The 72,089-nt window shown below is 33.5% G+C and overlaps 3 protein-coding genes and 2 long non-coding RNA genes across 5 annotated transcripts; 1 reads left to right on the plus strand and 4 right to left on the minus strand.

Moving 5' to 3' along the window:
* Nucleotides 1–22,340: 22,340 nt before the first annotated feature.
* On the minus strand, nucleotides 22,341–23,111 carry LOC124887819. Its single transcript, XM_047397736.1, has one exon. The coding sequence runs from the start codon at nucleotides 23,109–23,111 to the stop codon at nucleotides 22,341–22,343; it is 771 nt and encodes a 256-aa protein (XP_047253692.1).
* A 2,823-nt stretch (nucleotides 23,112–25,934) lies between these two features.
* On the minus strand, nucleotides 25,935–26,528 carry LOC124887820 (probable LRR receptor-like serine/threonine-protein kinase At1g74360). Its single transcript, XM_047397737.1, has one exon. It carries the CDS (start codon nucleotides 26,526–26,528, stop codon nucleotides 25,935–25,937), a length of 594 nt encoding a protein of 197 aa, XP_047253693.1.
* Nucleotides 26,529–34,847: 8,319 nt separating this feature from the next.
* Nucleotides 34,848–43,864, minus strand: LOC107845970. The gene is made up of 3 exons (XR_001667126.2): nucleotides 43,663–43,864; nucleotides 43,370–43,433; nucleotides 34,848–35,207 (listed from the first exon to the last, which is right to left on the minus strand). It is a non-coding gene; the product is annotated as an uncharacterized LOC107845970 (long non-coding RNA).
* Nucleotides 43,865–44,145: 281 nt separating this feature from the next.
* On the plus strand, nucleotides 44,146–50,891 carry LOC107845969. Its single transcript, XR_007045944.1, has 3 exons — nucleotides 44,146–45,677; nucleotides 47,011–47,126; nucleotides 48,198–50,891. It is a non-coding gene; the product is annotated as an uncharacterized LOC107845969 (long non-coding RNA).
* A 1,828-nt stretch (nucleotides 50,892–52,719) lies between these two features.
* LOC107845968 lies at nucleotides 52,720–55,786 on the minus strand. The gene is made up of 4 exons (XM_016690480.2): nucleotides 55,277–55,786; nucleotides 54,966–55,190; nucleotides 54,514–54,838; nucleotides 52,720–53,406 (listed from the first exon to the last, which is right to left on the minus strand). The coding sequence occupies exons 1-4, from the start codon at nucleotides 55,550–55,552 to the stop codon at nucleotides 53,147–53,149; spliced, it is 1,086 nt and encodes a 361-aa protein (XP_016545966.2). The 5' UTR covers nucleotides 55,553–55,786; the 3' UTR covers nucleotides 52,720–53,146.
* Between the last annotated feature and the right edge of the window lie 16,303 nt (nucleotides 55,787–72,089).

Consider the following 72,089-nt stretch of genomic DNA (forward strand, 5'->3'; position numbering starts at 1 on the left):
ATAGGTTCATATGCATGAACAATAATTGATGGAGTAATATGAATACATAAAATTACTGTAAATACTGATTATGCAATACTATGCACATTACTACGTATACTATTACTATCAACTGGGTACTAAGTTCTGATAACTGAATGATTGATATTTGAGTTTACTGATAATTGTATTACTGTCAACTGGGTGACTGTTTCTGACAGTCCTGATTTTGTAGAACTGAACTGAGTTCTATACTGAGCTGGGTGACTGTGTATGACAGTCCTGGTTCTGTAGAACTGAACTGAGTTCTATACTGAGACTGAAACTGAAACTATAGGATCTAATCATCTAACCGACATGTCCTTTTTCTAAACTGATTGGGGTCCAATCTGTAACTCTAGTTAGAAGGGTGTCAGTACCGTGCCATGGGTAAAGACAGTTGCTAAGTCACCCTCATCTGGTAGGTGCTCTAAATAAGAATGGTGATACCCTCAACTGGCAGGTAAGACACCTCATCAACCGTTAACTGGCAGGTTGATGTCTCAACCTACGCTGGCTACGTAGTTCTGGAATACAAGGAATTCTTCTAAGAATTACACCCTCTACTGGAAGGTGAGTCCCCATCCTTGGATTCACTCGGTGCTAAATCCTACTCCTAACTGAATTAACACTAGACTAATTTCTAAATTGTACTAGGTTGGACTAAATTGTTATTGGTCGTGTTAACTGACTGAACTGGACTGATTTCACTAAGTTCTTATATCTGACTAAATACTATTGATCGTGATATTTCTGAGACTATTCTATAACTACTGTAGCTCTATGTCAACAGTTAGATTTTCGGGTATTGAATACCCTAGGACTCGATAGCATGGAAAGTAAAACATAGCATAACCTTAAGAGTATAATAATACTCGTTTACTAACAATGCATTTATTTAGACATTTTGTCAAACACTTGATATACAGAAGCTTGTGCATGAATGGAATCACATAACAACATGTCATGCTTTCACTAGTCAATTCACAAAAGCATTTTAACAAACACTTGGGGAGTATGATTATTTCATACAGCAATAAACATGTAATAATATCATGGCTACTACATCCAACTTGTAGTTCAAGAGTTAAACATGAAGATCACATAAATCAACCCACAATTATCTAGTTCTCATGAAACTTGACATAAATCATGGAATTAAACCCCAAACATCAATTCACACATGAACATAATCCAATTCCACCATGTAAATCATGAAATCATAAGCTTATAATTTAAAAAAAAAAAAAAAAGGTTCTCGGACTTCATGGGTGAAAGGAACCCATGAATGAACACCTAACATACCTTGGTAAGTAAATTCGTAAAGATTGATGGTGTGTTCTTGAAGATTGGTCTTGAAATTTGAATGCCCTAGGGTTTGTTCTTGAGTAAATTTGAGAGAGAATGAGGAATTTTGCCTATAGAGTAGGTTAATCTCGTGTTTTGGGGGATGATTAAGGTTGGGTCAATGACCCAAATACCCCTCTGGATGCGGAGTTTTAATGACTAAAAATGTGCCCAGTGATGCGCAGACCGATGCGCTGCATCGATGGGGTCGATGTGATGGCCGACGCGATGCGTTGAGATTACGTTGGCTCATTGAAATTTGCACAGGGAGCTGGGGAAAATATCTATCGACGCTATAGGCGACGCAATGCATCGAGATCGCGTTGATCCACTATTTTGAATTCCCAAACATGTTTCAAACGAAGTCCGAAAATTCCAAAACTCACCCGAAGTGACCTAATGACACACTTGATCATGAATCAACCTTAAAAAATTGATATTTTAACGTTATAAGGATCGTAAAATAGGATCGCCAACTTATGAAGGCTAAAATAATTATAAGTATAAGCATTAGCTAAAATTTCTAAGTCTAGGACCTCTTTTCAAGCTTTAAAGGATTGAGTTAAACTTAGGATTTTGCGGGGTCTTACATTTCCACTGCTGCCATAGAGAGAATTAGAAAAGTGAGTATAGAATACGTACGTGAGAGAAAAGGGAATTTTATATTTCTTTTTATTATTTTTTTTTAAATAAATACCAAGTCTCTATATTTGAGTATAATATAACTTATTTTTATTTTTTAATAATTATGAAAAAATGAAGTATGAATAAATTTTATACTAATAAAATTTATTATTATTTATATTTTTGATTGGAGTGGGGTATTGCATATTTCTGGTTATTTATTTTTTTCGAAAATTTGTGTTTATGTCATATTTCGGGGATTTTCGTGTATGATTTGTCTCATAATATATAATTTGAGTTGATTTAATTTAAAGAGATTAAATTTTGAGGATAATTTTAAATTTAGCATAATATAGGTAGACTTGTGTATTTTATTTATTTTATTATTTTATTAACAAAACTTAATAATTATTTATTGATTGGATTAATTGTGTTAAATGAATTTTTCTTTAATTTATTATTAACAATTTAGGCAAAATTTTAGACACACTTCAAAATATTCATCTCAATTAAGAATGCGTAATACGGATACATTTTAAAAATTCAAGGATGCAGTAATGCACCTGAATAAATATTTTTCTAAAATTACCTTTTCACCAATTTATTTAATATAAGATAATAGATAAGTGCTAGAATAATAAAAACGAGCAATTTTAGGCCTTAACATAATTTATTAAAATAATTTAAGTCAAGATAAATCAATAAAAGCGACCGTGCTAGAACCAAGAGACTCGAGGGATGCCTTAACCTTCCCCTCGATCAACAAAATTTCTTACCCAATTTTCTATTTTTGTAGGCCAAATAAGAGTCATTTCCTTTTGATTGGAAATTCAAAAAGATGACTTGGAACACCATAACTCGATTCCAAGTGGCGACTCTGTAATTAAAATAATTCCTACTTAAAACTGTCACTATAATTGGAAAAACCCTTCGACTCGACCTTCTGAGCGAAAAAGGGGTGTCACATTTTTATATATAAAATATTAATTATAATATATTTTTAAATACTTTTTCAATTAGTTTTCTTAATTTTCAATATTTAGAAAGTAGATATGTGTGTATTTGTGTATATATCCAGATTTGGGTCTTTAAGTTGTAATATTTGTCCATTAATTGCTAATTAAATGATCCAAAATCCAATATAAACTTAAAACCTAAACTTTTCACTCTTCATCTTAATTTTTAGTTTCAAGAAAATTTTTCGCTCCACAATTTTTCATATATATATATATATATCAAGACCCTCTCTGCTATATATATATATATGTGTGTGTGTGTGTGTGTGTGTATGTGAAGAAAAACATATAATTTTTTGTTTGTAAAATATAATGTCAAGAAAATAAGAAATAAATATTTATGATTGCTAAAATAAATTTAAAAAAAATAATTAAAATTTTAATAAAAGAAATATATAAAAATGAACAAGTGATCTAATAAAGTAACAATATAAAAAAAATATCATGCATAAACCAATTATAAAGGTCCAAATAAAATAATCATTAAATAATGAATGAAGACAAAAATAATAATGTGTAGGGAAAAGTAATAGACACATATGCATAAACATAGATGTATGTTATTTGCTGATGATGTGGTACTGATTAACGAGATTCGGGGAGGAGTTAAAGATAAGTTGGTGATTTAGAGACAGAACCTTGAGTCTAAAGGCTTTCAATTGAGCAGGACCAAGACGGAGTACTTGGAGTGTAAGTTTAGTGATGTGTCGCAAGAGGCTGACGTGGTGGTGAAGATGGACTCTCAGACCATTCAAAAGAGGGAGAGTTTCAAGTATCGAGGGTCTATGATTCAGGGCAATAATGAGATTGACGAAGATATCACACATCGTATTGGGGCAGGGTGGTTGAAATGGAGGCTTGCTTTGGGAGTTTTATGTGATATGAAGGTGCCCCCGAAGCTTAAAGGTAAGTTCTACAAAGTGTCAGTCCGACCGGCTATGTTGTATGGAGCAAAGTGTTGGCCAATTAAAAATTTCTACATCCAAAAATTGAAGGTAGCGGAGATAAGGATGTTGCGATGAATGTGTAGCAATACCAAGAAAGACATGGTAAGGAATGAGATTATTTGGGAGAATATGGGAGTGGCTTCGGTGGAGGACAACATGCGGGAAGTGAGGTTACGTTGGTTCAAGCACGTGATAAGAAGGGGCTCTGATGCTCCAGTACGGAGGTGTGAGACAATGGCTATGGATGGTTTTAGGCGGGGTAGAGATAGGCTGATGAAATATTGAAGGAAGGTGATTAGACATTATATGGAGTAGCTATAGCTTACGTAGGATATGACCCTTGATAGAAAGTTGTGTAGGATGCGAATTAGGGTAGATAGTTAGGAGGTGGGTGCACATCGGTAATAGTAGGGGAGCATTCTTTATTTGTGTCGAAAGTTTCTTGTTCGTGGTGCTAAGTGATGTTTACGGTTTTGGAAAGATAGTTTTAATATTATCTTATGGCTGTAGTATTATCTTGTGGCTAGCAGTGTTAGTTTATTTTATAAATTGTACTAGTCTATATACATCTATGTTTGTGTTTGTTATACTTCTATTGGTCCTAAACATGAGGTCTATCGGAAGCAATCTCTTTATTTCACCTGAGGTAGTGGTATAATCTACGTACACTCTACCCTCCCCAGATCCTACTATGTGGAAATACACTGGGTATGTTGTTGTTGTTGTAGATAATAAAGGGTGAATCTCAAAAATAGACCCAAATTAGGGTGGCTTTCAAATTTTAGCCCCAAATAAAAAAGCTTCCTTAAAATAGCCTTTACCTATTAACTAATATTTTTTTGGATAAAATTGCCCTTATCAATGGAGTAAATTATATAAATGATCCTCATATTAGATAACAACTCCATATTTATAACTTTTATTTTTTTTCTCTTTTTAATTTTACTTTGATTCTTATTTTTTCTTTTCTCTTTTTAATTTTAATTTTCTCAACCCTTACTTTTTCCTTTTTTCCTCTCAACTTCTTTTTATCTTTTTTATTTTATATTATTTTTATTTTTTATTTTTTCTTTCCTCTTTTTTTTTTTTGTTCTTTTTAGTTTTTCTCAACCCTTACTTTTTTTCCTTTACACCCTTCAACGTTTACTTTTATAAAAAAAAATTGACTTTTTTCTTTTTAAATTTTTCTCGAGCTTTATTTTTATTTAATCTTTTTTTTTATCAACCTTTATTTTTTCCCTATTCTCTCTCAACTTCTACATTTTCTTTGATTTTTGTTATTTAATATTTTTCTTCATTTTCTTCTTTCTTCGTAATTTTTATTATTTTGGTTTTTTTCTTTGATTTCTTCAATTCAAGTTACATCTCATGAGCAAGAGCTGACACTATCACATTATAAAGGCAAGACTTACGACTTTCGAACAATAAGTTATGTTTCATGGGAAGAGTTGACATTACTACTTTGTTGAGGTAAGACTTATGACTTTCAAACAACAAGTTATGTTTCATGGGCAAGAGTCTGCACTATCATAATGTATTTTGATTTTTGAGATGTTTTATAACTCTTACCTTAGAGGAAAGACTTAGTTTAAGGACTTTCAAATAACAAATTATACCCCATCGGCAAGAGTTGACTCAACCACACTATGTTTTCATTTATGAGATGTTCTACAACTATTGTCTTAGAGGCAACATTTGGCTCAAGGACTTTCAAAAAACAAGTTATGTTTCATGGGCAAGAGTCGACACTACCACATTGTATTTTGGTTTATGAGATATTCTACAACTATTGTCTTAGAGGCAAGACTTAGCTCAGGACTTTCAAACAACAAATCATGCCCTGGGTCAAGAGTTGACTCTACCACGTTATGTTTTCATTTATGAGATGCTCTACAACTATTGCGTTAGAGGCAAGACTTAGCTCAAAGACTTTCAAACAACAAATTATGCCCTATGGGCAAGAGTTGACTCTACCACGTTATATTTTCGTTTATGAGATGCTCTACAACTATTGCCTAGAGGCTAGACTTAGCTCAAGGACTTTCAAACAATAAATTATGCCCCACAGGAAAGAGTTGACTCTGCCATATTATTTTTCATTTATGAGATGTTCTACAACTCTTGCCTTAAAGGCAAGACTTGACTCAAGGACTTTCAAACAACAAACTATGCCCCACGGGTAAGAGTTGACTCTACCACGTTATATTTTCATTTATGAGATGTTCTACAACTATTGACTTAGAGGCAAGACTTGGCTCAAGGATTTTCAAACTACAAATTATACCCCACGGGCAAGAGTTGACTTTACCATATTATGTTTTCATTTATGAGATGTTCTACAACTATTGTCTTAGAGGCAAGACTTAATTAGCTTAAGGACTTTCAAACTACAAATTATGTCCCACGAGCAAGAGTTGACTCTACCATATTATGTTTTTATTTATGAGATGTTCTACAACTATTGCCTTAGAGGCAAGACTTAGCTCAAGAAATTTCAAACTGCAAATTATGCCCCACAGGCAAGAGCTGACACTACTACGTTATGTTTTCATTTATGAGATGTTCTTGAACTCTTACCTTAGAGGCAAGACTTAATTAGCTCAAGGACTTTCAAACTACAAATTATGTCCCACGGGCAAGAGTTGACTCTATCATGTTATGTTTTCATTTATGAGATGTACTACAACTCTTGCCTTAGAGGCAAGACTTAGCTCAAAGACTTTCAAACTTTCAAACTACAAATTATGCCCCACGGGCAAGAGTTGACACTACCACGTTATGTCTTCATTTATGGGATGTTCTACAACCTTTGCCTTAGAGGCAAGACTTAGCTCAAAGACTTTCAAATAATAAATTATGCCCCGTGGGCACACTACCACATTATGCCTTTATTTATAAGATATTCTACAACTCTCGCCTTAGAGACATGACTTATCTCAAGAATTTTCAAAGAACTTCGTAACAATAGTTCATGCCCTTAAATTTGCTTTGATGTCATAAAAAGACGATACCTTTGCGGATTATTTAATTTTTTATTTATTAGCAAAATATAATAGAAGTTAAGAAAAAGAAAAAAAGCGATCAAACAAAATAGAGAAATAAAAAAAATTGAGAAAAAAGGAAAGAAAAAAAATAAAGATCAAGAAAAAAGTGAAGAATTAAAAAATTGAGAAAAATAAAAATGAGAAGAAAAATAAAAATAAAGTTTGAGAAAAATGATGAAAAAAAAAAGAATTGAAAAAAGAAAAAAACGATCAAACAAAATAAAGAAATAAAAAAAGAGTGAGAAAAAAAAAGGCAAGAAAAAAATAATGATTAAGGAAAAAGAGAAGAATTAAAAAAAATTGAGAAAATAAAAAATGAGATAAAAAAATAAAAATAAAGTTTGAGAAAAATGAGGAAAAAAAAAAGAGAACTGATAAAAACCAAAAATAAAAGAAAAATAAAGGTTAAAGCCAAGCAAATTAAAAAAGAAATAGATAATGTTTAAGAAAAAAAATGGATAAAAAAATAAAGGTTGAGACAAATGAATTAAAATATGAAAATAAATTAAAGAAAAAAATAAAAAGTAAAAATAATAAAAAAATAGAATAATAAATTAAAAAAAAGTAAAAAAAAATAGAATAATAAAATTAAAGAAAAAAATAAAAAGTGAAAATAATAAAAAATAAAATTTGAGAGACAAATAAGTAAGGAAAGTTTAAAAATATATATTTGAGATGTAAAGAGGCAAAATGGTACTTGTACTATACTTAAAAAGTAAAGAAGGTTATTCTTTAAAGACATTTTTTATTGAGATCAAATATCTAAAGCCACTCATATTTGGGTCTATGGCATGCAATTTTCTGGTTAATGAAGGACCTGTTTACGGGCCCAATATTACCATATAGATATTCAATCATGTTCTTAAAAAAAAAAAATTATCAATATTTTCATGTAAACATGACAAAAAATGATAATGAACATTACACTTCGCAGTAATTTTTTTTTTTCGGGGGGAGGTGAGGTTGGGGTGGGAGTGTGGTTAATATAAAATTAAAGAACAACTTATAACTTAGTTAAGTTGCAACAACTAACATTAAATGATTGCGGAATATAATTTCAGACACAAACTTTGAATTAAAGAACAAATTTTAAGTGCAAATTTTATATATTGGATATACAGTATGTCACATCCTTTAATTATATGAATTAACTTAAAAAAAATAGTAAACCTTAAGCATGTTTCAGTTGAGATGGATATGTTCAATTAAAGAATATGACATAATTTATTTGGTTAACTTAACTACCTAATAAATATTTATGGATACACATATTTTATTTTTGTCAAATTTGAATAAAATATGTTATTAATTTTTAGTTTTTTATAACTTATTTGTCTAGATTTAACTGATAAAAACTTCAATAAAATTTCTTTGGTGTATGATTTCTATTACATATAAAATAATAAAGATTTTTTTCGTTGTTCAAATAGAAAAAAATAATATTATTATATTTGACTATGAATTTAAAAATTTTAGAAAATCAAATTTGTCATTTGGAATGTTCTTGAAATTTAGTAATATTTTTATTTTTAAAAGAAGATAATTTGTACAAAAAGAAATTATTCCCACTTTCTTATTTGAGACAAAAGAATACTATTAATCTTAAATCTGCTCGTGAACGGGTCCAATATTACAGCATAAATATTCAGTCATGTTCTTAAAAATAAATAAATTATCAATATTTTCAAGTAAACATGACAAAAAATTATATTGAACATTACACTTTGCAGTTGATTTTTTTTTGTTTTTATATAAAATTAAATAATAATTTATTACTTAATTAAGTTGTCACAACTAATACATTAAATGATTACATAATATAATTTTAGACACAAACATTGAATTAAATAACAAACTTTAAGTGCAAATTTTATATATTGAATATACAAAATGTCATATCCTTTAATTTATGAAATAGCCTTAAAAAAGTAGTTAACCTCAAGCATGTTTTAGTTGAGCTGGATATGTTCAATTGAAAAATATGACATATTTTATATGATTAACTTAACTACCTAAAAAATGTTTATGAATACACACGTTTATTTTTCTCAAATTTAAATAAAAATATATTATAATTTTTAATTTTTTTATAACTTATTTGTCTAGATTTAGCTGATAAAAACTTAATATAATTTCTTTGGTGTACAATTTATATTACATATAAAATAAGGTTTAAAGGATTTCATTTGTTGCTCAAATAGAAAAAAATAGTATTATCATATTTGCTATGAACATAAAAATTGTAGAAAATCAAATTTGTCATTTTGTATGTCCTCAAAATATCTTAATTTATTTAACTAATAAAACACAATATTACTCAAAAAAAATGTGATTATGAAACATACAAAATAAATTACTCCAGCTTAGGATTCATATCAAAGAGGGGCACGTAATTTTATGATCAAATTAAATAAGGATGGAGTATAGTGGGGCCCACATCTAGGGTCTATGTTTTGGGAGAAGAGAAATAAGGTGATGTTGATGACATAAGTATAGGGGTTAAATAGATCAAAATATCAACATCTTTCTTCTTGAGCTACAATAAAACTCATTTTTCATTACTATGAGCTACAGTAAAATATTAATTATACCTTTGGTCGTCCCTCAAACTCATCTTTCTATATAATAATATAATAATTAAAAAATAATATAAATATAAAATAAATATAATAATATAAATTTAATAATAAGTATAATATATATATATATATATATTAAAGAGAGAGATCATAGTTGTCTAGATGTTTCTATAGAATTATAGGTTAAATATTTAAAATGTCATTATATTAGCTTTTTTGAAATTATAATAATGGCCTTAATCGTCATTGAACTCACCTTTCTATATAAACTAGATACTATTTGTTCGTGCTATGCACGGGCCCAATATATAATTTTATTAAGAACACAATTTTACAGAAGTTGAAAGTATGATATTTAATTAAATTTTATTTTAATATTAAAACATTTTTACAGAAGTTGGAGCTATTAAAGTAATCCTCAATTCACTGTAAAATAACATGAAAGAGTACAACTATGATAAAGTAAGAGAATAACTTGACACATAAAAATTAAACGACAAAACATTTCAATAAGAACCAGAGAATAAGTTGCATTTAAACTCCACCATATACTAATTGCTGCACATTAAGTAAGTTTACATTTCAATCCATCAATACGACTGTCTTGGATGCTGAAGTGTTATAATTAATTAAATAGTTCAACATTTACATACATGGGAGTACTATTTGCATTATATTCTATTAATAAATTACACAATGGCAAATGCATTTTTAAGCGTGTGATCAAGTTTCCTTCTACAGCCTTTGATCCAAAACACATGCTCTGCAGACTGCAGAGCGTAATATTGTTGTTCCAATGCATTTACTGCATCTTTTCATACAAGGCAAATGAAAATAAAGAATTCAGATGCATGTAATAATAGAAGCATAGATATGCGTCTTAACATTCAAGAGCAAAAAAATAAAAACGTGGGAGCAAGGGCGGAGCCAGCCTTCTGTTCGAGGGTTCGGACGACCCCTTCGATGGAAAAATATATTATTTATACATGATTAAAATTATTTTTATGTGGTTATAGTAAGTGTTGAACCCTTTCGACTAAGTTTTCTTTGAATATAGAACCCCTTGATTGAAATCCTAAGTTTTCTTTGAATATAAAACCCCCTTCGTTGAAATCTCAACTCCACCTCTGCGTGGGAGAGGGAAATCAGAAGTATTAACAGATAGGCGGTGAAGTTCATCGACAGTGCATAACGATGCTTATTAGAAACCTTCTGTATACTTGCGCTTTGAATTGCAGCGTCACCATCATTGGTGGAAAAAGCTGAGTTTCAAGGCAGAGGTCACCAGTTCGGAGATCTTCTAGAGGTTGTGGTTGAAGATGGGTGATTTGCATCGCTGGGATAACTAACTTTCCAAATTTGTGACAGTTAGTCAAATGAATTTTAGTCTTCTTAAAAAAGAAAATTGGTTTGGTAATCTTTATTCTTTCGAAAGAAAATGTATTTTTTCTTTCTCCATGTCCAACAACTCCTTGTCTTCTCTCTCCTGTTATGCTCTAATCAAAGCATCCAGTAGATTTACCGTCATTTTTTATCCTTTCAAAGTATCCGCAATAGGTGTAATCATCAACCTGTTGTGTTTCATCTTCTTTTCCACTTCTTCCCCAACTAATCAAAGTTTTATAAAGTTATACAACAAGGGCTTATAATAATGTTCTAATGTAAAACCCATTACTACCATTCTCACACCTCTTGTTCCTTGCACTCATTCTCACTCCTAAACTTGTCACTCTAAAATACCTTAGGTATTCTGCAAAACAATCAAATTAAAGCCAAATAAAGGCTACATAAATAAGTTCTTTGAATTAATTTTGTTGATTGTTGAGGCTCAAGTATTTTAGTGAAGTTGGGTTAAATTCTGTAGAGGTAAAGGTTGTGGTTTTTTATACCTTTCTTGAGCCTGGTGTTTTCCACATAAAAATACTGTGTTCAATTTACTTCTGTGAACCACGTTTACTTACTTGTTCCACAGATAGGCAATTAGTAGGACGCGTACTCTAACAAGTGGTATCAGAGAGAGATTGTCTTAAATAAGGATAGCACCTAAGAAAAGGATCAACATGATGAATTCCGCACCTCTTACTGGTCTCAGTAAGGGTCAGTCAACCACTAAACCTTCACTCTTTGATGGTTCTCATTTTATCTGGTGGAAAGCAAGGATGGAGATGTTCATTCAAGGTGAAGACTATGAATTATGGGACAGGATTACTGATGGTCCCACTATTCCAATAAAGATTGTTGATGGAGTACAAGTCAAGAAAGTAACGAGTGAATTTACTCCTGATGACCTGTTGGCTTTAAAGAAAAATGCGAAGGCCAAAAACATCTTGGTGTCTAGTCTAGGACCAGCTGAATATAACAGGATATCCACCTGTACTACGGTTAAGAAAATTTGGGATGCACTTGTAAATGCTCATGAAGGTACCTCCCAAATAAGAAAATTCAGAATTGCTCTCCTGTTTACTGAATATGAGGCATTCAAAATGAAGGAAAATGAAACACTTCATAAGATGATGACAAGGCTTACCACTTTAACAAATGAGTTAACTTCGTTAGGAAAAGTCATTTCTGAGGAAGAAAAAGTTGAAAAGGTACTGAGGGTGTTACCTAAATCAAAATGGAATGTTAAGGTGACTGCAATTAGGGAGGAAAATAAAGAGCTTGAAGAGGTAACTTTGGATGAACTTGTAGGAAACTTAAGGACCTATGAAATGGAAATTGATGGAATCAAAGAACAAGCAGAGCTTTAAAATATTCTGATAGTGATGATGAATTTGAACTTGATAATGAGCAAGTTGCCTTCATAACTAAGAATTTTAGCAAGTTCTTTAGGAAGAAGAAGGGAATAGGTACCAAGAAGCGTTCAAATGATAATCAAAATGAATGCTACAAGTATGGAAAGACTGATCATCAGATCAGAGAATGTCCTCTATAGGAAATAGAATGGAGAAAGGAAAGGGTTGAAAAGGAACAAAAAAAAAGGGCCAAAAGAAAGGAAAAAGAAGAACATGCCATGATAGTTGCATGGGGATCTGACTCTGATAATCATGAAGTTGATGAGATAGCATTTATGGCTTTTGGAAACTCAGACATTGAGGAAGAAAATGATACTCTGGAGGTAAGTTTACTTGAACTCAAAGAAAAACTGCATCTGTTTTCTAAAACTAGACTTGTTTTCTTGATGAGTGATTCAATTGACAGTCTCCAAGAATTAACTTCTGATAGGGATGAACTGTTCAATAGCCTTGCAAGTCTAAAATTTGATTTTATTGATCTGAAAGTTTGCAAACATTCTATTGAAAAAGAAAATTGGACTCTCAAGAACCAAGTCACATTGCTAGAGTCTTCAAATAATAATCTTAAGTCTGAAGTTCTTATATTAACACTTACTGGAAATGGTAAAAAGGACATGAGTAAAGAACAAGAAAAGGCTGAACTTAGTTAACTAAGTACAAACAAGAATGTCATAATTTGATTGAAAAAATGAATAAGCTAAGTCAAAAAGTTGCCAAGTTAAAGTTGGATTTGGAAAGAGCTAACAGATGGACAAATTCTTCAAGAATTATTCATCAGTTGAGTAAAAGAAATCATAATGAAAAAGCAGGTTTAGGTTTTTTAAAAAAAGTTGATAATATCCAAGATCTATGCTATATCTGTGGCAATCTTGGACATCCTACTACTGAATGTCCTGTGGTTGCAACCAGCAGAATTAGAAGCCAGAATCTGGCAACAAACTTTTCTCAAACCAAAAATACAAGCACTAAAATTGGTCAGAGAAACAGGTCAAGTTACGTGTTTCCTACATGGACTAGAAGAAATTTAATTCATCCTTTTACCAATAAAATAGGGCCCAAGATAGTCTGGGTTCCTAAATCTAACCATTTATTTCTCTTGCAGGAGATGATGAAGGGAACCAAAAAGCACTTGTACTTAGATAGTGCATGCTCAAGACATATAACTGGCGACAAGAAAAAGTTCCTTTCACTCTCCAAAATAGATGGAAGAGGAGTTTCTTTTGGAAATAGAAAAAAGGAAATCATCATTGGAGTTGGGAAAATTGGCACATCAAATTCAAAAGCTGTGGAAGATGTGTATCTTGTGCAAGGATTAAAGCATAACCTGCTGAGCATCTCACAATTATGTGGCAAAGGTAATAAAGTAATTTTTACTGCTGCAGGGGTTAAAGTCAAAAGGATGGATACCAAAGAAATTGTGCTTACTGCAAGGAGATACAGAAACGTGTACAAAGCAGACTTAATGGCAGTACCTGGACCTGAGTTGACTTGTCTAAGTACAATAGAAACTGATCCCCTTCTTTGGCACAGAAGACTTTGATATGCAAGTCTAAAATGACTGAACATACTTTCTTCCAAAGACATGGTGTTGGGGTTACATAAAACCAAGTTTAAGGAAGAAAAGTTATGTAGCACATGTGTAAGGGGGAAGCAGGTAAGATCTTCATTTAAGTCAAAGAATCATGTTAGTACTATCAAGTGTCTTGAACTGGTCCATATGGACTTGTGTGGACCAATGAGATAATAAAGTACAGATGGAAAAAGGTATATTTTTGTAATTGTTGATGATTATTCCAGGTTCACCTGGACTTTTTTTTTGGCCTCTAAAGAAGATATATTTGATGTATTTGAAATTTTCATCAAGAAAATGGAAAAGAAATTGGGCACTTCATTAGTTTCCATAAGGTTTGACCATGGAATAGAATTTGAGAATGCAAAGTTTTTGGATTTCTTTTCATCACAAGGAATATACCATAACTTCTCAGCTCCTAGAACACCACAACAAAATAGAGTGGTAGAGAGGAAAAATAGAACCTTAGAAGATATGGCTAGAACAATAATGCTTACAGTGAATGTTGACAAAAACCTATGGGCTGAGGCAATGAGTACTGCAGCATATATTATGAACAGGTGCATGATCAGACCAATGTTAGACAAGACTCCCTATGAGTTACTAAAAGGTAGAAAGCCTAACATTTCTCACTTTAGAACTTTTGGCTGCGAATGTTTCATACACAATAATGGTAAGGATAATCTTGAAAAATTTGGTGCCAAAAGTAATGAGGGGATCTTCTTAGGTTATTCACCACAAAGTAAAGCCTATAGGGTTTTTAATAACAGATCCAACTGTGTTGAAGAAAACATGCATATGATGTTTGATAAATTTTGTAATAAGACTAACCTGCAGAAAGGAAGAGATACTGAGGAACAGGTTGCACAATATATTCCAGACTAAAATAGTCAAACCTGGAGGCATTTTCACAGGGGAAACTAAAGCTGAAGGTACAGTGATAGGGGCAACTGAGCAATCAACTGACTCTCATCAGAACATCAGCAGTGATCCTAGCAGCTCACTTGGCTTGATCCCAAAAGGATTCAACTATCAAGGCTCACACCCCATTGAAAATATACTTACTGATCTCAATTCTGGTATCACCATAAGACCTGGACTAAGAAGTATGTGTTCATTCAAGGTATTTATATCAGAGATAGAGCCGAAGAAAGTAACTAAGGCATTGGTTGATGTTGATTGGATCATAGCTATGTAGGATGAATTAAACCAATTTGATAGAAGCAAAGTATGGCACCTAGTTTCTCTTCCAAAAGAAAGATCAGTAGTTGGGACTAAGTGAGTTTACAGAAATAAAGTTGATGAGCATGGAACAGTCACAAGAAATAAGGCAAGACTAGTGGTTCAAGGATACAATCAAGAAGAAGGAATTGACTTTGATAAGACCTTTGCTCCTGTAGCCAGACTTGAATCTATAAGACTACTTGTTGCCTTTGCTTTTTACATGGAGTTTATTTTGTGTCAGATGGATGTGAAGAGTGCATTTCTGAATGGCATTCTCAAGGAAGAAGTATATGTTAAGCAAACCCTAGGATTTGAAACTAAGGAGTTTCCAGACTATGTCTACAAGTTGGACAAAACTTTGTATGGATTGAAACAAGCTCCAAGAGCTTAGTATGAAAAACTTTCCAAATTTATATTGGAACATGGACATACCAGAGGTAAAATTGACAATACCCTTTTCTTGAAAACTAATGGGAAGGATTTGTTAGTTATGCAGGTGTATGGGCATGATATTATTTTTGGCTCAACAAATATGCTTATGACTCATGAGTTTGCCAAACTCATGAGTTGTGAATTTGAGATGAGCATGATGAGAGAGCTAAATTACTTTTTGGGCTTAAAAATAAAGCAGTCAGCCTCAGGAACAATGATTCACCAATAGAAGTATATCAAAGAGCTTCTTAAGAAATTCTCCATGGAAGAGGCAAAAGAGATAAGTACTTTTATTGCTACTGCCCCAAAGCTAGACTTAGATGAAATAGGTTTAGATGTAGAGCAAAAGATGTATCGAGGTATGATAGGGTCATTATTGTACCTCACAGCAAGCAGTCCTGACATTGTGTTCAGTGTAGGGCTATGTGCAAGGTTTCAAGCTAAGCCAAAAGAATCACACTTAAAATCTGTAAAAAAAATCTTCAGATACTTAAAAGGAACCAGTGATCTTGGCTTGTGGTATCCCAAAGGTAGTAACTTTAACTTGGTAGGATACTCTGATGCTGATTATGCAAGATATCTGGTGGATAGGAAAAGTACTACAGGTATGGCACACTTCTTGGGATCATTTTTGATTACTTGGTCCACAAAGAAGCAAAATTCAGTGGCCTTGTCTACTGTTGAGGCTGAATACGTTGCTGCTGGGTCATGCTGTGCCCAGTTGTTGTGGATCAAACAACAACTGATGGATTTTGGGATAGATATAGGTTTTGTTCCCATTTTTTGTGATAACACAAGTGCCATAAACATAGCCAAAAATCATGTCCAACATAAGAGAACTAAGCATATTGATATTCGCCATCACTTCCTTAGAGATAATGTTGAAAAAGGAAATATATCAATTATGTTTTGCTCAACTGAGGAACAAATTGCTGACATATTTACTAAGGCTTTGAGTAGAGAACACTTTGAAAAAAATAGGTTAGCATTGGGGATGATTAAAATTGTATAAATTTCCCTCAATGATTCACTAGAATATGCTATGCCTTAGTAAGTGTTGATTAATTCAGTCTTACACATTTAGTTGTGTATCCTAATTCCAAGATTTTAAAGCAAGGTGGTATAATTATGTGTTGTTTTTTGCAGATCAACAGGATCATTAAGAAACGAGTGGTCATGGAATAATCAGAACACAAGGTATGATTATTGTTTTCCATAGTAGCATTAAGAGAAACAGGTTATCTACATGGTTCACTCTATCATGATTACAACCGCCAAAACCCAACAGTCCTCTTCTTCAAAAGGCTGACATACCTTTCCCATCCGTACAGCACCTCTACATTAACACGCTTCTTTGTAGCACAGCCCCTTAACGTTTCAACTTCCTTCTCACTCATCTTAAATACGCACCTTCTTTTCTCTTCCATCTCCACTTTTTTCTCAACTTCTGAAAATACAACAAGCTATGGCGTCTTCTTCATCCCCTCCTTCCTCCATAAAATCTGAAACAAAACCTTCAACCCAAATTATTCTTTACCTAAACATTACTTTACCTTCCCTTATCCAACCCCAAATCCCTATCAAGTTATCTGATTTTCCATTGTTTAAACCTCCACCACAACCATCCTTTCACTCCTTCTTTAAACTCTCATTTTTTTCAAAACCCTTACTATTACCTATGTTTCCTCTTCAGATCCTTGATCGCAATGACATTCCCATTGCTGATCTTATTCTTAGACGGTCACAGTCAACTCTGAAAAGAAAACCCTCTTCTTTCCCCATTGATGTTGACGTTAATACTCAGGTAAAATCTTCTTTTGTCATCCATTCATTCCTAACTCCACATACTCGAGGATGGAAACAAAGAGAAGATGCTTCTTTGGAAGAGGCACTTAGGGCAAGTAAAAAGAAACGAGTACTGTCTACTGCTTCTACTCCCCCACGTAAGCCCTCCCCTGATATTCTCTTCCGCGCTAAAAGAAAACACAAAAATATCATAGCAAAACCCTCAAAGTCCTTCTCCTCTCCCAAACCCTCATCATCCTCAAAATCTACTATCAAAGTCTCCAGGGTCCGCCTCCTCTAAAGTTTCTCCAAAATCTACTTCCCATCCCAAGAAACAAGTTCCACAACCTGGTTCTTCTAATATATTTGACTCAGATTTAGACTATCTTCCTGATACTCCCCCTGTTCCTTCTACTTTTATTGACTCTGATGATGATATTCATGTTGATACTACTGCTGATAAAACTTCTCAGTCAGAACATATTCTGCACTTTTAGAAATAAAAGATGACAAGAGGAAAAGTTATCACTGGGTTTGGGGGTCCTGATATGGATACGTTAGTTTTAAAACTGACAGCACAGGGGTGGTCATCCTTATTTCTTCAAGGTGATCATCATAGAAGATTTGGTAAAACTGAGGTGTATGAATTTTATACCAATGGAGTTGCAATTGGGGAAATGATTTCAACCACAGTTCATGGGAAAACCATCAATCTTTATCCTGCTGATCTGGGCAGAATTCTCAGTGTTCCAACTGGTGGTTGAAATCATTATGTGAAGGGATCTTAGCCAACTCTTGATAATCTTTCATCTGGTCTTGATATCTATAGAAAATTCTCTGGGAATCCTCTTATTTCCTCTCATCGTAGGGTCATGAAAAATGAGATGTCCCCTCTCTATCAGTCCTATTTTGATGTGGTTCACAAAATGATCCTGCCTTGACAGGAAAGACGCACAGTTGCAATTTTTCTTAATCTTACCTTAATGGAACTATTGGATTCTGAGATTCCAATTGACCTTCCTCTACTCATCATTAAGCATATGCAAAGGGTACTTGTTAAAGATACAAATAGTTATGCTCTACCCTATTAGTTCTAGCTTGCATCTGTTTTCGATAATTTTCATATACCTGTCAAGGTATGGTCCTTGCAGACGACTAAGGATGTAATTAGACAACTGATCCATGCTAGGTTACCTGCTACGATAAGACATGCTAACAACCCTATGCAAAAGTTGTGAAATGCCTTAGAGGCAAAGAAGGGTGAGCTAGAGGGTGCACAGGCTGCATTGGTAGCTGCCCAAGCTATTCATGAAGATGAAAAGAGGGCTCTTAAAGCTAAAATTACATCCCTTACAGAAATCTTAGATAAGGAACACGCTGAAAATACTGATATCATTAGGAAGTTGACTTTCTTTATTCCCTCTACCTCCTCCAATTAAAATCCTTCTTCATCCTTTAAGCCCATTCACTATAATGCTCTCCTGTTCATCTTGTTTCTCTTTTTGTTTTACTGGGTAGCAATAATTGTATCTGTTTTGTTTAAAATGGACCTCTTTTGCTTCACTTGATCTAATTCTGCTTAATTCAATGCATAGTTATCTCTTTCTCTGACTCTTGCTTGTTTTAGTGATAGCCCTAGTGGCCAAGAATTATTAAATAATTTTTACTTGATGGCTCAGCTTTTCGATGATGTCAAAAGGGGGAAGAACAGATTATACAATGCTTATAACTCAATTGGACTAACCTGTTTTATTCTACTGTGATTCTGTTATTTAATTACTTTCTAAGTATGTCAGGATTCTGTAATACTGAAGTTACTATATTTGCCATCATCAAAAAGAGGGAATTTATTAGGGCATGAGGAGTTTTGATGATAGACATATGAATGAAACACGTTAAAGAAACTGGTCCATTCAAGGTGAAATAGTCTAGCTGGCACAGGAGTTTGGATGATATGATTATATGTTCAAGACAAACTTAGATAACATTGATTACATCAGAAGCCGAGTTAGATCAGACTAGAATTCTTAAAGAAGTCAAGTTGATCAAGGAGTTCAGTAAGAAGAGGATTTGAATTAAAAGAATTCTATCAAAACTAGGAGAGGTAAGGCGGCAGCAAAAGGAAAAAGAATTAACTGATAGAGTTCTACTGAAGAAAGAATTGAACATCAAAAAGAATTCTATCACAGGTTGGCTTAAATACAGCAAACATGACTCAAAGCTAGTACTCACACACATACTGAAAAAGTCAATCAACAATCAGCATACATACTTGAAGAAGAACCAAGCCTCTTACTTAGCAGGTCATAAACTGTATAGTAGTTAGGTTCTGGTATTGTAATGAGTCATTGATTTTGGTCTCAGTAATCTATAAACTGAGTTAGGAGTTGTTGTCTTCAAGTTTGGGAACTCGAAGACTTGGGAACACTTATCTTGGGAAGATTAGTGTTTTTGTAGTAATAGGAGTTAGAAGTTTTAATTCCTAGGTTACAAGAAGTCTTGTAATTTTGTTGATTGTTGAGGCTCAAGTATTTTAGTGAAGTTGGGTTAAATTATGTAGAGGTACAGGTCGTGGTTTTTTACACCTTTCTTGAGCCAGGTGTTTTCCACGTAAAAACACTGTGTTCAGTTTACTTCTGTGAACCACGTTTACTTACTTTTTCCACATATAGGCAATTAGTAGAACGCGTACTCTAACACACCTGCTTGTCCAGCATCCCTTTTTGAAGCCCCATTAAACTCAATAATGCATGAGCACTTATGTAGGGGGGCTGAAGGTATCAATTTACAACATGTTCCTCTCAGTTAGAAGCAAAACCACATAAAGATTGCAGACATAATATCATAACTTGGACCTGAAGTGCCAACCGAAATAATACAGTACAAAATGGCTCAAAACATAAGTTTAACAAGAATTTTTTTTATAGCACATAATGACATAGTCCAAAAAGAATCTTTTATGTTGTCTATTTGATCAATAGATATAATCTTGTATGTTTTGTTCATGATAAGTAATCTTGAATGTTATTTCAACAAAAAATTTCTTTCTGTGTGTTCTTTTGGTCTCCTAATGGGGTAGTATGCTGCTATGACATTTTTATTCTAAAATAAACTTATTACAAGTTATGTTGTGTGGATTCTTCAAAATTTCGACGGGTACATGTTGTATCCTACAAAAGTAGTGCCTTTTTTGGAGGATTCAACATGGGTGCAGCACTCTTTTTGGAGAATCCAAGAAATATTCTCAGCTTTCTCTTTGATGTGTAATGGGAATAATCTTATCGAATATAAATATCATATTAGTGTAGTCGAATTTGTGGAGCAAAATGACTATTTTGCCCTTGGTCATCCTTAACATAATCCTAGTTTCTTGTGTAAATTACCAAAACTGATTCCTAATTCATGTGATGTGTACTGAGATAGTTTGTAATCTTCGTGTGGTTCTTAATGTATCCCCAATTTGAAGTTTTCTTTATCAAATGGTCATTGACCAAGAGGACTGCAAGGTTAACACTGAAAATTAAGAAATTATCAAACATTCTACATATGTTCTTATGGTTCTACATTAATCATATTTTTGGCATTTAAAACTGCCCAAATTTCACCAACACTTGACATTGGAAACCAATTCTTTTAATAATAATTGTTAAACATTAAGGATATCAACAGAAATTAAAAGCAAACAATGTGGATAAATAGTGAATTAGAGACCATTATGATATTATATTCTAGTAAAGATATCCTAGCACACGGTGAACTGAAGTTTAACAAACATTAATGACAAGATACATCCAGTAATCCCATAGACTATGACTACATAAGGATGGATAAATCCAGACTTCTGTACTATAGTAAAAGAAACAAAACATTGAAGTGGAGTGGAGAAATATATTATTTGAAGACATGTAAGATGTTTTGAAAAATTTAGAAGTATCACTCTCACTTCAAAGATTATAAGTGTTTCTAGCCGATCAGTCTCGACAATCGTTACCAAACTGGGATTGGGGACTCACTGATATAGGAAATGTGGATAGAAGTTATTCATATAAACAGAGGCGAACCAGGATTTGAAGATAGGGGGTGCACCATTATCTTTAACATAGTCATATCGATTATCAACTACACAATTTTTTTGGTCAACATCAACTACATAATTTGACATATGAATCTTCTAAACTTAAAAATTATTAAAAAAAAAAAAGGGCAAAGTATAAACTTCAAAATGATCAAATGATATTAATTTAGAACTACTATAACAAAAGTAGATCATCCTTTCATACTAGACATCGACGTGTTTTCATATTCTAAAAATAGTCAATGATTACATCATTGCATATATTTATAAATATATCCTTCTCAATATAACAAACTAAACAATCACTTAAAAATGCATCACCAATACTACTACGCAATTCATTCTTGATATGCTTCATGGATGAAAAAGCTCTCTCTACTGTTGCAGTGGCTACTGGTAAAATCAACGTTAACTTCACTAGTAAGTACACAAGAGAATAAGTCTCCACAATATTTGCATTAACCAATGCTTCTGTCAAATCACCAATTCCTTTCAAATTAGAGAAATAGGATCACCACGCCGCATGTATATAATAAAAGTATCAAGTTGGTAACTAAGCTCTCGAAGCTTTGATTCACCAAACTCATCTAGATAATGTTTGGCCAATATCATTATTTTTTCCTTATCAAAATTAGCAAAAGCATTCATTGGGTTCAAGCTTGCCATACCAAGGAGCAAGTTTTCACTCACAACATCAAAACAATTATTAAGCTCTTGAAGTTGCAAGTCAATTATAGCATAAAAAGCTCAACACGTAAGTGAAGTGAGTAAGTAACACTAGAAGGCCTACGCTTTGACTTTTCGGGAAGATAAAAATCATCCATCTTAGGTACCAAAATTTCATGTTTATCACAAAATACACCAACTTCATTCATTAGAGAATCTCATCCATCATCACTCAACAATTGCAATCTTTTCTTAGTAATGTCAAGAAATATCATGGCATTGACAATATCTTGCTCTTTCCTTTGTAATGATGCAATTAGTTCATTGGACATCACCAATATCTTCAACATCAAATGAAGCAAGAAAGTAAATTCAAATTCATTGATCATACTCAAAAAAGCCCCGGCTTGTAATCTATCATTGGAATTCGAGCCTCCACATTTTATCTCATCAAGCACATGAACTATAGATGAAAATAAAACAATAAAGTTAACCAATGTTCTAAAATGTGAACCCCAACGAGTGTCACCTGTACTTTGAAGTCCTCGTTCTTTATTTAATCCTTTTTCACTTTGAACTTCACCACTTTCTAGTAGTTGCTCCAATATTTTCACATGATGGTCCCAAAGTTGATCTCGGGGCTTAAATAATGCTCCTACCACATTCAAAACATTACTAATAATAGCAAAAAAGTCATCTACGAGCAAATATATTTTGGAAACGGCTACAAATTTCAATTGTAATTGTTGAGCAAAACAATGAATACAAAATGCCGAAGGAGTTTCACGCAAAATCAAAGCTTTAAGACCATTCATCTCTCCTTGCATGTTATTGTCTCTATCAAAGCCTTGTCCACGTATTTTAGATGTACTTAAAGAATGTCTCATAAGAAAAGAACATATTATTTCCTTCAACATTTTTGCCGATGTATCACCAACACGAACAATAGCAATAACTCGCTCATTCACTTTACCTTTTTTTTTTAACATACCTCAATGCAACGGCCATTTGTTCATGGTGTGATATGTCTTTGGATTCATCAACTAAAATCCCAAAAAAGTCTCCATCTAAATCATCAATTACAGCTTTCACAGTTTCTTGTGCACAATCACTCACAATATCTTTTTGAATTTTTGAAGAAGTCATCATAGTATTTTTGGAGCATTTTTTAAAATAACATTGTTCAAATCAGAAAGCATTTTTTCTAGCCATTCCAAAAGGCCTTTATTTTTGGAGGATTCTCTTTCATCATGACCTTAAAAAGACAATCCGAATTTCAAGAGGAACCTTGCCACGTTAGTTGAAGCCTCTAAACGAGTACGGTGCTCACTTCTTTTTTTTTTTCAGATTGCTTGTTCAAAGAAAATTGAATTGATTGAGATTGATTTTCAAAATCTAGCATCTTACTGAAACATCTTCTATGAACGTTATTTACTTCACCAACATGTAATTGAAATTGCTCCAAACTATCATTCCAAGCCTTAAAGTCGGTTTTTGTGAAAAAATCACCCACATTGCCCTTTACATAATCATTTTTGAATAAATAGCAACACAAGCAAAACACAACATCTTTTTTCACACTATACTCCATCCACCTAGAATATGAACCCTCATACTATGTCGAATTAAATCGACGTATTTTCATTCCAATTCTAGTTTGGGAAAATTGAGAAAGAATCGGTTGACAAGGCCCTTGTTGGATATAGTGTCTTCTCACTTGATCTCGTATTGTAGAGTCATATTCATGAATTGGTTTTCTTTCCCCGGGATTCGATTTAAGTGAATTCACATCAAACTCTTCTATAAGGCGATGAGAATTATCTTTAAAACTAGAACTTGGTTGAGGAGAATAATATCTATCCATTTTAATTCACAAGAATCAATAACAAATTCCTACAAAATAAAAAATTCATCAAGAATATTAGTAAAAATAATTATTTATTTATTTTTAATCAAATCCCATAAACTTAAATAGAAGCAAGAAAAAAATGTTTACACTAATTTTCAAGCAACAAGTAGATATTAAAAGTAATTAACATTACCAAAACTTGAACAAAAAAATTAAAAAAATGAAAGGAAGAAATGTGTACCTATTAGCAATTTAGCATCAAATGGAAAATTGCTCCTTTCACTTTCTTTGGGTACTATTAATTTGTAGGAGTTTGGAATTGGGGGGATTTGGAGAAATAAAGGAGTTTGGAATTGGGGGGATTTGGGGAAATACGTGAAAAATGGAAATTGGAATTTAGGGGAGAAATATGGGGCTTGGGATTGGGGAAAGTCAGATGAGGTGGCTGCTAGCTGGTGTAGTAAAATGAAGAAAAATCAAACGACTCCATCAAGAATCGAACACGCGACTTTGGGCCAAATGGAACTCAACATTTGAGCTTCAAACCAGTGCACCCACACAAGTTTTATTACTAAGGGTGCACAATTAAATATATTAACACTTTAGTAGGATATATATACGTATATATACAATTTTTTAAAAAAGTTATCGGGTGCACATGCACCCTCGAGGTACCACGTGGGTCCGCCTCTGCATATAGAAGCGCTGCTTCAGAAATTGGCAAACGCTATACAAACAAGCCAAAATGTACTCATTGTGTTATTAATCAAATTAAACCCATAACTCATCAATAAAAAAAACAATTACCAGAGTCTCGTTCTCAAGAATTTCTGAAGCAACTTTACTAGAATTCAAAAAACAATACAAAATTCTCTCACCTCAAATACTACAAGACATTTAAAAATTACTTTTAGTATTAGGCATTTCATTTGGAAGTAAGATTAAGTTTTTTTCAAAAAGCCTCTTTACCTGCAAGTTGGTCAATACTTTGACCATATTTAGATTCAAATAATTATATTACTAAATAAAGACTATTTGCCATAACTTCAAAAACATCCTGCTGGCCCAACTATAGGTAAAGTTTTAAGAAACATGCGATTCTTGACGTTTTCAAACATACTTCAGAAATTGTTGTATCATCATCAATCGATTATATACCACCATTAATCCGTAAGTTCTTAACTTTTTTACAGTCCTTGTTTATTTGAGAGAGCAGTAAAATTTTGGAAATGCATCACCAAGCACACCTCTATATTGCGACTTTCATGTAAGACATTTACTATAAAAGACATTAAGTTTATGATGGTAAAAGCAAACATGCAGATTTAGACATGTTCTTCCACTTATCTCTTTTTATGAGATACAAACACTTTAAAATGAAAATAAGACTTCAAGCTTACCTCATCCAAGTACTTCGGAATAAATTTTGAGGAAACAACCCTTATGAAGGTTACGGTGGTATGATTTACCACAACCTTTACATGCATAGTTTTTCCAACGTTACGTAAACCATAGAACAATATACCACAAGGAGGATCAATAACAATCTGCTTGTACAACTCATGATGAATTAGAGATAATTCAACACATTTTATAGATTTTCTGCTTTTGTATGTCGCATCCTCAAATATCCCGGTATTAGGAAAAAACATAAGCTCAAAGACTAAGAAATAAATAAGGTCTGTGAAATGGTCAATAAATTGGAGGAAAGGATAACAAAAAGTTATTGAAGGCCTAAGAACACCCTTCACAAGGATTGGAAGGTGATTTCTTCAGGACAGTAAACAAGTTATACGAAGTGAATAATATGATTTCTATATTCAATTGAAAATGAGGTAGAGCAAAATGATTACTAACCAATTCACACACTGGAAATAAACCATACCCCTTGAGCAATTTATCCCATAGGCTTCTACAGTTATTCTGGGTAAGAAGAGGACATACAAAGCTAAATGAAGAATAATCAGCTAGTATCCACCTTTTCATAGAGAAGCATTTCCCCCGAGCCAGTAGTGACCTTATCCTTTGCCCTATTCGATAAGAAAGAAGGCATAAGATTTGAGCCAATTCTTGCTAACTGAGGCGGAATTGGCCCTGAAAGTTGATTGTTTGCAAGATTCAACCACAATAAGCTGTTGCAATTTCCCAACTCAGGTGGGATGCCACAGTTCAGTGAATTATTAGCAAGTATCAACCATAAAAGTGAGGTTAGCTTCCCTAAACTTGGTGGTATCGCACCAAAATTTAACTTATTGGAGGAAAGATGAAGGGCCTGAAGTGTCGGAATATCCCCGTATTCTGAGGGTATACTTCCATTAAACTGGTTGTATGCAAGAATCAGAAACTTCAACCCTTTTATCTTAGAAAGTTCAATTGGCAATGGACCAAAGAATTCGTTATCGATCAAGTCCAATCGAGAAAGGTTCCCTAAGTTGGGAATTCCAGATGTAGTTATCCCACCAGTATAAGAGTTGCAATGCGTCCAATCAAGAAAGGTTCCTAAGTTGGGAATTCCAGAGGTAATTATGACTCCAGCACAAGAGTTACCATGCAACATAAGAAACTTTACCTGTGTAAATCACCTAAAAATTTTTTGTATTTCTCCTCTGAAGTTGTTTCTACTAATATCAAGTGACACCAAGTTACTTAAAATTAATAGAGCTTCTGAAATGCCCCTTAAAAAATTATTCCTTCCCAAGTAATGTGTTAGGAGACTTATAAATGATCCAATTTCCTCAGGAATTGGCCCTTACACCTTTTTTGAAGACAAATTCAAGTCCTTCAGTACACTTGTTTTTAGATACCGAAAACTCCTTAAGCTTATCAAAACCAACTGACAACTCCTGAGTCAAGTTGTTCTAGCCTAAATCAAGGTACCTGAACTTCCTGCACTGATCAAAGATATTTCCAATCTCACCAGTGAAATAATTTGAAAAGAATAATAAAGCAACAAGAACTATAATAATAATTTGTTTTAATTTTCCTTTAAGAGACATGAAATGCAACCATAAAAATAAAAAATTTGAAGAGAACTTGGAAAGATCATTTAAAGAAAAAAAAAGCAAAAGATGAAAGGTAAAAATAGGAGCATACCTGAATTTGAAATCAGTTGAAAGGATGGAGAGAAGTGAGGAATTTCTAGATGAGAAAAAGTGATACAAATGGCCTGTTCAAAGCAATGGAAACAGTGCTCAGAAACTTCTAGGTTTATTATGAGGCAGAGATATTATTATGTGAAATTATATTTCTAACATTGGTCGTCCTCCACTGGTTCTTCTATATAGTAGAAAATGCATATATATATATATGTATATATATATTATATATTACTAATATATATAAGCGGTGAACAACTGCTAATGGAAGCTGGCAAGTGAAGGTTGTCCTGCCAGCTTCCGAAGGGTTAGTTTTATCATTTCATTTATTTTGCATAGGGGAATTTATATCATTTGCTAAGAGGTAATATAGTCTTTTCAAAATTCAACTTTGTAGCAGGTGCATTTCTCAATTCACTGGAAATATTACACGTTAAATCTCTCTTTAGCAAAATTGTTACACGTCAAACTCTTACCACAAATGCTTTCTTTACCTAAAGGTCTTCCCAATTTACATTGTAGTGGCATTTTGCCTTTGTTCTCTGTTGCTCCCTTTGTTCTCTGTTGCCAATTCTTTGGATTTTATTAAGGTAACTACTTCATTTATTAGCCGTTATTCTGTGTCTCCGAGTTTGACTGTCTACATAACTTTGTTGTTCTTCTTCCTTCATTGTACGGTTGCTTTTTTTGGGTATTTATAGAGTTTCTTGAATTTAATTTTTGGTTTGGAGTTACAAATTGTTTACTTAATTAGGTAGTTGATATTGGATTCTTCCAACTTTGGTAGATGTTTTGTTGCTAAAAAAGGGTTCTTTTTACGGTGTTTACTATTGGATTTAGCTGTAAAGATTAGATTTTTGCTTAGTATTTGGTAGCAAGAGGCAGTAATTGGTAGTTTGATTTGGTTGAAAGTTGAAAAAATTTATTTCTGTAGCTCAATTTTACTGTAAAGATTATGTTTTTTCTTAGTACTTTGTAGCAAGAGGTAGTAATTAGTAGTTTGATTTGGCTGAAACTTGAAAAAAATTATTTATGTAACTCAATTTTGCTCAAGTTTGGAACTTTCAGTAGAAGTTTTGTTCAAAAGATGAGTTCTTTGTAAAAGGTTTGTTATTGGTTCTTGTTTGTATGAGTGGGGTCGATTTTGGAGGGGGGCAGAACAGCTACCAGATAATTCTACCCACCAAGTCTAAGACGGATAGGAACAACTGAAAATTAGGGAAAAATTTCTTTATAAGTAGAAACAAAAGTAACGTGTTTCTAGAGTAGCTCAATTTTGCTAAACTCCCAAACTTTGGATAGAAAATTGTTGGAACTATAAACTGTGACTATAGATGATATTGGATTTTCGAACTTTGACAAAGGTTTTTGCACAAAAATGGGTGCTATAGTTGACATTGGATTTTTTTTTAAGTTTCTATAGGAATAGGTGTTTGGTATAAGTTTCTTCTTGGTTCGGGGGGGAGTTGATTTACCTGTAAAAATAGGTTTTTGGTTAGCGTTCTCATTCCTTCTTCTTGAATTCCAAAACATTGATTAGTTTTATTTCTCTTAAAGTGTCGACCGGTTGAAATTTTAGCACACAGAGAGTAAATTTTTTTTCGGTGTGCTTATCTTAACTTTGGTTAGTCTGAAAGTTTCTTCTAGCTTATTGCTGGATTTGTTCCTACTGAAGATATTTTTATTCGTAACATTTCTGTTTACTTGTTCTTCTATTTAGTTTTACCTACTTTAGTCAAAGCCTTTAATAGCTTGCTTATCTTCTATGGTCATATTGAAATTCATGTTTTATATGTTCATATAGGGATTTTACAGATTGTTGTGGTTGATTTTTCTATCTACTGTGTATTGCCTCTTATTAAGATCTTCCCTTTATGAGTTCAACTAGACAGGTATATTTGTTTTCTGATTTTTGTTTTGTTCTATGGTTCCGAATTTGATGGCTGGCTCTTGAGGTCGCCTCTGATAAAGAAAAAAAATTAACATAATAATTTTATATAGGTGAGTGTTGGGGGTAAGTGATACAGTGAATAAAGGAACATTTCGACTATATTATTTTCCCCTTTCTATTATTTGTTAGTAGACTATTTAAAATTTTACAAGAATTAGGTAAGGTGAGACACTGTTTCAGTGATCTGCATATTCTTGTTTTTGATTGCTTACTTCTGCAAGTTGCTTATTTTATTATCCATCATTTCAACTCTTCTACTGAGCTATAAGTTTATTCATCAGTTTGCTCTGTACCATCCTTCCCCATTGTATTGAAACAGAATCTACTGTAATGGATCAACGGCTTCCTGTCGATGCTATTACAAAAGAAACTATAGGTTGAAGCTGTAAGGTTCAGTTATTGACAAGTTTTGACCTCGTAAAAGAAGAGATCAGAGTGTGCAATTTCAGACGATGATTGTGCAAGATGAAAGTATAAGTTCAAATTTACCCCAGCTCTTACTGAAAAATTATTTTCATACTCAGCATGTCTCAAAAAAATTATAGCCTACGACAACTTCAAAAAGTGGGAGTTGAAACCCAATTAAAACAACAAAGGTTGAAATGGTAACAAATTCTTTTGTATGTTCTATTCGCAGACCTAAACCTTTCTCTATGTGACTTGACTACAGGAACAATAGGTTGCTACAGTGATCTATGGCGATGATATTCCGAAGTATGAGAGGCTATTTACTCCTTTCAAAACATATCTGGTTTCCTGTGCAAAAGTTAGAGACCCCCGCGGCTACTCAATACGCATCGGTGTGTATGAATGGGTGGTCGACAGACACATAGTTTTTGAACCTGTCACCAATAACGGTGGGATGGAAGTGCCCCTACTTTCTCCAGTAAATTTGAACACAGTTCCTTTTTCAGCTATCGAGCATCTACGCCCAGGTGTTGAATTTGGTAAGCTCCCAGTTTACGCCTACTCCTCTTTACCAGATCATATAGCTGAGCCCTACTAATTAAATCAATTGTTATTGTCTTATTTCCTATTACACCAGACTTATTAGTGGTAGTAGCCAATTATAGTGCGTTGCAATATACCACCGAACAAAGTAAGCACTTTCGGGAGGTAATTGTCATAGATCAGAGGTGAGTTACTCAACTCTTCTCACTTATTAAAGCATTCTTACGTGATAAAAATTTATATGTTTCTTACATCAACCAGTAAAAAACCTGCCCTATTTACTCTATGGGATGATTTAGCCGACAACGAAGGCGCTACAGTACTACATCACCTGCATGAGCACCCTGTTATTGTTGCTAAACATATTGGAGTCATCGAATTCTGCGGTGGTATGTTGTTTACATGAATCTCTGTAACTTTTCCATTTTATTGCTGCACTTATTTCTGTGTATTAAATTAAAATTCCTCTGTATCTGTGACATACACAGCTATAAGATTATCCACAAGGTATCAGTCAATGATCTTACTGAATCCTATGTACGTGCAGGCTGCTACATTAATGAAGTGGTACTTATTAACTAATCCCCCATCGTCGTGTCATACGACTTAAATACTTTTACTAAAAATCATACTCGCTATTTGATTTAAACTTCTCTCAGGGTGGAGGACAATGAGCAAATGTTGATATCGTACACTTTACGAAGCTCATCGGCATTAACTTCTTCCCTGACTCTTGCACCTATTGAAGATGAGGTTTTCCCTATATCCATAATTTCAGACTTGTCGTCCTAGGTTAGTAGGGTGTACATCTATTGCACTAATTTTCACTGTTGTCAATAACTTGTCCAACGTCTTACCGTAAAGATCTTCAAAGCAATTTCTAATATCGATGAATTTGTACTGCAGGTGCAGACTTTCCCTTTGGAAGGAAAAATATCACTTCCTGATCATACTTATTTCTTTTACTTGCTTGCTTGCTCACATTGTAACCACTTTGTACTCATCAAGACAAAAAAGATGGTGCAATGCTTCAACTGTAAGCTAGAACAAATGTTGGTCCCCAGGTAACTTCCTCCGAACCTGTGTTGTGCATTTCTTAGACACTTACAGAAAATGTCTTCAAATAAATTTTCAATTTTATCATTCTCTTTCAATGAATGTCGAGGTCCTACATGTACTGGTGAAGTCATTCCTGACACAAATCTACTACTGCTACTAAATAGCGGATAATTAGTAGTAGTAGTAATAGTAGTAGTTTTTCTTATGTTCTGCTTGAAATAATGCCCAATTGTTTTCTGACTTTTAAATTTACAATAATACACTATATGACGTAACGCTAAAATGGTTGTTGATAATTTTTAAATAATATTATCATACTTCATCCAAAGACACAAACAGAAATCGTGTTGGCTCATTTCTCTTTTTTTTTGGCTCAAAATACATGAAACAATATAAGGTTTAAGGATAGTGCTACTGGATATGTATGTAGACTGTAGTGTATCTTTTTTGGTTGCTCTGCCAAGCAAATGATATCAAGAACTAAACGTAGATGGCAACTATTATCTATATGGTCTTTTTTTGGACTTTGCAAGCTGAGAAATACCAGTTATATTGTTACGAGTATAGAAGTATTATCACACATTGATCACTTTGCATGTAACACTTCCATTACGAGACATCTTCAGTATAACTCTCGACTAAAACAAAAGAGTACCCTGTTGTTCTATTAATAGTCAACTTTATCTGCAATAACTTAATGAGTTACTTGTGATGATCATTAATGATATGGTACAAATTTGGTTCATCAACTGCTTCGAAGTTTTCTATTCGGGGAAAATTTATTTCTGCTATGTTTTATCTCTGACATTTACAGCATGTCAACCACAACAGGCGGGTAAATATAATACTCATGCTTTCCTTCATTTCTTCTTTCTACTCGCTACAATCACAATTAATTTATCTCCTTCTTTTTTAGCCTTTTTGTCTGAATAGGTAAATAGAACAATCCTACACCCCTTCATTGCTACCTCCTTTTACTACATCGTCGTACTAGAAAAATAAAATATTATATTTTTCCTTCGCCTACTTAAATTATCTCTATAGGTGATAAGTGCCCAAAGTTAGCTGCAGCCAAGTTTGCCTACCTCCACCAACGTCATACAGGCAGTCGCATCAACAGGTTTTTTCATTTTAGTGTAACTAATGTTATAGTCACAACATTCATGTTAATAGTTTTTGTATAAATAGCTTGCACAGGAAAATAGTATCAACTATCACTTTGGTGTAACTAATGCTATAGTCATAACTTAATGTGACAGACCTACATGTCGATAGTTTTTGTATAAATAGCTTGCACAGAAAAGTAGTATCAACTTTCTCTTAATGTTATGTATCTATTTCCTTCTCGGCATTTATTATTGCAATCTTTTATTAACTTGTAACAAGAAGGGAAGATGGAAGAGAAGATGGATATCTATTTCCTTCTCAGAATTTACATCAACTTCTTATTATGACACTTTCATTATAGCGAGATATAAAATGCACGATTACAAATGATATCAACGGCATATTCTAATATATAGTATAGAATATATATATATATATAGAAGAGGCTTGGAAGCAGGAGGCGGTCGTCATGCCTGCTTCTTCCGTGATTTTACCATATCACCCCTAATTAATTATTATATGTCATTTAGGTATTAAAAATTAAGAATATTTAACAAAGATATAAAATAGACATTTATGACATGTCTGCTTGAGCTGCTTCAACTGTAATTTTACTATTTCATCCCTAATTAATTACTATAGGTCATTTAAGTATTAATCTGTGATTTTACTATATCACCTCTAATTAATAATTATATTTTATTTAAGTATTAAAAATTAATAATATTTAACAAAAAATAAAATACACATTTATGACATGTCTGTTTCAGTTGCTTCAACCATAATTTTATTATTTCATCCACTTCTAATAAGTTATTTCCTAATTGATTAGTATATATCATTTACGTATTAAAAAATTAATAATATTAAATTAAAAAAAGTAAAATAGATATTTATGAGATGTTTGTTTCAGTTGTTTCAACCATAATTTTACTATTTTATCCCTAATTAATTATTACGAGTCATCTAAATATTAAAAAATAAAATAAAAAAAAGATAAATTAATTATTGATGTTTTAAATTAACTTGACATCTTATATGAGGCCCGCTTAAATTTTTTTCACAACTATTTTTTATAGTAATTTTACTGTATCACTTCTAATAAGTTATTATGAGTCATTTAAGACATGTCTACTTCGGGACTTAAATCGTGATATTTGATTGACTCTCGAAATTATATCAATGTCACTTAAATTAAAATAGAAGAAAAAGTATTATAAATTTCAGTAATTAAAAATTAAATTATTCTAAAAATATAATAGACTATCAATGCTACAAACTTTGGACAAGGAGAGTATTATAAATTATAATGGCTAAGAACTTAAAATAGTAAATTACAATGTCAAAAAAACTATTTAAATTACAATAGCTAACAACTTAAAATATCTAAAAAAATATTTAAAATATAATTAATTATCAAAATTTTATTTGTATCATATAAATTGAGAATAAAAAATAACATATATTGGGCCCATGCTAGCACGGGCCTTCGATATCTAGTATATATTATAAGAGGGAATGGCAAGGAGAAGTCTTCGTCAACATGCCTGCTTCATAAGTTACTTTCTCCGTAATTTATTATGTCATCTCTAATTAATTATTATGAGTTATTTATGTATTAGAAAATTAATAATATTTAATAATATGACATATCTGCTTCAGCTGCTTCACACATAATTTGACTGTATCACCCATAGTTAATTATTATAAGTCATCTAAATATTAAAAAATTATTATAAAGTCATCTAAGTATTAAAAAATTAATAATATTTAATGTTAAAGTTACTTAACGTTTTATATGCAACCCATTTAATTTTTTTTCCGCAAGTATTTTTGTATAGTAATTTTGTTATATCACTTTTAATTAGACATGTCTGTCTCGTTGTTTCAACCGTGATTTTACTATATCACCCCTAATTAATTATTATGACCACTTAAGCATTATATCAATTAATAATATTTGATAAAAAGTGAAATTGTTTCAAAATGATAAGTTAATCAAAAAGATTTCACAAGTATTTTTTCTAGTAATTTTGCTATATCACTTCTAATTAGTAGTTGTGAGTCATTAAGACATGACTGCTTCACTACTTCAATTGTAGCTTTAGAATTTCACCCATAATTAACTATTATGTTCATCTAAGCATTATGACACTTAAATTGGAATAGAAGAAAAAATATTATACATCACAATAATTTAAAAGTTAAATTATTTAAAAAATATAATTGACTATCAATGCCACAAAAGTTTGGACAATGAGAACGATTTATATTATTTAAAAATTACATAAAAAATATTATAAATTACAATAATTAATATCTTAAAATATCTATAAAAAAAATTGCTATATATTTTTAAAAAATATTATAAATTACAATAATTAAAATAAATTTTAAAAAAAATATTTGTTGCGCCTGTGCCTTGCACGAGCTATTGGTAACTAGTAATAGTATTATATAGAAAAATGAGCAAGGAAACGATCAAGGAAAAATTCGTAAATATCCTCTTATACAGGGGTAAAATAGTAATTTTAATCTCCAACTTTTCTTTCCCTTGCAAATCTTTCTTCTCATATATCACAATCCTCTTCTTCTCCCTCCCAAAGCTCTACAATCATGAATCAAAACATGTCGCGACCCAAAATAGGACCATGATCAACGCTAAGGAGTTTAGGACTCCAACGCAAGCCTCGTCAGAATTCTACAGAAAATTAGGCAAAATTTCCACTGTTTTTAGGCCTAACAAGAAAATTTTCTGTCGCAATTCAACAACAAAACAACCCAACAGCACAACCACCAACACCAGAGATTATCAACACTTCTCCAATACCACCAACTAACAACATAAAATCCATCTCCAGAACATGAGAGGAAATTTCAATATTCTACAAATCCAAAATAACTAAAGATTCAAAACTCTACAGACATGACTATAGAGCAAACTAAGAGTTTTCAAGAAAAAGAACCATAACGAATAAATAAATTATAGCCCACGTGAACAATTGTGGGGCTCACTAAGAATATGTCACTCGGATCCTCTAGCCAACACGATCCTCACCGTCACCTGTGTTCTCTGAAAAAAATAATAGCGAGGAGTGAGCCACTAGCTCAGTGAGTAATAAACTTAACCACAACCGTTTTAAAAAGGGGACAAGTCATAAATTATCATGAAACAATGCTCTTTTAGAAAACAGTAACGATAAACAATATCATTCTTTCATGTAAGCCAAGGGAACTAATAGTTCAGAAATAAACTTCAAAAGCATCGTATCATATCAAATATTACATATTTGGGAGGTTTCCAAGAATGAATCATGTAATCAGTATGGCATTCTTCTTCATTAAGAATAATCCATAACAGTGGACCCCTCATAAAGGAGTCAAATCATATCATCAGTGTGGCCATTCTTCTCCATTAAGAATAACCCATAACAGTGGACCCCTCATAAAGGATTCAAATCATGTCAGTATAAGTATGTTAGTTCTACCTTTCCACTCGTGAGAGTTGTAACATTCATCAGTAAATACAAGGTACACCAGGTCTAACGATCCCGCTGTTAGCTACGAGATTCAATCAAGGTCTACTTCCATTTATAATTTGTAAACCATAGGATATTCATTTGAAAGAATTTTTCATAATAATACATATCATTTAAAGCTCATATCAAATTATATTACATAGAAACTTGAATAAAAACACATGTCAAAAATACTTATTTCTCATATAAGTGAAAATATTCACCGTAATAATATCATATCTCAAATAACCATTTCAATATCATATCCAAATCATATCTCAAATAAACTTTCCCATATCATATCAAGATCATATTTCAAATAACCGTTTCAGTATCATATCAAATAAAGGACTTGTCCTACATGCAATTTAAAAGTATATCATAACTCATTGTTTCATCAAAAACATGTATAAACATGCAATTTAATAAACACAAATTGTCGTAAGATTACTACTCACTGTATAATTTCCCAAATGCCAACTTGTCACCTCAAACAATTGATGGGACTCCTTTCCATCGAATCTAAAATCATATCATATTAATCTCAAGTTAATACTCTTGTTTAGGCTAATTCCGTGATAAAGTTAAACTACCCAACCCTTAAGGTTTCATGATATCATTCAATTTCTCAAACTTTGTATCCAAAACATCTTATTACCCATAATTCTTGTCTTTAGTAACTAAATTTCAATATCCAAATCAAATTAACTTGACTAAAATTTACAATAAAATATAGAAAAAGATTTACCTTGAACCCAGAAGAAGTCCCAGTCAAAACCCTTAAGCTTTCTTTCCTTTTCACTGAATGAAAAAATTGATCGTCTTTTTCTTTCTTTTGTATGAGACTAAGCAGATAGCAATTCTTCCTTTGTTAGAGGCAATGTGATTCCACTAGTGGCAAAGACAATGCCTTTATTATTGGTTAAATTGGCAAAGGCTATCCCTTTGCTTGAATTCCTTATAATATATATAAAATAAAAAAAATAGGCACATGGCCATTAGAATCTCTGAAAGGGCGAAGCCCCCCTTCTTTTTTAAACTAATTTTATATTAAGAAAGTTTGTAAATGGCCAAGGCCTAATATTTTTTTTTAAAAATCTCATTCCAATATGAAGTTGGAAATATGACTCATACTCCACACTCTTTTCCTTTTCAAGTTGATGGATGGGCTTGGCCCACTTTATTATTATTATTATTATATATATATATAAGGGATATTACATTCTCCCCACCTTATGAAATTTGATCCCCGAATTTAGAACAAGTGCATACCTGAAGACTGAAACAAGTGAGGGTACTTGAGTCTCATATCCTTTTATGAGTCCTATGTAGCTTCTTCTATGGTATGATTCTTCCATAAGACTTTCACGGACACAAACTCTTTTGAACGTAACCTTCTTACTTCTCGATCAAGGATAGCCATTGGTTCCTCCTCGTAGGTTAAGTTCTTAATCAAGTTGGAAGGTCGGTGCTTCGAGCACACGAGAAGAATCTGATATACACTTCCTTAGTATAGAGACATGAAATACCAAGTGGATGAAAGATATCTCGGGGAGAAGTGCCACACGGTATGCCACTCCTCCTATACGCTTAAGTATCTCATAAGGTCCTACAAATCTCGGGCTCAATTTACCTCTTTTTTCAAATCGTATCACATTCTTCAAAGGAGAGACTCATAGAAAAACCTTATCCCCAACTGTGAAAACTAAATCTCTTCTCCTCTTGTCTGCATAAGAATTTTGTCTGCTTTGAGCTGTGAAAAATCCTTGTCTAATAAATTGAACCTTGTCCATATCATCTTGTACCAAGTCTGGTCCTAAAACTTTATCCTCTTCAACTTCAAATCACCCGATAGGAGAACGACATCACCTACCATACAAGGTTTCATATGGACCCATCTAAATGCTTGACTGAAAACTATTATTGTAAGTAAATTCAGCTAAGGGTAAGTAAGTAAACCAACTACCTCCAAAGTAAAGAATATAAGATCTCAACATATCCTTCAAGATTTGTATAGTACGCTCAGACTGTCCGTCTGTCTATGGATGAAATGCAATACTAAGATCTACTTGAGTACCCAATGCTTCTTGAAAAGATCTCCAAAAGCATGAAGTGAAATGTGATCCTCTATCAGAAATGATGAACAAATGAACTCTATAAAGTTGGACAATTTCATCCATAAATAACTGGGCATATTTCACTCCACTATATGTAGTCTTTACTGGCCGAAAGTGAGCTGACTTAGTAAAGCGGTCCACAACTACCCATACAGATTCATGACCCTTAATGGTTCGTGGTAGCTCGATTACAAAATCTATAGTAAATCTTTCCCATTTCTAATTTGAAATCTTGATCTCTTGCAATAACCCTGCTGGTCGTTGATGCTTTGCTTTAACCTGTTGGCAAGTCAAGCAACTAGAAACAAAGTTAGCAGAGTCTTTCTTCATACCTTTCCACCAGTACAACTGCTTCAGGTTATGATACTTCTTAGTGGAACCAGGGTGACTGGTATATCTGGAGTTGTGAGCTTTCTCAAGAATAGCTCATTTTAACCCATCTGCAGCCGGTACACATAATCGATTACCCACTCGAAGAATACCATCACAATCAACACTCATCATTTTATTTTGACCAGCTAAGACCTTATCTCAATATTTACACATCTGCACATCCTCGATTTGAGTAGCCTTTATGCGCTCTACGAAAGAAGATTTAGCTTGAACACAAGACAACAACACCCTTGACCTGCCAACACCAAAACTGACACCTTTGCCTTCAAGTTTCTGTACATCTTTCGCCAACTGCCTCTTTCCAGGAGCTATATGCATCAAACTACCCATAGATTTCTTGTTCAAAGCATCAGCCACAATATTAGCTTTTCCAGTATGATACAAGATAGAACAATCATAATCTTTGAGTAGTTCCATCCACCAACGTTGTCAAAGATTTAGATCTCTCTGCTGAAAAATATACTTCAAGCTCTTATGATCGGTATAAATCTCACAAGATTCACCATATAAGTAATGCCTCCAAATCTTAAGAGCAAACACCACAACGGCCATCTTCAAATCATGGATAGGATAATTCAGCTCTTGCTTCTTCAACTATCTCAAAGCATAAGCTATAACATGATCGTATTGCATGAGAACACATCCTAATCCAACCCATGAAGCATCACCGAATACCTTAAATCCTCCAGAACCTGATGGTAAGGCTAAAACTGGTGAAGTGGTCAAACATGTTTTGAGTTTCTAAAATCTCTACTCACATTCTTCCGCCCATTGGAACTGTACATTTTTCTATGTTAACTTGGTCAATGGAGCTGCAATTTTAGAGAAATCCTGCACAAACCGCCTGAATTAATTATCTAAACCTATAAAGCTATGAGTCTCCATAGGTGAAGTAGTTCTAGGCCATTTTTGCACTGCTTCTATCTTTTTAGAATCCATTGTAATACCATCTTTGGAGACAACATGCCTAAAAAATGATACTGAGTCAAGCCAAAATTCGCACTTTGAGAACTTAGCATAGAGCTTATGTTCCCGTAATGTCTACAATACAGTCATCAGATGATTCTCATGTTCTTCCTGGCTATGAGAATATATCAAAATATCATTAATGAATACTATCACAAATTTATCCAGGACTAGCCTGAACACCCTATTCATCAAGTCCATGAATGCAGTAGGAGCATTGGTTAACCTGAAAGGCATCAGAAGAAACTCATAATGCCCATATCGAGTTTTAAATGTTGTCTTAGATATATCTTCCTCCTTGATTCTAAGCTGATGGTAACCCGATCGGAGATCAATCTTTGAAAAATGAGCAGCTCTTTGTAACTGATCAAACAGGTCCTCTATAAGAGAAAATGGATACTTATTACGTATTGTTACCTTGTTTAGTTGCCTGTAGTCAATACACATTCTTGGAGACCCATCTTTCTTCTTTACAAATAAAACTAGTGTACCCCATGGCAATATTCTCAGTCTGATAAAATTCTTATCTAGCAAGTCTTGCAACTATTTTTTGAGCTCCTTCAACTCTGTGGGTGCCATACGATATGGGGTATAGATATTAGCATAGTGTCAGGTTCCAAATCAATACCGAAGTCTATCTCACATACTAGAGGCAATCTTGGCAACTCCTCAGGAAATACATCAGAGAATTCCCTCACCACAGGTATAATCTCCAAACTAAGTCTTCCTGTACTATCATCACTCATCAAAGCCAAGAGACCCATGCAACCTTTTTTTAAAAGTCTTTGGGTCTTCATAAAAGATATACTTTTACTAACCTATGGAACTTGACCCCCTTCCGATATAAAACTAGATTCGTTGGGTATCTCAAATCGAACTATCTTTGCATGACAATCTACGGTATCATAGCAAGGAGATAACCAATCCATGCCCATCAACACATCAAATTCAATCATATCAAGTACAATCAGGTCAGTAAGGGTAACCCTACCTCCCACTATAATCTCGCAATTACGGTACACATTTTCAACTAATAAAAAATCTCTCACAGTAGTAGCAACAAGAAAGGGATAATTTAACATCTCTAGATGTCTATCGAATCTCACAGCAAAGTAAGAGAACACATAAGAGTGGGTAGAACCCGGATCAATAAGGCATATGCATCAAAAGAGCAAACGGAAAGAATACTTGTCACCACTGCATTCGAGGCCTGAACATCCTGTCTAGTAAGTGCAAAGACTCTCGGTTGGCCTCTACTAGTACTTTCTTGTGCCTGATTCCCAGTAACCCATTCTCCATTACCTCGACTTCTACTTCTCATACCAGAAGGATTACGAGTAGTCTGGCTAGGTACAGCTACCTGACCAGAACCCTGACTAACATTTCTCTGAAGCTGAGGGAAATCCCTGATACGATGACCTGACTGACCATATCGAAAGCACGCTTCAATCAAAATATGACACTGTCTTATATGTGATTTTCCACAAGTCTGGCAGGATGGATTAGTGGCATGCATCTGGCCAGAACTATAATATCCCTGAGATGCTGAGGACCCCTGAGTACCCTGTCTAGCAGGTGGCTTATACGCAGACTGTGAAACCAAATCCATCCCTATCTGATGACCTTGATGCTTTTTCCTTATTTTCCATTCTATGATTTACACTTAAGTCACCACTGGAAGATCTACCCATCTTAGCCTTCTTACGAACCTCATAAGCTGTCCGTTTCACACGACCCTTGTCCTCAATCATTCTAGCAAGATCCACTATCTCATAATAGGTTAATACTTTCATCTGTGGGGCCACTGTATTATAAAGATGAGGGACTAGCCCATTTACAAATCTCTAGACTCGAGCTTCTTCTATGGACACCACGTATGGAGCATATCTAGCCAACTTGCAAAATAGTGTTATAAGTTGATACATCCATATCTGGAGTCTGAACCAATCTCTCAAACTGAGCTGCATATTTTTATTTCTGACTGTCAGAAAGAAAGGTATCCATGAAGAACTTAGTGAGCTCGTCCCTTGTCAAAGGTGCTGCTTTTGCAGGCCTTCCTAGAAATAAAGTATCATACCAAGTTTTAGTTGTGTCTTCCAATTTTTACGATGTAATCTCCACAGCCCTCTCACTAGAATATCCTAACACTCGCAGCGCCTTGAAAGTACCATCTAAAAAGCCCTGAGGATCAGTTGAGCTGTCTGAACCTGGAAATTTTGGTGACTTAAACTTTAGAAACTCCTGCAAAGATGTCTCCTTATTTCCAAAGTTGTATGTCTGAACAGGTGCTTGAAACTGTGCAAAATTGTGTTGACCACCCCTCTCCTATCTATCTAGTCGGTCGGCCAAACCCTCTATGGATCTTTGCATGGAAATAAGTGCCTCAGCAGTAATACCCTCATGATATGGAGGAGGTAGACTAATATTTCCTTCAGAAGTAGGTTCTCTTGAACTTCTTGGAGTGACAGTGCGATTTCTTATGGTATTACGACTACCCCTACCTCTGCCTCTTCCGCAGGCTCTACCTATTCCCCTACCAGTAGTTGCTCTCTGAACCATCTGATTTAACAAAACAAGATAGTTAGATTTATCTAATTGATCCTAAACGTCACACACGTATAGAAGAATAAGAAAGAAGATCAAGGCACATCCTATCACGCTCTCGCAGAATCACGATTATAAAAATGGCCGATAACATAACCATAATTATGATTCTACTACTATCGTATGCTCCATAGTCATAGAATTAACTTAGGCGCTTTGATACCAACTTTGTCATGACCCAAAATAGGACCATGACCGGCGCTAAGGAGTTTACGACTCCAAAGTAAGCCTCGTCAGAATTCTATAGAAAATTGTGCAGAATTTCCCCTATTTTTAGGCCTAACAAGAAAATTTTCTGTCTCAATTAAACAACAAAACAACTCAACAGAACAACCACCAACACCATAGATCATCAACATTTCACCAATACCACCCACTGAAAACATAAAATCCATCTCCAGAACATGAGAGGAAATTTCAATATTCCACAAATCCAAAATAACTAAAGATTCAAAACTCTAAAGACATGACTATGGAGCAAACTAAGATGTTTCAAGAAAAAGAACCATCACGAATAAATAAACTATAGCCCATAAACTATAGACCACGTGAACAATTGCGGGGCTCACCAGGAATATGTCACTCAAATCCCCTAGCCAACACGATCCTCACCGTCACCTGTATTCTATGAAAAAAATAATAGCGAGGAGTGAGCCACTAGCTCAGTGAGTAATAAACTTAACCACAATCCTTTTAAAATGGGGACAATTCATAAATCATCATGAAATAATGCTCTTTCAGAAAACAATAACGATAAACAATATCATTCTTTCATGTAAGCCAAGTGAACTAATAGTTCAAAAATAAACTTCAAAAGCATCGTATCATGTCAAATATTACATATTTGGGAGGTTTTCAAAAATGAATTATGTAATCAGTGTGGCATTCTTCTTCATTAAGAATAACCCATATAGCGGACCCCTCATAAAGGAATCAAATCATATCATCAGTGTGACCATTCTTCTTCATTAAGAATAACCCATAACAGTGGACCCCTCATAAGGGAGTCAAATCATGTCAGTATCAGTATGCTAGTTCTACCCTCCTACTAGTGAAGGTTGTAACATTCATCAGTAAATACAAGGTGCACCAGGTCTAACGATCCCGCTTTTAGCTACGGGATTCAATCAAGGTCTACTCCCATTTATACTTTGTAAAACCATAGGATATTCATTTGAAAGCATTTTTCAAGTTCATATCATTTAAAGTTCATCTCAAATCATGTTACATATAAACTTGAATAAAAACACATGTCAAAAATACTTATTTCTCATGTAAGTGAAAATATTCACCGTAATAATATCATATCTCAAATAACCATTTCAATATCATATCCAAATCATATCTCAAATAACCTTTCCAATATCATATCAAGGTTATATCTCAAATAACCATTTCAATATCATATCAAGATCATATTTCAAATAATCATTTCAATAACATATCAAGGTCATAACTCAAATAACCATTTCAATATCATATCAAAATCATATTTCAAATAACCGTTTCAATATCATATCAAATAAAGGACTTATCCCACATGCAATTTCAAAGTATATCATAACTCATTATTTTATTAAAAACATATATAAATATGCAATTTAATAAATACAAATAGTGGTAAGATTACTACTCACTGAACAAATTCGTGAATACCAACTTGTCACCTCGAACAATTGATGGGACTTCCTTCCATCGAATCTAAAATCATATCATATCAATCTCAAGTTAATACTCTTGTTTAGGCTAATTCCGTGATAAAGTTAAACTACCCAACCCTTAAGATTTCATGATATCCTTCAATTTCTCAAACTTTATATTCAAAACAACATCTTATTACCCAAAATTCTTGTCTTTGATAACTAAATTTCAATATCCAAATCAAATTAACTTGATTAAACTTTACAATAAAATATAGAAAAGGATTTACCTTGAACCCAAAAGAATTTCCAGTCAAAATCCTTAAGCTTTCTTTTCTTTTCACTGAACGAATAATTTGATCATCTTTTTCTTTCTTTTGCATGAGACTAAGCAGATAGCAATTCTGCCTTTGTTAGAGACACTGTGCTTCCAGTGGTAAAGCCAATGCCTTTATTATTAGTTAAATTGGCAAAAGCTATCTCTTTTGTTGAATTCCTTATAATATATATAAAATAAAAAAAATTTAGGCACATGGCCATTAGAATCACGGAAAGGGCAAAACCCCACTTCTTTTTTAAACTAATTTTATATTAAGAAAGTGTGCATATGGCCAAGGCCTAATATTTATTTTTTTTAAAATCTCATTCCAACATGAAGTTGGAAATATGACTCATGCTCCACATTCTTTTCCTTTTCAAGTTGATGGATGGGCTTCGCCCACTTTTTTTTTATATATATATAAGGGATATTACAAAATAGCTACAAGACCAGTAACTCTTAGTATTATATTTGTTTTGTTCTTCTCTAATTTACTGTTTAATTTTTCTCCTTTTTTATAAGTTTGTTTATTTTCTTTTACCGGAATGAACAACTCCAATAACAGTGGAGTAGTTTATTTTATCACTATAAAGGTTTAGTATGTTTATTTTATTTCATTTCTCTTTTTCATGCTTCAGGGTATGATTTACCTTTGATTTTTCGTGCTTCAGGGTATGGGCATATTTCTGGTGTTCATCTAGTAACAACCATCAAGGTGTCCATTCTGAAAGTTATTGAGTGTGGAACGAAAATTGAGTGTGATATATTAGTTGAAAACAGGAATAAAGTTTTAAAGTCTATGATAATCCACATGATTTGTTCACTCAATGAATAATTTCAGAAGTTGAGATTTTTGATAAAATTCTGTAATTTCTTGTATGTTTGCAATATGTTTAGTTGTTCCTGAAATGACGTATAAGTTAAATTCTGCGTGTTCAATAGTTTGGCACCTCTTATTTGATTTTTGGATGCACCATGACAGTACCACAGAGCAATAGTTCTTGACAAAGCGCCTGTGCTCCTAGCACTTACATGAATAGGATGCCCATTATATCACTAGCTTTAACTTTACTAGGAATACATTCAGAAATAAAAATTCCATCACATGGCCTATGGGATATAAATATAAAGCAAATAAATAGAAAGAAATTCACAATTTAGGACTATGACTTCTATTTGCAGTCAAAGACACATGTTGTGTTATTACACGAGACAATGAGAGTGAAACATTAAAGAGAAGGAAAAATAAAGAAACAAAAGGATCCAATAGCATCTGTTAGTAGCATAAAATAAAATTTTAGTTTTCTTTCTTGAAAGATAAGTTCAAATTGAAAGGAAGCAAATTCGCAAAATGTATCAGTTGTTATGCCGCAAATACGTGCATCTTTTTTTTAAATGTATATAATTTTATGTAACTAGATGGATAAGGTTATCAGATATGTATTGCTTACGCTATGTTCATAAGCTCGCCAACTTCTTATATTCTTTGCCGATTAAATTATTACTTGGAAGAAACTGACAATCATTTTAGTGAAAACTAGCTTTCTGAATATTTATGGATAGGATGCAGTAATTTTAATGTTTAGAAAGACCACATGATTTCTATAGTATATTGAATGAATGTCACTTTCAATTAACAAAAGTTAGAATAGCAAAAAAACAAAAAAAAGAAAGAAGGAAATCACAGTTGCGGCATAGACAGGGATTATTAAATATACTTGAGTTTACATTCTTATAATATATCCTCCCCTCCGGTTGAGTGGTTTAATTTTCATCGGTTCTTGTTCATAGAAAGATACAAGGGTTATTTATTTATGTGCTGATAGATATTAGTACTTCACAACATTCTATTCACATGCTCAGAATATATAATCTCTTATTTTTTTGCAGATGAAAGCTTGGGCAAAAGCGCAGAATATTAATAGCTCAAAAGCGAAAACTTTGAATTCATTATCTGTAATACTTCTGCTTACTTTTCATTTGTAGGTATGAGCCAAGTATAAGTTATTTCTCTGTTGCCATCTTACTCTTTGTTGCTTTGTTACGTATTATGAATTGCATGTTGATCACTTTGGGTCAATAAAAATTGTCCCTTCAATTGAATGTTTTGTTATCATGTTGATTAAACTGTCAGCATAAGAGCTACTGGTGGATTTATACTTTACATAACCTTACACAACGTATTCTTTGATAAATTATACTGATCATAGTTATGAGTAAAATCTATTGTTTCTTTTCATGATTTTGTTGCCTTCCTTTATTCTAATGATGACCTTCATTCTAGAAATTCAATGTTATGGGCTACGATACTTTCTATGAAAGCTAATCTAAGCAAAAAGAGACAAAATATGATTACAAGATCAAATTTAAATGTTTCAACTTATAAACGAAAAAAAAAAAGAGAGAGAAAAATATTCTCTATTTGAACATTAATGTTGTTGCTTGAATCTGAGCTGGTCAATCAAGTTAGATATCTATGTGAAAAAGGGTAGAGGAGCAGAAACTATTATCCACCATGTTTTGAGCTAGAAAACAACGTATTTCTAGGTTATATTAAAAGAGAAAAGAAACAACAACATTCTTTTTTGAATATGCATGCACAATAAATAATCATTCAATAAGTTAGCATAATACTCACCATGAAGCATAAGTAATGGTGGATACTTTTTGGTTAGTAATCTTGAAGGTCCTTTTACAGGTCTCAATAGTAGTTTTGAGTTGGATGTTTCTCCTCCTTTTGCCTTGCACAAAGTAGTTATTTGGGTGGGGGGTGGGGGGTCAAGGATAAAAATGTGCATAATATGCTATCGACAGTATCCTTTAATGAAGTTGTTCTAAGCATGATAGAATGCCCAGTTTGTTACAGTATTCTTACAACATTAAGTTTCTATTGTTTCAACTTGTAAACCATAAAAAATAAGAAAGTGTCAAAAGTCACTGGTCAATCTCAAACTGAAGTCTTTCATTCCCACCCCCCACCCCACCCCAAATTCAAAATATAACTTTGTGCATAAACTTGGTATATTATCATCTTTATTACTATCAATTTATATGTTGATATGGGTTGCATAAAAATTAATGATGGGCCATATGGCTCTTTGGTGTATTGTGGTCCATATAAGCAAGAACGAGACAGAACTTGCTTTGAAAGTGAATAGTGCAATTGATAATGGTGACGCACTAGCTGAAGAGTCTAATTCGGACTTAAGTTGATCCCAACAACAAGTATTTTTTTAATTATAAAAGATCACCTCTGATATGTATTGGTTCAAATAAAATATATAATTTTTCTGATTTTTACTTTTTGTTGTATTTGCAGGTAACTTATTTAAAGAAAAGGTATTAATTTTCACTTAATGAGTACATGTTTTTAACAACATCTTCCAGCATCGAGAGACTATGCAGAGGAGATTATTCTTTTCCTAATTCAAAAAGGTATTGATATCAATGTTTCAACCTCTTGATAAATTTTTTATTCATAAATAAGTCTGCTTCATCTGCAAAGCTTCCTTAATGTGCAAATATTTATTAGTGTCTTATATTTTTTTAATCATATTGATAAATTTTTATGCGTTCTCCAGATCTTTTTCATCTTTCACAAGTCAGAAAGAAAATAGTAATTTACCAACACCACTACTATATACTCAATTGGAGAGTCGAATGTACATGATTAGAACTTTTAGTTTTAGATTTTTTTATATATATATTTTATTTGAAAATATTTTGCAGCTAGCATTCAGCTGTAAGTTTTGAGAAATTGTCTTCTTTGAGAGAATTTTTTTTTTATAAAGAGGTATATATTTAATTCATAAATTTGGTACTTTGTTATCAAGAATCTTACTTCTTGAATGAAAGATATGTTGGTAAGAAGTTTTTGAACATTGAGTTTGTTTGATGTTAAAGTTTTTATATTCGTTTGACACTTACATAGATTGCTTATTACATTAAATATAAAGTTAAATATAGGTAAATTAAAAATCACAAACACCTACCTCTATAATAACAAGACAATGAAATCAAATTACTAGCCTGGTTTGGGCAAAAATTTTATAGTTGCAATCTAAAAATGCGCTACTGCAGTGGTTTGGAAGCATAACTTTACAGTATATGTTGGAACTCTATTTTCAGTTAATTATTCATTGGAGTTATGAGGTATGCCAATTTTTCACTCTTGCAGCAAGAATAATTAAAATAATTTTATTTTGAGGGAGAGAATTCAAGTTCTTCAAGGACTTTTAACAAAAAAAAAAATTTTAAGAAATCAAACGATTTAAGGCATCGACTTTGACTGGGGAAATAGAAACTTAAGGAGTAAATTTCACTAAACTAGACTCACAGAAATATTACTATCTTTTAGTTGAGGCCTTAGTAGGCACTTTTAGTGATTTAGTATTTGATAATCATCTACGAAATTTTTTGTGATTGTTATTGATTTATAAATCTCATATTATTTTGATTGACATGATCTTTGAGCATGTGCTAAATTTGTTCATTATCATGCAACAGTGCCAGAAAGTAATGAAAAATAAGAATGGTCTTCTTGCATTCTTGACATGTCAAAATATCATTGCCAAGGCTTGGTATACAAAGACAACAATGATGAGTAGATTGCATTTTCTTTCTCTGATTCTGGATCAATGAAGACCGTTAAACACTTGCAAAGAGAGTTAACCTATTGAGCAGGTACTTCTAACTTCATGGTGTACAACAAACACAAAGAGAAATCAAATCACACTTAGAACTTACTTTGCAAATGTAAAAAATATTGCTAAAAGAAGTAGAGTTATTCATAATTTTCGTAAGTAAAAATCTAAGGAAAACGTATGTATTTGTAGCCAACAAAAGGTAGTGCGAACAAGTGTTTTTATGCTATAACAGAAAAAGTCATAGCCTATTCAATGTGAATCTGCTATTCAAATTGCATTTTTTTCTTGGTATCTTTTCGAAAATAAAGAAGCACTTACTCATTTTTCATTTATCTCTCGCGAAAGGCCTAACAAAATCTACAACAATTGTCAGATGCTACGAAACCTAAGACTTGATTTGCCTCTAAGAACCTTACTTGAGATACTTTCTACTAGCATGTTTAACTTTTGATCTAGACATGGCTAAGAAAGATCGTAGTATCAATTAACTTCTAAAGTTCCTCAGTGTTGGTGATATATAGAAACTATATTGAACCTTCAGTGATCAAGATGCTGAACAGATTATTCATTAGGACCTCCAGTTGACCATATGTTCTTTCCAGAAGTGTGTATATGTGCTTGTGTTGGCCAAACGTGTAACAATCATAAAATAATATTTAGGAGTTAATTAGCTATTTAGCCTCTTCGGCTTTCTATTTTAGAAGTGTACTTTCTCAAAAAAGATAAAGAAATTTCTACATAAAGTTTGTGTGAACTACAAAATACATCTTGAGGTTTTCTCTCTAGACGTATTTCATTGTGTGTCACTGCAATGGGAATAGGTTTATCTGTGAATAGTCTTTGTCAAGTTATCATTGGCAATTGGGTCCTTCTTCAAGATCTCTTATGTTCAAACCATGTCAGAGGTCTAAAAGTTGTTCCACAGAAACTATAGGTACTAACAAACTTGTTATTGTCAAAGAACATGTTGCTCCTTTACTTTAAACTAAAACCTAAACTAAGAGACTCATCTATATTGCATTAGAAGAGAAAACGGCAACCCTCTCCCTTGTAGGCAAGAGTCCTACCCTCAAGAAGCTTACAGTTTTTCTACTTTCAATCTTTCAATGAGTTATGATGGATGAACAACTGATATTTGCATAATGCGAGGGGGATGCATCTGTCATATAATTAACTTAATTGATGAAGCACAATTAATTCTTCAGAAATACAAGAGAAAAAAGAGCATGAATACTACTCACAACATAGCCAGCTACAATACTTGCCAGTTGCCATTTTAGTTAATGACTGGTACTGATAAATCTAGCTGGTGTTGGCCAAAATGGGTAAAAGCCTGATAGATTACATTGTTATCCTGTAAAATTATTCAACTGTATATATTTAACAGTAAATATTCCATGGACAACAAGTTCATTATGTCCAACTCTAACTTCCTCAAAGTGAATCAAAAAGAATAAATGAAGTTGCATGTTGTATGCAAATTATCCGTAAAAGAAACTGGTAAATAAATAGAGTGTAGAGATATGTCGGATCAATACTCAGCCACCATGGAAATATTTTGCTTAGCTTTGCAATGTGGTTGGTGATAGAAAGGAGCCAGATCACAGCAGATCCAAACACGATTCAAAAGCTCTTTGAAGCTATATAAATTTAAAATTTATCATTGGCAACCTCTTCTTCTTTATTGGGCAATTTATCTTCTATGCAACTTCTGCATATACTAGAGCACTCCGGTACACTAAAGTTCCCGCTATTTGCAAGGTCTGATGAAGAGTCCAACCACAAGGATCTTTTGTGCGCAGTCTTACCTTGCATTTCTGCAAGAGGCTATTTCCGAGGCTTAACTTCTGCACGTACTACTTTTAGTAAATATTTTATGTCTTTCATTATGCGTCATCTGTTTTCATTTGCTTTTTCCTTTGTCAGTGAAGGCATTTCCCAAGAATGTTACAAGCAAACCTTGTAAGCTGACTACCTTCTTATAAGGCCGAAATGACCCACATTATATGAGAATTCGCAAAATCTATTCAAGTAAAATTTTCTTTCCATTTACAGCATTGATCTTCACATCTTATAAAGTGAGTTGTAGAACTCCACAAGAAAAAACATGTGAGGATGTCACTATAGTTGAAACATCGATTGTAGTTGAATATGTTATGACACTTTGTGATTTGAGTTGCCTCAACACTGCTTTAGCTCAACATCTCAGTGAAGAGTTGAAGAGGTTCTACAAGAACTAGAGAAAATTCAAGAAGATCATTATGAAGTATATCAAGAAATATGAGACTGGTGAATAAAAAGGATATTTTGACGTTGTTGGAGAAATTGAAGAAGTGTGCTTGTGTCATTTTTGTGTTGGCTCACACTCAAGGTACAAAATCTGTATGTCATTACTTCAGGTTTTGGGGGACCCCATGTCTTGAATCTGCTTTTGCTGCACATATAAAATGTATATCTATAATTTTTTCGGCTTTCTTACAATCATGCTTAGACCAATGTTCATGTTCTGAAAATATGGGTAATAAAAGGTGTTAATGCACCTCTTGGAGTTAAACAGGCTCTCTTAGGATAATTTTAGTGGTATTGGAATGTCATCCTCTTTTGCTAATCAACAGATTTATGTTTTTTTTTTTATTTCACAAATATTGGTTATTTATGTAGTAAATATGTTGATCTTCTAGGACTCAAGAACATGAACTTTAGATTGAGCCCATGCTGATTGGTTGTAGGATAGCAGACTAGCAGTGAATATTATTGATCTTTATCTATAATGTTTGATTCATGGGATGGTTTTATACACTTTAGTATAAAAGTACCCATTCATGCATGTATTGTACAGACTATTGATTATTATTATCTATTTAAATTTCAATATGAATCAGTGTTTATTTAATCTATCTTGAATTCTTGATGTAAGACTGAAACAAAAGGATCAATGTTATTCAAACATACATGATCTTATCTTTTTCGCACATGTACAGGAAAATTTCATGTTCCAACCATGTTAGTCCAACGACATTGGCTATATGTAGTTAAAGTTGTTTATATTGTATTTTTACGGTAGGGAAAAATGACAACAAAATCAATGGCCTGTGCTAAGAACAGGTACTGAAGTTACTTATTTGGATATCGACAAAGTTTTAGATTTTCAATAGTTATGTGATCAGGAGGTCATGTGTTTAAGCCTTGGAAACAACCTCTAGCAGAATGCTAGTAAAGGTTGCGTACAATACACCCTTGTGGTAGAGTCTTTCGTCGGACCCTGCGCATAGCAGAAGCTTTGATGCACTGGGCTACTATTCTTTTTATGGCGTTTTTTTCTCACGCAAAAAAATTAAAGATTTTCTAAAATTGAGACGTCTTTGCACTTGTTGTTTTTTTATTTTTGCTATGGTTGCTCTCATTTGGAGAGAAAGAAATCTGATCTAATTCCAAACAAGCAAGTTCAATGCGGACAAGCTAGCAACGGAGATAGCAGTCCACATCCCCATTAGATGCCAAATGCAGAAGAAACCGCCACTGGCTCTAGCCCAACTACAGTCCTTGCCTTGATATTGTGTTCTGTTGCTGCTGTTGTTGTTTTCCTGTCTTTGTTTTTGGAGTTGGTTTGTTTTTTTTATTTTTTGTGAAGTCTTTTGGTCGTTGGGCTTATGGACTTTTTGAATAACTTGTGTACTTAGGTTTCTTTTGCACTGGGGTGGTACTTCTCTTTTTTGAAAACAACTGGTCTGCCCTATGAAAGTATTCACCTTTGGAAATAAAGACATTTATCTTTAAAAAAACAATAAAGTATATAAGAGTTGAATTAACCTATTTATTTGGCCTTATTTCGTGGAAACTCAAGACACATTTAGGAGCATATTTTATGGTTCCCAAGTGTGCATGACACACAATTAGGAGCATACTTTATTGTGCTGAGGTAATTTTTTCTTAAAAAAAAAGTCTCTGCATGGGACACAAATAGGAGGAGCGAGCATCATTACTCAGAGTATACATGTTTTGAGTATATATATTTGTTCTATAGGTAGTCTTCTATGCTTAGAATGACTCGAATTGCTCATGTATTGTATGTATAATTCTATTTATAGATAGTCTTCTATGCTTGTCACTTTTATTTTTGCATTTATAAATTATGATTGTTACGAGATATGTATGCAAAATTAGTTTTAAACCATAGGTGTAACTAAAATTAAACACAAATTAAACTACATTCGAATTCAAAAGTTGAGCCCGTGCATCTGCTTATCTAGTAATAACAATGTGCCAATGTGGCATCTCATGTGCTGTGCTGATAAGCTAACAAGATCCTTAGCACCTCAGGTCTCTTTTCATATAAGTACAACACTATCAATATAGATTAATCAAAAAGGCATTAAAATAGATTAATCAGAAAGGCATAAAGATGGAATATGACAGAACAAAAGATTATAGATGTTTGTACAGGGATAAGTAGATAATTAATGGTATAATTATTGATCAATTCCCCTGCCTGCCATACCAGCTCATGGAGGGATTAATACCATTTTTCTGTAATAACACCTCAGATACACTGGCAACATCAGTGTAGAAACTAGAAAGTAGGTTGTAATTCCAGCAAAATATGACCCAACCTTCTTTTCCTTTTCACTACTTAAAACTAAAAAAGAAACTCTTATTCTTTCATAATAGTGATGCTCTAACACTATCCCCAAAAAAACTGAAATTAATATATATCTTTCTTAACTATCTAACCAGGGACAAAATCTCCCCTGCTTCTAAAACTTCATAACATTCTGTGATTTCATTATTTCAATTAATATTGATTATCGGTCAGTAAGTCCAATCTTGCGGAAGAAGTAGCTCGTGTGTCATCGTCACTGGCTGTGAGTAGATATTTCCCGTTCTTAAATTACGTTTTTGTTGAGCCACTGTCAAATTATTAGGATATTTCGAACAATTGGACAGAGTTAAGCCGCTTCCGCCTTGATAACACCTGGTTTGAACCTGATTCTGCTGCCGAACATCCATACCTTGTAAGTTCAAGTTCAGGGCCTGGACCACTCTGTCTGGCAGTAAAACTGTCGAACACCCTGCTCATTTCCAAACAAAATTTGCATACACATCAGCATAACAAAACAAAACAAAACAAAGCAAACATTAAAAGTGTCACATACCAGTGAATAATAAATAAAGAAAATCAAAATCTAAACTGAAAAAGGAAATGAAATCTGGGTCAAACAGATTAGCTGGCACAAAATTTGAATTTAATCTAAACTGAAAAAGGAAATGAAATCTGGGTCAAACAGATTAGCTGGTACAAAATTTGAATTTTTCTTCGCCGTTCACAACCACCCAAGAACACACAAACCAATTGAAAAGCATTCATATGACTAGACGCAGACACTAAAGAAAAGTCCAAAATTAGGGTCATCTTCCACTATCAACGCCAGGAGACCATCAATAAACATTAAAAAATAATTAAGACTAAATCCTCTCCGTTAAGTAAAAGTTTTCAAATTCAAACCTACATCCATAGGTGTCATTTCTTTGGCGGATAATATCTAGGTGGAATAAAATAATATCAAGTTGAAACGGATAAGGTGAATATCACAATTAAGATTGAGATTACATTTATACTATGTTTAATTGAAGGTCTAAATTTATTCCTTCTATCAAACAGAATATAAATTTAATCAAAAACTTAATCATACCACCTTATCCCGTTTATCAAACCACCCTATAGATTCAACCAAGTGGTATAATGCACATAGTTAACCACCATCAACGCCAAGAGGCCATCAACTAATATTGACAAAGAATTAAGACTAAATCTTCTCCATAAAGTAAAAAATTCTCAAAGTCAAACCTACATCCCATATGGGTAGTTAAGTCCGCGGACAAAGATATCTCAGAATTATAGTACAAAAAATTATAATACTAAGACTTATTTACCTCACTTTGGAAGTTGGAATAGAACAATACCAAGTTGGAAGATATAACATATATCTGGGACTAAGGTTGAGATTAGATTTACCTAAATTTATAACTTAATCTTGAGGTAACCCTTATTCCGCTTACTAAACAACCCCATAGAGTCAACTATGTGGTATAACACACATAATTAACCACTTCAGTAATCAATGACATAATTTAGTTGGTAATATCTAGTGATGATAACAGGGGGAAAAAAGGTATACCCGTTTTCTGTCGAGTTTCAGTTTGTGTCCCATTTGTTCTGGGCAAGAAAACACCAGTACCAGCACACTCCCTTTTATGACCTGGATTTCCTAGAAAAACAGCGCGCATGCCTGAGCCAGGATGCTGCTGTGGAAACTGAGACTGTTGCAAATTAGGCCAACCAAAAGTTGAAGAATTCATAGGCCTAGCAGCTCCATTTTGGCCTCTGCTATGAGCAAACTGCTGCAGGTTCTTGCTCACCGGATACTGCCCAAATTCACCTTTAATCGAACCCAATACTCCTTGGCCTTGCTTCATCATCCGTTGCTGTTTCAACCGCTGAAACTACATTTGATAGATAAACAAATGGGTAAGTTGAAAAGAAAAAAAAGGTGGATTAGGATGTTTTGTTGTATAATCCTGCATAATCTCAAAGGCTATCAGTTGACCAGTAGCAAATACCGAAGCTTACTTGAGCTACTTGCAACTTCTGGTAAGAGAGCAAGGGCTGATTTGAGTATTTTGTGGCTGCAGGGACTGCACTGGTATTCTCCGCGGTAGCCCATAAATTAGTCTGATAAACTCTGGCAGCTTCATCCATCATCCTAATCCTTGCGAGTTCGCCAGCAGCCGCATAAAATTGATCAAAAGCCCCTTCGCACAACGTCGATTGAGGTGAACCGGACAAACTCCAACCCTAGAAAAGCAAAATAAAAACAAATATTCAGCAACCAAAAGCACACTGCAAAAACAAAAATGAACCAGAATCAAAAGGTACGTTACCTTTGTGTTTCCATAGCTAAATCCAGGGTCACGAAGTGTAGACTGACCCATTTTGTCAGTTAACCCAGTAATATACTCTTCTTCGTCACTCTCTGTATCAACTGACCCGATCACAGAATCAACGGGTGAACTCAGATCCGAGTGAGTTCCAGACGGGTTAAACCCGAGTCCAAGGTACTTTCTGCCATCGTTAATCTTAAAGTCCATGAGAAGTTCATCATCAGTAAGAAACTGTGAAGGTAGCCAAAACTCACAATCATCCAACTTCTTCGCCATAGATTTATTCAAGAATGGTTCAACAACCTTTTTGTGCTTTTTGGTTCTTGCACTGTGTGTAAAAGGAATCTGGGGATTTTGAAGGAGAACAACGGACTATTGAGAGGTAGCAAGTGAGTTTATACCTTTATATAGTGAAGTGACAAAAGAGGAGAGAGAGAATGAGCGATATGGTGGGGTTGGGAACAAAGGTGTTTGAATCGACATTTTTAAATCCACTTGCTGTTTCAGTAGTAAGTGCCAACTAGCAAATCCTTCCACTATTAAATGCGCCCCATTGCATTTTTTGTGATCATGTTTGTGTATTGAATAAGGCACGAAATTGACAATATTTTAGATTTTTCACACTACATGTTCACTTCAACAATAGTTGCCAAAATTTAAAATTTATAAGTAGATTTGAAATTCTAAGCTTTTTAAGAAAAAATTTAAGTTTGTAATCGAAATTATTGAGTTTGGTCCGACTCATATCTTAACCACTAGCTTCGCCCTTAGTGTTTAGTACATTTTAAAAAAAAAAAATCTTACCAATTCATATTCGTGTTTAAAAAGTTTTAACTTTAAGAAGATCCTCGAGATTTACCAAAAGATTATTACTCATTTTGATTTGTTTCAAAGTAGAAAGGAAATAGAGCAAGATTTTTACATACTTCCTTTAGGGCGTTCTTTGAATAATAAGAAGTAGCTATAAAATACGGCCAAAGTTTTGAAGTTTGGATTTGAAATCTTAGTTAAGGATGATGGGGTCATCACAAATTTTTGTGGCTACAAACTTAGACCTCGTTTGGACATGAAAATAATATTTTTTTAGAATTGGAGTTGGTATTGTATTTAGCCATGGATATAAATTGAATTATTTTTGAAATTTTGTGAGATAAATAGGAGTGAGAAAAGTGAAAACAGCAAAACTTCTTTTCATTTTTCTAAAAACAATTTTCACTAAAATGAAATAATTTTTATGGTCAAACACTACTATTTTTATTTTTTTCACTAAAGTAAAATAATTTTTAGAAAAACGTGAAAAAATTACTACTTAAAGTATTATATGCTTTAGTTACTATAGAAAATTAAAAAATTACTATATTTATAAAGTTTATTTGGCAAATGAATTTTATGTAATTTTGAAAGTATGAATTGTATTATTATCAGATTATATGTGTATAACGAGTATTATACATGAACAATGTAAAATATTTTAAAACATTGTATATAAAAAGCATTGTGAATTAAGCTAAAACTATCACTGACTTGATGAAATTTGTACAGTTAGACTACAATCTACAACTAAGGTTCAGAGAGGATTGGGAGAGAAGGATAAGAAAACTCAAGTAATCATTTTTTTCATTCTATTGTAAATTTTGCAAAGAATTATATAGTATTGATAGTTGTAAACACAGTTATCTTGATTGCACTACTCCACTAGCCTCTAACTGCATTACAACTAACTTCTAATGCCAACTTAGCATCTTTCTAACTAACTAAAATTCAATAACAAACATTTCCAATATTTCCCCTCAAGATGGAGGGTGAAATACATCAAGAAACCCCAGCTTGGATAATAAGAAATGATGTTATGATATCCCCAATCCTTTGGTAAGTAAATCAGCAAGCTGGAACTTTGTAGAAATGTGTACAGGTTGTATCAATCCTTCCTTGAGCTTTTCTCTAATGAAGTGGCAATCTATTTCTATATGCTTAGTACGTTCACGAAACATAGGATTAGCTGCAATTTGCAATGCTACCATGTTATCACAAAATAGTTGTACAGGAGTATTGATATGAACATTCAAATCCTTCAGCAGTTCTGTCATCCAAAAAACTTCAGCTACAACAGTTTCCATGCTGCGATATTCTGCTTCTGTAGAGCTTCGACTAATTGTGTGTTACTTCTTTGATTTCCAAGATACAAGAGAAGAACCTAGTTATAAGACAAAGCCTGCAACAAACCTCATAGTGTCAGGGCAAGCAGCCCAATCAGAGTCATAATGAACAATCATATCAGTTATAGAACTTGACTTCATTAAAACACCAAGTCTAAGAGATCCTTTTACAAATCTTACCACCCTTAATGCTGCAAGCCAATGAGAGATTTTAGGTTGTTGCATAAACTGATTAAGTAACTGTACTGCAAAGCAAATGTCAGGTCAAGTTATGGTCAAGTAAATCATTTTTCCCACTAACCTTGGATATGCATTAACATCATCAAATAATAGATCATTAGTTTTTCCCGTAAGCTTGTCATAATCTGCATAAGTGTGCTTTACATTGGCTTCCAAAGGAGTGTTTTCTGGTTTAGCACCACTTAACCCTATTTTAGAAATGAGCTCTATTCCATAATTTCTTTGGTTGAGAAGTATTCTATGTTGAGATCTCAAAACTTTAATGCCTAGAAAATATCTCAACTCTCTCAAATCTTTGACCTTAAGCTGACTATGTAAATACTATTTTGCATCAGCAAAAAGGGCTGCATTACTACCTGTAAGAAGTATATCATTCATATATATAAGAAACATCACTATATCTTCACCATATTGCTTGGTAAACAAAGAATGATCATGAGGACTTCTTCAATAGCCATCATTCAACAAAGAAGTGGTCAAGTTAATATTCCATTACCTAGAGACCTGCTTGAAGCCATACAAAGATTTCAAAAGCCTACACACTCTAGTTTTCCCTTGCTTTTGAAATTCTTGAGGCACCTCCATAAAAACTTATTCATAAAGGTCTCATTAGAGAAAAGCATTACTAATATCCATTTGAAAAAGTTCCCAATTCTTTTAGGCTGCCACATAATGATTGTCCTGAAAGTTTTAATTTTGGCTACAGGAGAAAAGGTTTCATGATAATTCAAACCTTCTTTATGTGTATAACCTTTGGTTACCAACCTTGTTTTATACTTATCTACCTTACCATTGGCCTTGAGTTTCACCTTATACACCCATTTATACCCTATAGCTTGCTTACCAGGTGGTAGAGAAACAAGCTCTCAAGTCTAATTTTCTTCAAGAGCATTGATCTCTTCCTGCATTGCCTCTATCCATTCTGCATGTTGAGAAGCCTCATGGAAGAACTTCGGATCTTGCAAAGCTAAAAAATAACTCAGATAAAACTGATAAGTATTGGATAAATAAAAATATGTTATATAATCATTGATAGGATAAGTGTGGGAGGTAGTTGGTTTAATAGTGGTGATATAGTCACTAAGCCATCCTAGAGCTTTAACATATCTAGTAGGCCTTCTAGACTGTGAGTGAGAATGAGAAGAAACCACAATTGCTTCTTGTATGTCTTCTGGTACCACTGTTGGTTCATGCTGCAGTGCAGCTTCCCCTTATTGATCATCTACTTTTTCCTCTGTCAAATTATGTTGATCAGATGAAGAATAAGCCTCTTCTGGTTGAACATCAACATTAATAGTTATGTCTGCTCCATTAATATCACTTGGATCAATGATAAGAGGTTGTGGCATAGATACAGTATCATGTACTACAAAAACTAAGTGATCAGGTGTAATGTTCAACATATCCTCGAGATCAACATCTTCTATATCATCAGATGTCTTAAAAGGGAAAGTATTTTCTCTGAAAGTCACATCCCTACTAACAAAAATGATGCCAGTACTTAGCTCATATAACTTGTAACTTTTTTGAGTGTCTGAGTAACCTATAAAGACTGTCCTCCTTGCTTTTTCTTGAAACTTATCCCCCTTAGGTAAAACACTTGCATAGCAGAGGCATCCAAATACTCTCAAATGGTCTACTCTAGAAGCCCGTTGGAATAATAATTCATATGGATATTTACCTTGTAGTACACCAGATGGCAACTTATTAATGAGATAGACAACAGTTCTTATACAATCTCCCCAAAACTTGATTGGTATACCACTTTAGAACGTTAATGTTCTAGATACTTCAAGTATATGCTTATATTTTTGTTCAACAACCCCATTTTGTTGTGTTTTATAAGAACAACTAGTTTGTTAAATTATTTCATGAGAAACAAACAAGTCTCTACATTGAGAGTTGACAAATTCCATCCCATCATCTGATTTACATATCTTAACACGTACACCAAATTGAGTCTTTATTAATGAGAGAAAATTCTTTAATACAGTAAACACTTCACACTTGGATTGAATGAGACAAATTCATGTATATCTACTGTAGACATCCACTAGAGTCACAAAAAGAGCACTTATTATCATATGTAGACTTCTTATAAGGTCCCCACACATATAGATGAACTAAATCAAATAAAACGATGGCTTTATTAGTACTAGTGGGAAATTGTAGCCTGTGCTATTATGCTAAAGGACATATATCACAATTATCATGTATCTTAGAGTTTACTTCCTTTCTCAGAGACTTTATATGCTGCATAGTTCCTCTAGAAGGATGTTTCAATCTATAATATCATAATGTGTCTTCTTCGTGAACTGAAATTGAAGATGTCTGAGATGTTCCTATGGTAGACTTAAAGCAATCTTTTAGAATGTATAATCTTTCCTGCTCTTTACCAATCCTCATGACCTTGCCATTGGAAAGAGCCTGAAACACACGAAAGTCAGGGGAAAAAGTAACAACACAAGAGAATTCACTTGTTATTTTTGATATTGATAATAGGTTGATTTGAAGCTTGGTACATATAACACATTGTGTAACTCATGTGTTCCTAGAATAACAGTTTTCCCTACATGAGTTATGTTAGCTATGCCACCTATTGGAACTTAGACTTTATTGTTGGAACTGTCTTGCAAACTCCTAAGTGAATTCAATAAATCCTTGTAAAGAGTAACATGATGTGTGGAGCCTGAGTCTATTATCCAGTCACAAGCAAAAACATTGGACAACAAACAAGTGATACCTGTTAATGTTGATGCATGATCTTGAGTTTTGTCTCTGTCTCTGTCCATCATGCCCATTAATTATTCATATTGTTGATCTATGAAAAAATATGGCATAGGTGAAGGAGAAGATGCACATCCACCAGTCGTAGTAGAGTGATCCTGTAGTCTATATCCCTTACCCCTAGTTGGAGGTTTATAGCCAGTAGACCTATTGAAACCATGAGGTCGAGGAGTAGTAAATTGAGGTCTGTAATTCCCTTGAGGTCTGGAACCCGTATGCCCTCTTTGTGGCTGAGGGGAATATCCTTGCTTTGAACTAGATTCTTGATCACCTTAAAATCCTGACCTTTTGCTTTAGAAGTCAGGGGGTAACCTATTAGTTGATAGCAATCCTCCATAACATGATCTCTGAAACCACAATATTCACAAAACAAAACTATCTTCTTTACTGCAGAAGGATCAGATGGTTTAGATTGGGACTTATAGACCTGTGATTTACCAGCTAACATAGACATAGTTTCTTTGTGTTTTTCAGTAACACCTAGAGCACATAGGCTCTCCTCTTAAGTAACAATAGCATAAGTCTCATTCTAATAATTGGCCCTTTGGACAAGATATGACTCCTAATCTGACTATAACTCCCATTCAATCCCATGAGAAATTGTAAAATTCTCTGTGATCGTAAATACTTAACATATAATCGTGATTCATCACAACCACAATGTAGCAAAGGAACCATAACATCCAGCTCATCCCATGAATCCTTCATCTTTGAATAATAGCAAGTAACAGAATCCATACCTTGGCACAGAGTTGCAATTTCAGTTCAAAGATGATAGATCCTAGTCAAATTTGATCGATCAAAACGTTCTTTGAAATCCATCCAAACTTGTTTCGCACTTGATGGAAATAAAATGCTAGGCACCAGATCATCCACCACTATGCAACCAATCTAAGAGAGAAAAATTGCATTGCATTTCTCCCATAATTCAGCTAATTCACCGCTATAAGTACTCTTCGTACATGATCCATCTATAAACCCAAGCTTTCCCTTACCTCGGAGTGCCAATTTCATCGATCTTCTCCATAAGGCATAATTCTCAGGTTCTATGAGCTTAATTAAAATGATGACAACTCCACGCATATTCGAAGCTTGAAGATAAAGAGAATGGTGATGATTAATGGTTACCGCCTCGGTACTCATTCCATAGACATTGTCCGCCATAAAATTGAAGAAAAAATGCAATCGACTACAACGAAAACGATGATCGAAGCTTTGATACCATATGAATTAAGCTAAATTTATCATTAATATGATGAAATTTGTATAGTTAAGCTACAATCTACAACTAAGGTTTAGAGAAAATTGGGAGACAAAGATAAGAAAGCTCAAGTAATCATTTTTTCATTCTATTGTAAATTGTACAGAAAAGAGGATTATATAGTATTGACAGTTATAAACACAGTTATCTTGATTGCACTACTCCACTAGCCTTTAACTGCATTATAACTAACTTCTAATGCCAAGTCAACATCGTTCTAACTAACTAAAATTCAATAACAAATATTTTCACGAAGCATTGTGTAAGTTTTCTCTTAAACATTGTATATAAAAGCATTATGTAAGTTTTTTTTATATAAAAAAGAATAATTTTATTCGTTACTAATATGCATCACACATTATGCAGGTTACCAGCAGTACAAAAATCAATGATCCATCCGTTGATAGTAGGCATTACGTATTACACTTCACATTAATGAACTTCATCTCAATGTGCATAAAAATGGAAAAAAATCAAACATATATGAATAGTTTATTTTAGTTCACACCTATTGTTGGGTAGATTGTCCATATTAGTTGAAAAGTCAATTATTTGTCTCTTGTATAATTCGATAATTCGAACCAATTGGATCTTATGACATGAGAATTTTGAAATAGAGATTAATAATATGCATTCAAATATTAAAAGAGCATGTAAACTCTTCATTTCAAAATAAATAAATTTTTAAAATATGAGGTGCACACTAAGAAAGTTAATTGAAAACATTAACTAAAAAATAGTTTGTCAATATCATGATTTTGAACATTTTTTCAAACTTCTCTTAAATTTGAAGATATATAGTCAATAAAAAATCCATTAAAAGGAAGGATAACTTTTTTTAAAAAAATAATAATAATACTAATAAATATATCTTTAGACTTTAGACAATTCATACATTTTAGTGTTTAGACAAACCAATAAAACAGTACCCAAATATTATAAAAATTAATATTCATCGTGTAGTTTCCAATATCTTAATTATAAATAGTAAATTAATCTAGTTTAAATTTTAAAATAAATAAAATTAGTTTTCGTAAATAAAAAAATAATACTAATTAATTTGGAGTGCAATTATTACCCCTACGGATTTAGAACAAGGATCAAATGCTAGAGATCGTACACGGAGATGTAGAAAATAACTACATTAATTTTTTTTCCTCCCGATTTTGATCTAATCCTTTAGTGAAAATATATTTCTAATATATTATTTCTTTTTTTTAGTCCTTCCATTTTAAAATAGCGGGTCCTTGTCGACTAGGTATTCTGCTTACAAAAATATTTATTAGTAATTTATTTTATTAAATTAGTCTTATTAATTATACTTTAAAAATATAAATTTGAGTATATACACTTTGTTTAGTTATTTAATGATAATGATTGTATTGAAAAAAAAGAACAATTAAATTAAAAAAATATTTTTAGAAAAAGAACTAATTATTTTAAAATGAACGGAGTAGGAAAAATAATACTTACTCCTTTCGTTGTAAAAGAATCCAATCCCTGTGATTAATATCATCTAGTTTGTCAGTACATTAGGACATGATTGTTAGAATTGAAAGAAAATTACGAAAAAAAATTACAAAAGAAATTGCGAAAAATTTTCTTCTCCCTTTTCTTGAATGAATAATAGTTTTTTACAATGTCCTATATATATAAGTAAAGAAATCAACTTAAAGACTCATAAATAAGGTACACAATAACTAAAAGAATTTCTTTCTAAATAAGGTAGGAAATACTATTTAATAAGGATATACAAAAGATTTATCTAGGGTGTACAAAAGGAATAAAATAATATGTATAAGAATTTGTTGATGTCGGGACGTAATCAACATATTAAAGCAGGCCCAAACCATGTAGCTCATTCATATACTCCATCATTGAATAATGTTGAATCTAACCCAAGTCATGTACTGCAGCAGACGAATGATGAAATAAATAAAATAATCCGGTCTAATAAACAAAATGCAATATTATCTCAACATCCTCTTAAAGTTAGAGGGGACGAACGGACATCCAACTTGTCCACAACACTTTGGTAAAGAGGACCGGTGAGTGATTTTGTAAATAGATCAGCTAATTAAAAGGACGATGGAACAAATGAAAGTGAAATAAGTCCATCTAAAATTTTTTATGGAACAAAATGACAATCAATTTTAATATACCCTATTCTCTTATGAAACACAGGGTTCTTAGCAATATGTATTGTTGTCTGACTATCTGAATGAAGAGGCACAAACAATGATATAGGAATTGAGAGATCTTGAAAGAGACAATTCAATCATGTGAGCTCGGCAACAACGCGACTCATAGAACGATACTCAATCTCTGTGAAGCTAAAAAGATAGAGATTTGCTTTTTTGACTTTCAAGAGAATGGATAACCCACAGTGATATGTAAAATCCACTAACAAATTTTCTTGAAATTGGACATGTACCCCTATTTGAGTCACAAAAAGCAAGCAGCTCAAAAAAAGAAGAAGCATTGAGAAAAAGACCCAAACCTAATTTCTTTAATAAGTAATAAAGAACACGTAATGCAGAGTAAGATGAGGTAAATCAGGATCTTTCATGAATTGGCTAAGATGATGAACAATGAAGGCGAGATCTGACCTTGTAGGAGTGAGATAATTCACTTACTAAGAAAATGTCTATATATAGTTAGATTAGGAATAACATCTCCATCATTTATACTTAGCTTTATTGTAGTATCAAAATGATATGAAACAAGTGACATATGTGTGACATCAAATTTTTTTATGAGATCAACTGTGAATTTTCGTAGTGAAATTATGTGTTGACGTTCAATTTTGGCTCGCCCTTTTTCCTCTAATTATTTTACCGATGTTTCTTGGCCCTGAATAATTTTTTAAATAAAATAAAATAAGAAATTAAATTCGTATTTTTATTTCTATTTCTGCAAATTTTGAAAAGAATCAAAGAGGATTTATTTTTCTATCATATTGTAAAATATTCTAACATAATTAAATATTTTTTTAATCATTAAAAATCACAAAAATATCTTTTGATAATCGTCTACATATTTTTTCTAATTTTATTTTTTGACGATACTATGACCATACATATGTATATTTTCATTATATAAAATATATATTCCTTATAAGTATGTACATATATTTTTTATTATATTTTTGTTTTTACATATACGTATATTTTTGTTAACATTAAATTGCAAACGATATTAAAATAGGACTCTTATACAAATTATGTCTGCAACTTATATGCGTACGTTCTAAAAATAACTTTACGGTAGCAGGAAGCATCGATAAAATTAATTTCAGTAGAAAAAGAGTAGATAAAATTAATTTCACCCGAACCCAACTCTTATTTTATAAATTTCAACCAAGAGGCCCAAAAATTGATTGAAAACCCAGTCCAATATCTATGTCCACTTCATCAATCCACCACACACAATATTCGCCAATCAGGCACTGTCATGTCGTAAAAAACACCAAAAAATCCAACTAGCACAACTTAGTTTGATCCGTCAATTACTTCCCAAATCGAGAATCTTAAAATTTTCAATCATTGTTAAATATTCACATATATATGTATACTAGTTTAATCACACATGCTTTGCACGTGTAATTTTTAATTATTTAAAATTAGACGATTTTATCTATTACGAAAATTTTTAATGAAGTGCAAAAAGTTTAAATCACTTTTCAATGATCTTTCACACTAATATAATAATGTAAAAACATATATTTTGTAGAAAAATAATAAATTTTATGAAGGGCAAAAAGTTCAAACAATATTTCTATGGTCTTTCACACTTTTAATATATAATAGATTATAGATATAGATTATAGATATAGATAACGTATTTTATTTATCTAATTATTTACTTATTTATTTACACACATACACACATACACACATACATACACATACACACACACACACATATATATTTCCTTTTTATATGTTCATTTACACACATACACACACACACACATATATATTTACTATTTTTATTTTAAGATAATATTTTAGAAAGATCGGACGGATCAAAATTGATCAATTTTTTTCATATGATCGGTGCAATAAATAAACATCCCCACGCGTCTGTCAAAACAGAAAAACGCGTATTGTTTTTCTTTTCAAGAAAATAATGTGTAGTCTCCATCTCCATTACCCAAAAACCACAAAAATCAAGCAAAGTTCCATCTCTCTTCTTCTTTCTTCTTTCCACCATCACCAAACCAAAATGGCCTAGCAGTCATAGCCACCGCAGCATAGCTGCTACACCTGCACCAGAATCCCCCCAAATCAGCCCCTCCAGCTCGTGAGTCCTTTCAAAAACAGAAATTAGCCACAAATTCGTATAATATAAAATCTTTTAAACAGAATATAGTTATCATATTTTTTACGATTAACGCTTAACTAATTGGTTCATAGAAGAAATTTTTCTTCAAAAGATACTAGCTAATAAATGAACGTAGTTATTCCTATCTCAAAACATTTTCGATAGACTAAAACTGAGTTTTACGATAAAAAAGGCTTTTCCTATAAAAGTTTGGTGGCGACTCTAAAAAATAATTTTTTAAAACCTAAGAGTCACGACATTAGACACCACATGTTGTGTACTGTTTCAACTATTTTGAAATAGGGTGCAATAGAATGGTGACTCTGCTGGAGATTTGTAAACTTAGGTTTTAACCTTAACATGCTTCGTTTAGGATTTCTATGCTTTTATTTGTTTTACGTGTCTTTATATCACACTTTGTGTGAAAAGACGCTAGCCAAATCCAAATTTCCATTCCTTTTTTGTTTGAATAACACTACTTGTTACTGCTTTATCACTTGCACTATTTCTATCGAGTCTTGGTCTTACACAATTCACACACTGAACACGCGAGGAGTGAGGAGTGTAATACACTCTTCCGAACCTTCTTTGAACTCCTTAGCTTTAGAGTCGGTGCAATTAGGTTAATGTACCGTCTCGCAGCTGTTCAGTCCCACTCTTAACATTTAGGGAAAAATTTTACTCTAGAATAGGTCACATTGTATACACCTTAGGCGGAATGGTTCAAGGGTAAGACCGTAATAGATTCAGGACATTAAGCTTACCCTTCCTTTTCTTTGCACAAATGGAAATCAATCAGAACCTAGCTTACATCTGCCTGATGACTGATGTTCCACGAGTCCTGAGACATTAGTGGGGGAACATCCGAGTGGCTTACGGGGAGGAAGTATTGGCACATTTAGGGTCATTGACTGATCTGATGGAGCTAAGGACGAAAGAGTTACTCATTTAATTACTGGTAGAATTTTGGGATTCGACCATAATCACTTTCAAGTTCACAGACTTCGAAATCACCCCTACCTTAGAAGAAATCAGTCAGATGGCTAACTTACCGTTGACGGGAGCGGGTACCTTTGGCCCCACGCATTACTTTAGGGAGCGCTTTTCTGCGCTCGATAGGATTGAGAGTTGGTACAGGTTTAAGAATAGTTGAGGCAAGCTGGGTAAGCCTGGGTTATCTCTTTGAGAGGTTCGGTCGGAGAGAGAGTTTGACTGATTTCAAGGCGAATTCTTTTGTACCAGGATCGATTGGGAAAGACATAGAGCCATTGTTTTCATAGTGGAATTCTTGGGTATTACGGTATTCCCAATGAGATGGAATCGAATCAACATTCACTTGATAACTATGGTTATATTATATGCAGGGGACCAATCGAGTCACGATCATATCGATGATTTTAGCAGAAGTCTTTCGATCATTGTTTACATGCTCTCGAGGGTCTGATTTCTTTAGGGGTTGCAATTTAATGCTCCAAGTATAGGCATTAGAATACTTTTATTGTAGAGATAGGGTCAGGGAGATAGGATTCAACCAAATTCGCAGCCACACACTCAGGGTGGCTATGTGGCAAATGCCAAATGATGAGGAGTGGTGGCGCACCTTCTTAACCCACCTCACTGGTAACCTTATACAGTGGAGGCTACCATGGGTCATTGGTCGAGTGATGCTGAGGAGACATTAATTTTATTTCCCCGAGTTGATTGGGTTGGAGGGGATCCAGCCATATGCACCATTGAGGGTTCTACGACAGTTCGACATGATCCAGAATGTTCCTCTGTGGTCAAACATGGCGTTAGGAAAAAGAGACTATGAGAGAAGAATTCCCATTGAGAGGCTTGATAATTTGATAAATGGATAGGGATAAATTTTCAGTTTGGGCAAGAACGTCAATCCATACTACACCCCTGAGTACTACACATGGTACATGTCGGGAGGGATTTTTGCCCGACCAAGCTATGAATCACTCCAAGGGCTTGCAGATAGTTATAGAGCAAATCAAAATTGGGACCAGTTACTGCACCTCATGCCTGTGTCCACTTCCATGTACGAGCAGGTGATCCTGGTATTGATGGATCATCTCATCCATGCAGTAAACAACGGATCCGAAGAGAAAATGAAAAAAAACCCCTAAGAGAACCTAGAGAAAGATCCGAAAAAGGATCCGATGAAGGAACAAGAAGGAGAGCTGACAGAAGAGATGGAAGAGCACCCCGGAGAAGAAGAATATGGACCAATAGGGTTTAGTGATGAGGAAGACAAAGATCATCAGGGGCAGCAATCGGATGGGTCCCCAAAGTACCACCCGGGGCCTACTATGACTTGGACTATGATGAAGGTGATCCCCCCACCTGGCCTTAGGATCCTTTTGCTATATTTGATTCTCGAAAGGTTTTGTACGACCTACCCTGATATTTGTACTTTTGTTTTCCCTAAAAGGTCTTGCATGACCTCTATTGATATTTCTACGACAATATGTCCTTCATGATGTAATGCTTAATTTAAGGCTTTTTCCCTTTTTGTAACTCGGGGCTTCACACTTCCACCTAATATTAATCAAACCATATTCATACTGAATTTAACCACGGTTTAAACTTTGAATCAATTAATCATACTTGCATCGTAGTCCTACCTCTGGCAAAAAGAGGCTCTATATTAGGATGCATCTAGATGTCGCCAACTTGGTGTATATATGTGTTACATGTTAAATTTTCATTATCTCCCAAACTAACATGGTTACCCTTTTATTTTTCTTTCTTTCTTTTTTTGTTTATTTATCCCCCAAAAAATAAAGGTGATTTGTGTCAACTGGCAAACTGGCAAAAGCCCAATATAATATTTGATCAATCGACAAAATGACTAATAAGGATAAGGTTGCGATGATACCAATAGATGACATCGAGAGCTCTTAAAGGCTGTCAGACACTCAAAACGACGAGCAGATGGCCAACATGGCACTAGAAATCAAAGTCTTAAAAGAAGAACTACACCAAATACGGGATCTAACCAAGCTTACAATAGCTAGATTTCCCGCTCAATTGTGGGCTTCAAATATTGAATTACCCCCAGACGCTCCCACTAACCTAACAAATCCACCTTCACATGCTCAAGCCTCATTTACTTTTCAACCCACTACCGGGACTGCACCTAGTTATTTAGTCCCTGCTCAAAACTTTACTATTCCCATCCATACAGAGATGCAGCAGATACCTGAGACACATGTCACTTGTGAGATACCTGTACCACCTATATATGTTGCCGAAGATCCTACTTTTGCAATATCTGTGGCTCTTAAGGTTCCATATGAGGTTTATTAGTATATGGTATTGGGAAAGAATGTACAATCAAGTGAAGAAAGGTCGATAGCAGCCCAACTCAAAAGTCTAAAGAGGGCATTTAAGAACATGCAAATCACCAGAGGGATTGAAATCCTAGACTACGATGACTTATGTATTCATCCAAATTCGACATATCAGTGGGGTAAAAACCACCAAAGTTTGATGTATTTGATGGAAAAGGTGATTTGCATGCACATCTGAGGGCCTATTGCGACAAGCTGGTCGGCGTAGGAAGGAATAAGAAGTTGGGAATGAAGTTGTTCATTCGGAGATTGTCAGGAGAGACTTTGACTTGGTACACCCATTAAGACCCCCGTAAGTGGCGTGACTGGTGGGAAATGGCCGAAGATTTCATGATCCTCTTCAGGTTTAACATCAAGATTTCCCCAGATAGGTTCTTATTGGCTAATATACAAAAGAAGCCATCCGAATTATTTCAAGAATATGAATGGTGTTGGGGAATTGAGGCTGCTAGGATCCAACCTCCATTGGATAAAAGCAAGCTCTCTAAGTATTTTATCTGAGCTCAGTAGGGTGTTTATTTTGGTAAGATGATGTCAATGATGGGTTAAAAGTTTGCAGAATTGGTCAAGATGGGAGATTTCATAGAAGAAGACATAAAGTTGGGACAGATCCAATCTATGGTTGCACTGCAAGCTGCGAGTAAGGCCATACAGTCTGTCTCCATTAGTGGTAATAATAAGAAGAAAAAAGACGTCTCAGCTATCTCACCATACTACCATCCTGGAAATTCTTCCTACCATTAGCCTAACAACCCCCAAATTAACACACACGTTCCAGTGTACAATACTCAGCTGTATTACAATCCACCTTGAGCTCTAGCATACCAAAATCTAACAAGATCATATGTCCCTATCCAAGCTCTAGCTCACCAAAATAGACCAGCCTATTTGCAAGACCATAACCAAATCTTGAAGCCAAAAATACCCGTACGTACACACCGATTGCTAAACCTTTAGCTCAGTTATTTAAGAGATTGAGGGCAGTAGGATTGAGACTTTGGATGCAGTAATTAGAACAGTGGTAGAATCAAACAAGGTCTCTTTCCATAATGATAAGTTACCGTTAGAAAGGGCTACACACAATAAAGTATTTCATATCACAATCAGATATCATGACAAGATTATAAACAGGGTTTTGGTCGATAGCGGTTTGAATTACAATATTTGTCCATCCTCCACTCTTAGGGATTTGGGTGTAAACATAAAAGATATAAGGGAGAGTCGGGTAAAGGGCAGAGCCTTTGATGGATAGCAAAGGATTTTCATCGGAGAAATCTACTTAACATTGCATATAAGACAAGTAGAATTTCCTATCTTATTTGCTAGTTACAACTTATTGCTAGGAAGGACATGGGTCTACATGGCAATATCCATTTCTTTCACTCTCCACCAGTGCATAAAGTTTGAGTGGGGTCGCACAGAAGTTAATATCCATGGGGAGCTCAGTCATTCCATCTATTTTGTCAATTCAGTTCCCGCCACTGAAGAGTTAGATGAAGCCACTTTCCATACTCTAGAAATCATGTAAGGTACAAGTATCGATGAAAAGACAGAGCTAGTTGAAGTAAAAATGTCAATTGCTACAAAGATGGTTGCGTCAGAGATGTTGAAATATGGGTATCAGCCCAAGATAGGACTAGGACCAAAAGCCGATGGTATAATCGAGTCAATCCAGCTGAAGCATAAAAAGGTACTATAAGGCTTGGATATGAGCCCGCTTCTAGAGGAGTCTACAATAAAGGATCTGGAATGACAGTATTCGTGCCATCCCAAGTCCCAATTTCAGAGAAAATAGTTGATGGAGACATCGTAGAGGGAAGAGGAAACCTATTTGTGGCCGTGATTAAAGAAGAAACAGAAATGGATTTCAAGAAGCTTACCATCCGTGATGCTAAACCTGTAGAAGTCTTGCAGAATTGGACCGTTAGCCCATACCTATTCCAACAAGAGTCTTGGTAGTGTGGAATTGTAGTTGTTTTAAAAAAATATTTTGTTTTATATGATCAATAGAGGCTTGAATCATACTGAAGCTCTTTTTGCTACTTGCCTCTTGCCACAGTCCAGTGCTTTTATTATTAAAAATTCTTATTTTCCTATTTTTGATATTTATTTAATTTACTCACTTTTTATACTTTCAGCGCAAATATTAATAAAAATTCTCGTTTCATAATTATGACATGTAACGAATCTATTGAGTAAAATGCAAGAGATGAGCAATATTATGAAGAGTATGATGAGAGCATGATGCCTAAAAACTATCACAGGAGATTGAGCAACTCAAGAGTCAAAAGAAGCCTAATATAGACGAATCTGAAGTCATCAATTTGGGTGATGAAGAAATAAATAAGGAAATGCGAGTCAGCATACACTTGGAGGGTGAAAGGAAGCAGGAATTGATACGCCTGCTCAAGAAATACATCGATGTGTTTGCTTGGTATTATGATGACATGCCTAATTTGAGCACTGACATTATATCGTATCGACTGTTAACCAACCCTGTATGTCACTTGGTGAAGCAAAAGACGAGGAAATTCAAACCTAATCTGAGTTTGAGAATCAAGGAGGAGGTGACCAAATATATAGAAGCCAACGTCGTGAGGGTCACAACTTATCCTACCTGGATGGACAACATCGTGCCAGTACCATAGAAGAACGAGAAGATAAGGATATATATAGATTATTAG

The sequence above is a fragment of the Capsicum annuum genome, chromosome 10, assembly GCF_002878395.1.
Source record: "Capsicum annuum cultivar UCD-10X-F1 chromosome 10, UCD10Xv1.1, whole genome shotgun sequence".
NCBI lineage: Eukaryota > Viridiplantae > Streptophyta > Magnoliopsida > Solanales > Solanaceae > Capsicum > Capsicum annuum.

What these genes read in the sequence shown, in the direction of transcription:
- LOC124887820 (XM_047397737.1), bottom strand. Translation starts at nt 26,528, where the DNA reads ATGTTGCATGGTAACTCTTGTGCTGGAGTCATAATTACCTCTGGAATT.
- LOC124887819 (XM_047397736.1), bottom strand. Translation starts at nt 23,111, where the DNA reads ATGTTAAAAAAAAAAGGTAAAGTGAATGAGCGAGTTATTGCTATTGTT.
- LOC107845968 (XM_016690480.2), bottom strand. Translation starts at nt 55,552, where the DNA reads ATGGCGAAGAAGTTGGATGATTGTGAGTTTTGGCTACCTTCACAGTTT. An exon ending in AGAAGTTGCAAGTAGCTCAA is followed by an intron (nt 54,839 to 54,965) that starts GTAAGCTTCGGT and finishes TATCAAATGTAG; the next exon opens with TTTCAGCGGTTGAAACAGCA. An exon ending in TGAAACTCGACAGAAAACGG is followed by an intron (nt 53,407 to 54,513) that starts GTATACCTTTTT and finishes GGAAATGAGCAG; the next exon opens with GGTGTTCGACAGTTTTACTG.